Genomic DNA, 72,089 nt, shown 5'->3' with positions numbered 1-72,089 from the left:
AATTCGGGAACTACTGTACAACTATAAATTGTATGTTATGTTATTTCTATTTCTGTGTGTTGTTGGGTATTGTATATGAGATGAAAAGTGATATTTATTCCATCTATCACGATTTGTTTTGTGTCCTAGGCTCGTCAGCCAGGCTCATCATGAGATGATAAGCTTCATATTCAGTAATTGAGGATCATGAGCGCTACTACAGAAGAGTATTTGTAGTAGCAATCGATCAAGCCCCATTTGGACACCATGCTGTTCCATTTGGAGGCATGATATTCGTACACATATGGATAACCCGCGTCGATTCATGCGTCCATCTGGAAATCGATGGCCTTGTTGACATGTGAAGATTGATTGCCATTTCAATACCACCTTATATCCACCACGATTAGATGTAACTTCAGGAGCGCTTCCACAATCCAATGAAAAGAAAAGGGAAAACGTAAAATGGTCTCCAAAGTTGAAGCAATACAAGAGATGATTAATACCACTAAGAAGGCATTAAGTGAAAAGAAGTCTACTAGAGATTTAGATTTTGCAGAGTTAATTGGTGAAGGTATGAAACTGGAAACATATGGACACTTTGGTCGGGATGTCAATAAGGCTTATGATTGGTAAATGGCCGATGATTGTAGAGCTATGGGTTTCTTGGCAAAAGATGAAGAATTAAGGAAGTATTGGGCGGAGGATTTCTTTGAATCAATTCACAGTCAAGGAGAATTTTTAAGAAGGCCCACATAGGTTGTTTTGTGTGTGTGTGTGTGTGTGTGTGTATTATGGTATTATCATATGTCTAGTATCTTATATTAATCTTTTTTTATCTTGCTGAATAGGGTGTTGTAGACTATGGAACATATTGAAGATTTTAGTAGTGAAACCATGAAGAATGTAAGAGATAAGCAATTATATTCATGTCATTGTTTATATATTATTATCAATAATTAGCTCATGGAAATTAAATCTGAAAGTTTTCATATGTCCAGATTTTCCATATGTTAATGGATTCTGATAGAGTGCTCTTTCATATGGTGTAGAATGTTGATGATCAAATTAGCAACATCACTTAAGATTATTTTGGTGGTTGTTCCTTGTATCCTAAAAATTTTATTTGAGAAACCATCTACCATTGTTACTTCAGGGGTTGAAGTGCCTATTATGTACTGGTTTTATGCAAACTTTGAAGCACTGGATATATAACTGGTTTTATGCAATGTTGACATGATCTCCAAGGTTTAAGTTGTTTAATTTCATATGTTATGTTCCTCCTCTTGGCTACTTTCTATCACTAAAATACAAACAATATTTAGATGGCTACATGGTGGTCATGTACTCCGATGTTGTTGTGACTATCATAGTTAGTTTTCCTTATTGTTTGGTATCCTAGACCTTTATCCATAAACCATGTTATTTTTATATATATTTGGCAATTTGTTGCATCATATCAAGTCTAGCCAAGGTTGTGTTTGATGTGTTATTACCAGTTTATCGTGACACGTCCATCCAGTGGAGATCCAAGTTCCCTAGGTTTCATGATCCTAACCATTTGATAACAAAGTCAATGAATGTGGTCTGTTTTGCCATAATCCATTTTACTAGTGTGAGTTGAAGTTAGTGTTTCTCTGTATACAAAATTAAGATATGTACTGGTTTGTATGTTGGTTTATTCTTTGTGTATTTTCATGCACGTAAGTGTGCATTCTCAATTTAGCATTATTTTTTTTTTATCTTGCTGAATAGGTTTTTTTAATAACGGGGTTCTTAAGCAGACATCGTTGTTAGAATCTAGGTTCTAATAATTAAAACACAATAGTAATAATAATCATAATTATAATAATAATAATAATAATAATAATAATAATAATTGTAATAATTGTAATAATAATAATAACAATAACAACGCAAATTTGTTAATATAATAAAAAATGGTAAATTATTAAAAAAATTATTATTACATTAATTAATAATAAATACAACTTAAATAGTAAAGTAATAATTAATATTTCATAACAAATTGATATATAATAAAGTATGGGGGATATGGGGGTAATCTTACCATGAGTAATAATACCCCAAAATACATCAAACCAAACATGTATTTTCTAATTCTAGGTTTACAAATCCTTCCAAATAAACATAAAATCTTATAATACAATAATTTCGGTTACATTCAACCAAACACAAGATTTGATTGCACTGTATTTTGAAAACCAAGTCTTTACAGTTATGTTGTAACGGAAAATCCACTGCATTTAGAATTACATCCAACCTAACGCCACCTTAATGGTCCTCAAAAGTGCAACTCTCGTGTAAAATTTTTACTAGCATTGATATCATAAGTTTCAACACCAACCTCCCACAAATGCTTCAACTCCTCAATCAAGGGTTGTAAAAAGACATCTATATTCTTCTTCAAATTTTTAGGTCTCGAACAGATTAAATATAAAAACATATAAGGGCTCTTCATGCACAGCCCTGGAGGAAGATTGTAAGGTGTAGTAATATCTGGCCAACATGAATAAGTTGCCCCATATTGATTGTGAAGGGAAAGCCCATCAACACAAAGGCCGAATCGAATGTTGCGAGGTTCTAAAGCAAAATTGGGATGAGTTCTATGAAAATGTTTCCATGCCTCCGCATCTTAAGGATGGTACATAACCCCTTCATTTGTTTCATGAGTAGCATACCACGTAATACTCGGCACAATCACTTTTGAAGCATATAATCTTTGGAACCTTGGAGTTAATGGCAAGTACCGCACTATAGCATGTGCAACCCTTTTATGCATAGGGTTGTTAAGTGTCCTTTCCCTTTATTTATACCTTGGCTATTTACAAAACTTATAGAAATCCTTAAGCTCATCACCTTTCCAAAACAACATGCATTCATCTATACAAGCATCAATTTTCACCACAGGTAGACCCAAGCCAAGTATTAACTTTTTATAACCATAAAAATCCTTAAGCAATGTGTTTTCTTGAGGCAATAAGTTCTTTAACACTCTAGCATTTTCATTAAAGTGATTCACCGGTTGGTTTTATTCAAACTTCGTACTAAGCATTTTAGCAACTAGAGATAACTGCGTATAAGTTTTGCATCCATCATATAGAGGTTTATCAACATCTTTGAGTAAACCAATGAAATTGTTACAAAAATATGCTGTATCATCACATTGATTACTATGAACTACCTCATCAATAGATGGTTTTGCCTCTTTGTATGGTGGTTGGATACTTGGGTCGGCTTCATCATGTACTACAGATAGATTTTTAAGACCACAATTATCAACATTATCATCAAAATCTGAATGTGGAACAAAGCTAGAACCTGTTTCTTCAAATTTCCTAAATCCTTGATCCCACCAATTAGTTTGTTGTGGCAATTGATTAATTACAAATTGTTCTTCTTCATGCCACATTGCCTCTCCATGACATGTCTAGTTGAAGTAATTAGCTGTGAATCCTTTGCGACAAAGATGAAGCATCACTTCATCCGGGTTGAAAAATTTCAAATTATCACACTTCTTACATGGCCACCTTATTAGTAATCCATCCATCTGCTCAGGTTGTGAACTTACATACTTAATGAATTTAATTACACCAGTAATAAATTCATCAGTTAGTGTCGCATAACCGGGTAAATTCTTGTTATGGATCCATTACCTTGATTCTCTTAATGACATTATTCCTTAAATCAGAAATATTTATCAAATATGACTAGGTAGGGTATCATGCAGGAAAATTTGAGACACATTTTGCTGAATATTGCGATCCAAGATCAACAATGTCACAAAATATACCAAAAACCATTACTAATTTCAGACCATTTTCCCAACTCATGTAGAGTGTGTACGCGATGCAAACCAATGTAGTAGTACAGTAGTCGGCGCTAAATTTTAAGCAATAATAACACAACATAGAGTTAATTAATGCAGTACTATAACTCAAACTTCGTCACCACGGGTACTAAAGTCACTGTAATCAGACGCTAAAAGCAAATTTGCAGATGAGAGCGAGAGAGAGAGAGAGAGCTACCAACTTAAAAACACCTGAATTTTCAAGTTTCTTACAGCACTATGCTGACGTCGTGCTTGACTGTCAATAACAAATCTTCAAAACCTAGATGCTGAAGGAAGTGAGCTGGTGAGAGAGGGGTTGGAGGTTAGTAAAGCGTCCATGGAGGAGTTGTCTTATAATTTCCCAAAAACCAAAACCCACCTTTCTAGTTGATAGAAATATAATTTTTTATTGTTAAACTTTGTGGCACATTTTGTAATGCCACGAGATTGTTGTAAATAATGTGTCGCAAACCAATTACATGATCTATTTATAATATTCACTCAAGCATGTTTGTCTACAAGCGTCGTGTTTCAAATAGCACGTTTACCTGCCTTTCAATTGTTACATAAAATATATATATATGTTGCAAGTTTGCAAACACTCAAACCTTTATTGTTAAGATGCACTTCGAGCAAAAATATTGCGCCTGACATTTTGAGGCGCTCTTTTGATGGTTTGTTTTTGCCGCCAAATTTAGCCTTTTCGTGACGTTTCTATTATGTGTGGTGGCCGACATTATCGTAGTGTGTAGCACATTTGCAACATTTTACGTCGTCGCGAAATTCTATCGTGTCGCAAGATCTGCAATGTTTTATCTATTATCTATGGAATGTCACCAATCGGAAATGATGAGGCAAGGTGGATAAGTCACTTTACCCTCAATCTTTTGTTATAGGAGGAGAGTTTAATCCTAACCTTAAAAAGAGTTACCATCTTGTTGTTTGCCTTATGAATACCTCCATCCTTTTGAATCATGGTTGGAATCTAAAAATTATGTGACAAGTAATTTTTCCATTTTCCTATGGATGGTGGGTAAAATCCAAATAAAAACATTTAATTACCAGTGATTTCTTTAACCTATGTACAAAACCAAAAATGGTCTGTATACATATCCTATATACATTTGTAAATTTTCTCATATGCTTTAATTGAGATTAGCAAGCATATCACATTGAATTCAATTAATTATTTATTATCATTTAATGATGGATACAAAATAGGAACAATTTCTTTTATATCTTTATATTAGAATAAAAATTTAATATTTCTTTTATTATTTTATAAATTACATATTTTTTTTATATAATTTATTTTTAACATGTTAAGATATAATCATTTATAAATAAAATAAATTTTATTTTAAAAATAATTTTACATTAAACTTTTAATAAATAAAAAATAAAAAAAGTTGAAAGTATTTGATAAAACAAAAATTTGTATAAATATTTGAATAATATAATTAAAAAAACAACTGTTATATATTATTGTTGAGTGGCTAAAAATGAGTAATTTTATGAAAAACGTTGTGTGTAATATTAACATTTTCAAGGTTATATGTATATTTATAGTGTTTAAGTCATCTACGCAGATACATAGATTACTGTTTATTAGAGATGTTTGTTTACAACCATTGGATGATGATCTAATGACTATTGTTTATATAGATACTGTATAAATTTACTTATCATGATCACGACGCACTATTGTGTAATATTGTTGATATTGTTCAACACTATTCATGATCGATTTTGCTAGTCGATGATAATCTAAATAACGCGCATTGTACGACGTAGATGACGGGTGAGTGTGTGTGTGTGTGTGTGTGTGTGTGTGTGTGTGTGTGTGTATAATGAGGGCACGTCTTCTAGTGATGTCCCTAGATTTCAAAAATTAAAAATAGGTACATCCCATAGTGGCATTTTAGGGTGTGTTTGGTTAGATTTAGTTGAAATGCAGTGGATTTTCAATTATAGTGTATTTATAAATCCTTGGATTTAAAATGCAGAAGAATCAAATTTAGTGTTTGGTTAACTGCATTTGAAAATGCTAGATTTCAGAATTTTGTGTTTGTTTGGAAGGATTTGTAAATCTGGATTTTGAAAATATGTTTTTGGTTAGATGTACTTCTAGGACATAAAAACCTTTGGTGAGGTTATCCCCACCTTAAGTTATCATTAAGTTTAATTAATTAAAAATACACAATTAAATGTTATTAATAATAACAAAAATAATTATGGATATAATTACTTAATTTAACATATAATTATGTTTTTATTATAATTTACTTTTGTTTTTAAAAATTATACTAAGAATACCCCACTTTGGTGATCATTAGTTTATTGATTATAAAATTCTCAATTACAATTTATTAATTATAAAATAAACTATTAAATTAATATATACAAATATAACCACCAAAAATATCACTTGTCAAATTTTATATATATATATATATATATATATATATATATATATATATATATATATATATATATATATATATATATATATTCTAACTAAATATTGGTTAAAATTTTTTATTTCAATGAAAAGGAGGGATAGACTTACTCATTCATGTATCAAAATATATAGATGACATAGGTATTATATATAATCTCACCATTGCCTAGCCAAACAACCAAACATTAACCAAAGTGAAACCAAAACAATACAAACACATCAACACATTTAATGCAAACTATTGAAAAAGAAAGAATACAACAAAACCAAGGCTTTTCTAAAGAATTCTTTCATCAAAGAGAAAGAAAAAGAGATTATTGATCAAGATTAGCAAATACATTCACACATTCAAAATAATCATATAACTAACACGATTCCATATATCAAGATTATTGTTCAATAGCTTGTATACAAACTAATAAATGTTTACATACATACTTTCAAATGCTTGAAATTTTAGAATGGAATAAAGATAACTAGAAGCACAATTCTGATGTAAGAGACATTACATTCACAACACCCCATTCAAGTCAAACTTGGCCATGAAAATCAAATAATTCTCCATTAGTATTTCTTTTACAAATAAGTAGCATTGATTCTTAGAAAAATACCAAATAAGTAATTATACCATTAATAATGAGAGTTTCTATAATAAAGCAATGCAATTTAATTAAAAAAAATGATTTCTACTTAAAACCAGATAAACTAATAATTGAAAATAAAAATGAGATTGATGACTATTGCGCTAAAATATTTCTTACCATCTCCACACCTTAAAGGTCACGACCAATATTAGCAAAGAATTTGTTCACACAAACTTTGCGAAATTCCTCACGCATTTCAAAAAAGGTTCGAGCTCATGCAACATCGGCCATCAAATACTCATACACCATGACAGCTTGTTCAATAGAATACCCATACTATGTCAAATTCATATACTCATCCTGAAGCTCTCTTGCTAAGCTCACTGATCGGCTGGACTTAACAGACTCAAACACATCTTAAATAGTGGTGGCTAAATTGTGGATTGCATTATCACTAACTTACACTTTTCACTTGCCTTTTGTTTCATTCTTTGTGGTGGACTTGTTGCTGACATGGGTTCAGAAGTATTGGGTTGACTGATTGGAGAGATATTACCATAGGCATTTGCATCCCCAAAGGACATATCAACAAAATGATGTGCTGGAGGAGATACTTCTTGCTCTAAGTTGTACTCCATATGTGTCCCAATACGGCTTCCAGATGGGATGGAATGGTGGCCACTAGCTTGATCATTGCCACATATCATCTCAATGAGGTCATAATCCTTGATAGGCTTGTTTAAAAATGGCTCATCTTGAGCATGGACCTGTATGTCAACAAAGAAAAAGTATTAAAATGATTAGTTGAAATCATAATGAATCAATTGAAATCATAATGTTTAAAATGGCAGAAACATTAATATATTCTATATACTTAGCCTCGCCCATCACAATCATTTTTAGATTCTCATCCCAACCCACACCACTCATCTCTTTTAATTATTTATTTCTTGCCCACCTCCACCGTATTGTCATGAGATGATTACTTACATTAGCCTCTATAACTGTTACCCTGAAAGTATCTTTTAGGGTTTGAATAGCACCATGAAGTGCTTGTGGCTTAAAGCCCTTGTCTACTTTTAACCCTCTCTCAACTTGGCTTGCCATAAATCTTTTAAACAAAAGACTTTCAGATGATATCCATCTCTTGTTCCCCGATGTCCTTAATGTGGTATTTGATGTTCCTTGGCTGCTTTGAATAGCATTATAATTCTCCATTCTACATTAATAGAAGATTATGAAAATCCCACAATAAATAATAAATATAAATCAAGCACTAAGAGTTTATTGTCAAATGGAAGAAACAAGTTTACATGAAAAAGTGACCTCACAATAACAAAACTACATGTAACATAAGAACATGTGATACATCCTAATTCTATACTAGAATTATATAATATGACTACTTATTTAGCCACATTTCAACTGCAATTTGATCACGATGAGTAACTCACTTTTGTGCTTCTTCTCTTTGTTCCCTAAGAATGTTTTGTGAAAGCTGTTGTGCGATCCAATCTTCCTCAGATGGGATAAAGTCATCCTAACCACCACTAAGTATGTAATTATGTAAAGTGCAACATGCTAACATGAGTTCCACCTATATCTTAAATGGAAAAAGGGCCTAGACGCAAGGACCTTAAAGCGTCTCTTTAAAGAACCAAATGCATGCTCAATAGAAGTATGTATAGATGAGTGTCGCAAGTTGAAGAGTTCCTTAGGATTTGTAGGTATTTGAGAACCAAATTCCTTTAAGTGATATCTAACACCTTTATAAGGGGGTATTAAACCAGGTCTTATGGTGTACCCAGCACCAACCAAGTAATATTTTCCTAATTATAAGTGATAATATAACTTTAATAAGTTTTATTGTCATAAAAATGGGTCTATAAAACAAATAAATCGGATACCTTCAGGGAATTTTAGTCCATTGGTTTTTTCTAGTGCATCACGAAGAACTAAAGAATCATGTGCTGATCCGTCCCAACCAACGAGCACAAAAGAGAAACGAAGGTCAAAATCTACAACTGCGAGGATGTTCTGCATTAGGTAAGGTTTTCTTCCTAAAAATGCAGCTGCTTTCGCTGTTGGGACAGAAGCATGTATATGTGTGCCATCTAAGGCTCCAATACAATCCTAGTGTTCAATGTTATATGTCAGAATTAATTCTACCAAAATACAATTAATTAAAGTCTTACATAAAAAAAACCTTGAAATAAGGATAAAGTGTGCGCCTTGTTGTTATGTATGGTGGAGTTTGAGCACTTGGTGGTCGTATATACTCATGTTGCAATTCGCCAATCGTAAACAACACGTGATTGAAGTATCTACTAACAATCTCACTAGACCTTAGGAAATTATGTCCAATAACATGGTTGCGTTGATTGTGACCTATGGTGTCCAAGAACATTAATAATTGCTCCTCCACGCTCATATGTATTGTATCTTTTACAAGGCCTTTTTCATGTAATATTAATCATAGATTGAAAAAAAGTGGACTTGTTCATGCGAACCTTGTTAATACTAGTGGCATCGTTCCCATCTATCAACCTAGGCAAATATTTTCCCGTCATTTGTAGCCTTTCATGTAATGGTTCTCTACAAATTTTACATCTTTTATTGTATACCACCAATAACGCAGCATAAGCCACAGCTAAAACTGTTATTTGTAGGAAATATATTTTATCATCTTCCTCGAATTGATCCATCTAATACAAGATTAGTAGGAAATAAAGTAGCTTTTAACCAATAAAACAAATATAAATTCATTATAATCCTTGATTTAAAAACAATGATCTTCGAAATTAAAAATGGAGGCCATATATATCCATGTTATCATCATTGAAAATTATAGAAGAAAAGCATTCATTATCAGGAGTAAGCTGTCTTCTATCATAAAGCATTTTACTGCTGAAAACTTCAACATAAACCAAGCAGAAAAGTATGACATTTCTTTTGCATATATTTTTCACACTTCATATATCCATCCATATGTATCTCATCTCTATTATACTCATTCTATTGACAATTTTCTTTCTACAGCTAATATCATATAATAAGACATAGCATTCCTAACGTAGAATATGTTGAATGGTTTCAAGGAGTCAACATTAATCAAATGGTAGTTTAATAAACGTAACTAGCAAAAAAATTTATCCTCGTTAATAGATTCTTTATGTATTTACAAGATTGTTTATTGGCAATCCATTTCGGCATTAGTTTTGACTAGTGATGACAGTTACAAAATATCCTATATAAGAACTAAAATGTTTGCTATAGGTAGACTAGTAGCAAAGACTTAATCTTTTCTTTTAAACTTAAAGATATGTTGAAATGAGTACCCTTTCAATTATGAACCTTAAGATATCTCACTAAGAAGATTTGGACAACATAAAATAAAAGGCAAGTAATTGTCTAACAAAGATTAAATAGCCCTGCATTTCCAAATCTTTTGTCATAAAAAAAATCTCAAAAAAAATTGCACATCTAAAAATTCGATTCAATAGGTGATTAAAAAAAATAATAAATGCAAAAAAATAAAGCAGATTTCAACCTACTGAATGTAAGAAAATAGATCTTATTATTTGTAGGCAAGATATCATAAAATAAAACCAATGATATAATTTGATAATTTACACCAACAAAATGGAAGACATTCACATGCTTAATTCTAGCTTAATCCCTACAGGTCACACCGTCACTTACACCAAACAAATAGAAAATATTTCTTTAGAGTGCCTTGATCCTAAAGATGAGAAGTTATCTGCTCTACACAAGTAGAATAAATGGAAATTAATCAAGTGAAACATCAGGAATACTTAATATTAACAATTCTAAGTAGTTATTTATCTATTTGAAGCAGTTATAAGTGCCCATGGACATCAGTACATATAGATTTACTATTTTCCATGATTCTAATTCTGTAATTTGATTCAAAGTTTGAATTTGGCATGAGAAGAGCAAGTACTTGTTTATGCCTCCATTTGTATTGAAAATAGCATAATAACAAAAAATACATAAATGGCCTCAAAAGATTTTAGAATAAAAGGAAATAAAGGCAGAGAAGAGAAGAAGAAGAAGAAGAAGAAGAAGAAGAAGAAGAAGAAGAAGAAGATTACAATCAAACCAAAACAAATCAGAGCAAAGCTAACAAATTACAGTCATGATTACCAATTAGCAAGCAACAAAATTAATGATACCACCTCAATAATTTTTTATTTCACATAAAAATACAAGTTACTCATCGAACAACTACAAACTCTTAAATTCCAAGTCTAGGGCATGAACCCTCCTCTCTCAATTTCCTTTGTTCAGTCTTTGGCCAAGAAAACAAAAAGAAAAAGAAAAAAAAAACAACAACAAAATTCTGATCAATTTCCCTCCACATTCCACCAAAATATAGTTATTGTTCTATAACTCTTACACATTAAAAAAAATAAGGAAAACAAATATATATATAATCAGGGAAGAAGAAGAAGAAGAATATAGATTTACAATAAATTCTCTGATCAAGAGAAGAAGAAGAAGAAGAAGAAGAAGAAGAGAAGAAGAAGAAGAAAGAAAGAAGAGGAGGAGGAGGAGGAGGAGGAGAAAACAGAAGAAAAATACATCACAAAAATTTTTGCAAGCACTTGGATTCAAGCTGAAGCTTCACAAGATCAAAATCTTGAAGTCACTGGGATGCAAGGAACTCTCTGATCCAAAAATTTTCCTGAGCTGTGGGATGGCTAAAGATGAGAAGAAGCAAGGTTGCAAAGATGAGATCGTCTCACCCCTCTTTGATAAACCCTTGAATCCCTCATGTAACAGCCCACATGTAGGATTCCAGATCCCAAATTTTGGTTTACTGTCGCTTCGACCTAAAATTGAAATCCCTCATATATGGGATTTGAAAAGCAAAGCAAAATCAAACTCCTGATAAACAAACATGTGATTTAAGAATTCTCAGGATTAACAAATTCAGTGACAATTAAATCGGTGCAAATAAACACATTCTTATTTGCATATAATGACTACTTTCATTCCATACACAACACTGAATAATTTTAAACAATGTCAAACAGTAATCTTGCACAATTTCTTATATAAGTGATAGGTGTTAAATGATGATCTAATGAATATCACCAAAGACCTTTAAAAAACAGTAACTAACTACATACATAGTTGATATTTATCTATATAATTATAAAAAAATTGAGAATAAAATTAAAAATAGAGAAATTGTTCAAACAATCCCTCTAGCTTTCCCACTTAACCCAAGCATATCCCTTGAGTTTTGCATATCCCCATATGACATTTCTTTCTAAAGTAATTTTTGTTCTAAGATATCTACACACATCTAAAAGCCAAAAATATCTACTTGTTAATATTTGGTTTTCTATTTTGACTACACTTTCCTAATTTACTACTTTATATCTTTCAATATGAATATTTACTAATTCGAAATTGATAGTATTCAATAATTCTTTCATTCTGAATATTCTTCATTTGGCTCTTCTGAAGAAACTTGTCTTTCATCATATTTTTCTATTCTAAAACTTAATCTATCATCATTGTGTTCAAAATAATTGAAGTAATTTTTGCCTTTTTATTGGTGTTATTTCCCATTCTTTTCCTACTAATAGTTTAGAATCATACTACCTTACTGATATAGCTTTATTCCATGACTACCTAGTATGTTTGTTATATTTTCTATCCTATATATTTTAAAGGTATATCTAGTTTGGCTATTTTTTGAGATTTGTCCAGTGAATGATTTAGTTATTAATAAGTTTGGTTCGATATTTGTCATATTATATCCTTTTGTTTTTATAATTAATTTAATATGTTTGAATAGAGTACTTAAAGATACTAAATAATATGGTATTAAATATACTATTTCTAAATTATTATTCATATATGGCCCCATTACTCCTATTATAGCTTTGGCCATTAAATCTATATGTCTTGTATCTACTAGACTAACTAATGCTTTTGTTCCTAGACCTTTGCTATGCATTCCTATGATGCCTATCAGAAACATTCCAAGATGTATCACTGAGAATCCTGATTCCAATAATTTTACATATGATTCCTTTGTTATTGAGTCTAAAACAACTTGTGCTTCATTGTTTGGGCAACATACTTCTACTTCATCATAGTGTTCATAAATTTTATTTTGAAAGTCTAAGATTCCATGTTTATATAGTTGTTCTCCAGGGACTAATTGTATATTATTTTTGAGTTTTTCTACTTGTTTTTCAGGTGATAAAACATTCAAATCTATTTATATGTTTTTTGTTTTAAAAGTAAATCGTCTTATACTAACATTTCTTTTGATAATTCTAAATTGATTTTGTTCTTCTTCCATTTAACAACAACAAGATTCTATTTCTTCCAATTCTTCTATTAATTCTTGGTTCCATTCTTCAAGTTCTTCTAATTCATTTTTAGTAACTTTATACCATCTATTTTTTAAATAAATTTTATGTATTAAGTAGTCATATGCTCCTCCTAATCATTGCAACCTTTCTTCTTTAATTTTGTTTTCTATTTTATATTCGTTATATTGTCCTATTTGAATTTTAGAGTAATTTGTTATGATTTGATCATAATATTCAAGATTATTACAGTCTAATAATTCTTTCATATTGTTGATTTGTTAGGAATTGCTTTGGGAATTGTAATCTAAATTTTGGTGGCTTTGCTAGTTCTTCGTTAGTCCATACTGCATAGGGGGATGCCTGTTTTCTAGGTTACTTGTTTGTTCGATATTTAATTTTTTTCATGTAATCGCAAAGTTCATTAATATCAGCATTGCTAGTAATGTTTTTTTTTTTTTTTGCTTTTTTTTGCTTTTTCTAAACTATTTTTAATATAATCTATATTTGTAATGATAAATTCTAGTTTGTTAACTTGATTTTCTAATATTGTTAACTTTTTATATATTATTTCAAATTGTCTAAGCAATTTTTCTTCCATGTTTCTTAATCTATCGCCATAAGGTACTTATGCATTCTATTTCTATAATTTGTGCTATTATTCTAATTAATTCTGCTAATAGCTTTACTAATTTGATAGTTATTTTAATTACTACTGTCTCTATTTTCTTAAATACTTTAGCTTTGTTCATAATATATTTTTTTAATTTACTTACTACTAATAATTGGTTTTATGATGAACTTAAGTTCTTATAAACACGAGATTTGTCCATGGTTTCTTAATTTTAGAGAAGAGTTTATGAGATTATTTTTATGTTTCACTTGTTTCATGAAGTTTAAAGTGAATAAGAAAAAGTCTGGTTCCAAATGGTTCCTAAAAATATTAAGCCAGGTACCCATCAAGCACCACTTCTTCCCTTTTTTTTTCCTTGTCCTTGGGTACTATATGGGTACTTCTTGGATGCCACCAGGTGGTGGTTAATATCATAAAGGGAGTAAGTAGCCAATTCTTAATCAATTAATGGGTAAAAGATAAGAGAAACATAAAAAACTGTAACTCAAATAGAAACCAAGGAGGATCCTGTAAGGAGTCTACCCCTGAAAACTCATAAAAAGTTTACCTGTTAGGATTGAAGACGGGCTCTGATACCAGTATAGGGAGATGCTCTTCAAGTTGTTAAAGCCCAAAACCTAATGAACTAAGAGTTAAAAACGGAAGGGTTAAAGAGAAATGGAAGATGATTTCAAGGATAACTTGATTGTTATTTCCAACTTCGATGATTCAAACTAAGGAGTAAGCCTCCTTATATAGACTATAGGTTGTGTGTTTTAAAAGTTATTATTTTGATAAAGATTTGTGTATTGTTCATGATTTTGAATATTGTTATTCATGTTCCTTGAGGTTATCATGTTATATTTTGGAAGTGTTCAGGAAGATGCACTGGGTCTTGAACCATAGAACTCCTAAAATGAGAAACATGTGATCACTAAATAAGTTCACAATCGTGGTAATTAAGGAGGAACATTAATTACCGTGAAAGATTGTCATGTCATCAAAGTACATTGTAGGTCTATAAATGTTGATAAGGTATTATCATTTGATGACATGAATATATAAAATGTGTATTTTATATATTGAACATGACCTATGTAGTTGGAACATTATATGGATTGTGTTTTGTGTCATTGAAGTTTCATTGTGTCTTTGGAATCTTAGATATGAGACGTATAGATTTTTCACGTGAGAAGTATATGATGTGATTACTGTTTGAATACTATTTTGTGATAGGAATGAAATAGTAGTTCATTGTATACAACTTGTGTGGGAGAAATCTATATGTTAATTTTATCATTGTCCCTCGATTTCGAGTGATGATATTGTTGGGCCCCTTGGTAAAGTGGAATTATGTCGCATGCAATATAACTGATGTAGTTATAATAATAATTTACTTGAGAGACTAAGAAAATGAATATAATGCAAAAATGACAGGATCCTATTTTGCATATTATTCATAATATCATGAGACAAGGATAGACACAAAATTAGTGGTTCGAGTGAATGAATACTATATCACTTGGATAACTATAATGTAATGATAGAACCTCTTATAGTCAATAATATAAAGTTTTATATTATTGCCAAAGTGACATAGATCCTCTACATGGTCACACCAACTGAAGAGAAACAACAATTATTTTATATTTCATTCGAATGTACAAGATAATATGCAATAGGTGAAATACTAAAATAAAATGTCATGACATGACGAGCTTAGACAATAAATAATTAAATTTATGAGATTATGCAAATATTATTTGGTATAATGCTTGAAAGCATTATAAGAACAATAGAGACTTTGCATAAATAAATAGTATGGTTGATATTATTTGTTCATAAGTTTATTTATTAAGCCAATAAAAGGAGAGATTAATGAGAGCTTGAAATGGCTAAGTAAGGTTGGTGGCATTTGTGTAATTTGCACAAAGAGTTGCCCTAACCTTTGCTATATAAAAGGGGGCATAACGTAAAGAAAAAAAAAGGGTGTGTGAAGTGATTGAGCTTTGAAAACTCCAGCCGACCTCCTCACCATTGCCCTTCTTAGTTCTCATTGCATCTCCTCCTGCAAGGTGGTTGAATCTAAGCTTTGAACTTCACATCCATCTAAGTGGTGTGGTAGTTCGTTGTTTGGGTTCAAGGTGAATCAAGAGGTGCTTTGAAAGAAAGGTGTTTTCAAGAGGCCAAGAGGCAAATCGATTTCATTCTAGTCAAGAGATTCTACAATCTCTTTAGGTAAGGAAAGTTTTTTTTTTCACACTAGAAATAGAATTTGTGTATCCTCCTAGTTTCTTATGGGTGCACATTAGGTGTTTGATAAAATGCTCAAGCTTTACTCCTTGCCATTATCATTCTAATAAGTTCCTTTGTGTATTGAGCCAAGTGATGGTAAAATTTTTTAATTTCCATCATATAGCCCTACACATGAAATTCCAACATAGACAAGGAGATGAAATCTATTTTTACAATAAATGACTCAGAAATGACTTAAAAAAAAACAACTGCATAGAACTAGGGGCTCATATCAGTGGCTCCCATGGTTTTATACAGTAGAAAGCACAATAACAGTACAAGAAACACAAAATCAGGAGCAGAAACGAGATGTTTTCGTGATTTTTTACATAGACTCTAAAATAAAAAGTAAAGGCTAGAATTAGCCCTCCATCATGTTGTCGAGATTCTACATGGCTATGTCGTCTAATCCTTCAGGAGAGTTGGTGAGGCTTGTAGAAGGTACCATCAATTCCAAAACTTAGCACTATTCTTTTTTTTTTCTCCTCCTATCAAAACCATACAAGGATAATTTCGGGTTTCTCAAAATTTTTCACGGATTAGATTAACCGCAGGGACCCTAGAGAAAGAGACTTAAAAAGGAAAGACTGAATAATATAAATTTTTCGGGTAAATTTTTTAGTAGGTCACTAAACTTTGGCTTATTTTCACTTTAATCACCAAACTTCAATTTGCATCAATTTGATTACTCAACTTTAATTTGATTTCACTGGGTTGTAAATCAGGGGATTTTGGCTCCTAAATGAATAATGTGGCTCTTTTTCGATGACATGCACACTTATAATAGACTTGATAATATGTCATGGGAAGGGCTGACTCTGATTTTTAGACAACCATGTAATCAATTGGAGGTTGAAATCCTTGATTTATTACCTAGTGAAATCAAATTAAAGTTGAGTGACTAAATTGATATAAATTGAGGTTCGGTGATCAAAATGAAAATGAGCCAAAGTTTAGTGACTTATTAAAAATTTTACCCTAAATTTTTCTCAAGAGAAGGAATGGTATTATTTGACAAGTTTAAGAGACTTAATAATAAATACTTTTCCCTTAAAAATAATTTGATGTCCTAATTGACTTAATATTAATACTTGAATAGAGCCCAAGCTAAATTTGTAGCCCTCGTTTCGAAGGCCGCCGCTGTGAAGCTCTTAAACCTCTCGGGCTACTTTTCTCTTTCGATTTGGCTTCTCGATTCTAGGGTTAGGGTTTGTTCTTGTTCGTTTAATCTGTAATTTTTCATTTGAATCTGGTCTTTTTCTTTTGTTTTTTTTTCATAGTTTTTTTTTTCATCGTTTCTTGGTATTTAGCTGCATTTGTGGTGGTATTTTTGTTTCTTTTAATTTATGGTTAGGGTTTGGATGTTTGAGTATTGAATTGCTTTGTTTTTAAATGGATTTTGATTGTTTTGAAGTAGAGAAGAAATGGCGGTCCCGTTGCTGAGCAAGAAGATTGTGAAGAAGCGTGTGAAGAAGTTTAAGAGGCCTCAGAGCGATCGCAAGATCTGCGTCAAGGTATAATACACGATCATTCTCCTTTGGATCTGCTGTTCGATCTTTTGTATTATAAGAAAATCGCTCATGTTTCTTGTTGAATTTTATGCTTTTTGAAGTCTGTGGTGTAGTTAATTTGATATGTTCTTTGCCTGATATGATAAACAGTGAATAATACAAAACTCAAAATTTGATTTTTTTGTGATTTGGATGTGTGTTTGGACTGATGCCATATAGAATTTATGTGTCGTGTGCTGCTGTTTTCACTAATAAGAGTGAGAAATTTGTTGTAAATTTCTATTTTGTGACTTGATTCTTGGTTAAACCTTTAGACTTCATTCCTATTTATCTCTTTGGTGGAACTTGTGCTGTTTTTTTTATTCTTTTCAATCTAGAAATGGCATGTGATTGAGATAAACTAAATGAAAACGACAGGAAAATTATTCTTTTGTGCTTGGTTAATGAATAAAGTGAGATAGATTACGAACAGCTAAGCTTTTCTCACGGCTATAGTTGCTTTTTCCCCCTTTCTGTCGTGGTGTTAGCTTACCTGGGCAATGTGTATTTTCTGTGGGTTATATAGTAAGATAATTATATGTTCATGGCTGGCAAAGGGTGATTATTTCATTTAATTTTCACTGATAGAAATTTAGAAATTATGCATTTGATTTCATCAATTTGTTTGAGGCTTAGATCCCCATCCATTTCAGCGTATCTGTTGTGTTATTGTATAATGTATGGCATTGCAACCATATGTTTTACATGCATAGTTTATTATGGACTACTTTCCTGTGATAGCATTTCATTAGTGTCAGTTGCTATACATTGGTAATTTGGTTATGGACAAACTTCTAACTTAAGCTGGAAATGATAATCGAGAATTATGGTTTTTTTGACTTGCTAGCTACCTGCCTTTTTGGGTGGAAAAATACTATTGGTCTTTGATTTGGGGCTGAATGCAGGTTGAGCAATTAACTCGAGTGAACTTCTTTAAATAACTAAAACATTAGACTTTTTGAGACTGATGCTTTAGATTTAAGTTAAACCAACATGCTAAGCTGATTATTACTTCTGCTATAGTCTTATTTTTTCTGTGGCAATAGGAGAACCGCCCATACATGGATTTATTTATTGACTATATATAAGCCTATAAGCAAGAGCTATTGGTATCTTGATGTATGTTGATTTGCTATAGTCTTTAGTTTATCCTTCTCATCTGAATATGGCACATTTTGATGCATGGTATCAGTTTCTTGTTTGTCTGCTTATATCTGTTCCTTATAGATTTTACTGAGGTGTGTAATTCTAGGTCAAATTCTTTCTTACTAGGTAGCTTGATTTGTCTGTGTCCTTTATTTTATCTTTGTATTTGTTTATGGACTATAATCTAATTCTAAGCATCTTAATCTTCTGATTTGTGGATTTATGTATTATTCAGTTAAAATGCAAAGAATTGATTAATATTGATTGTATTGCTGGCATTGTTTTACATTGGATTGTTTGGTAGCCAAGCTGGCGTAGACCAAAGGGTATCGATTCTCGTGTGAGGAGGAAGTTTAAGGGATGCACACTAATGCCCAACATCGGATATGGGTCAGACAAGAAGACCCGGCATTATCTACCAAACCGCTTCAAGAAGTTTGTGGTTCACAATACCTCTGAGTTGGAGTTGCTCATGATGCACAACAGGTACTCTTTGCTTCATCATGTTTCTGATGTGCATTGGGAAGCTTATTAACTTGCATGCTAAATTGTTTGGAAGGAATAATGATATACCGATATTCATCGATAATTAGTATTACGAAAAATATAAGCTTTGATTTCTCATCAGTATTTTAAGAATTTATTTTGGCATTTCACTAATATTTTGTTGCTTCATCTTTGAAGGACCTACTGTGCCGAAATCGCACACAATGTCTCTACCAAGAAACGAAAGGAGATTGTTGAGCGCGCCGCTCAGCTTGACATTGTTGTCACCAACAAGCTGGCTAGGTTGCGCAGCCAAGAGGATGAGTGAGCTAATCCATCATCGGTCTGATTTAACCACATTTTTCCTTTTCTCTGTTTTTCTTGTTTGTGAACTGTTTTAAACTTGTAATGGTTTTACGTTGTTGAGACATGATAAAATTTTCATATGGTTATTTAGCTGCGGTTTATGAACCACATCTTTCCATCTTCTGTTTTCTCTTTTACTTGCAATCAGTGCCTTGATTTTGACTGTCTTGTTGCATGCTAATTTATCTTGTATGTTTACAAATGTTTTTGTGGTTTTTTATAAAAAAAAAAAAACTTTTTTGAGAGGTGCTGTATTGCATTTGTTTTGTTGTGTTTACCTTTTATGCATTCTTAATGTACTGTTTGCTGACTTGAGTTATGAACAAATTGAATGGCCGAAGGTTCCTTATGCTAAAATGGTTTCCCGGATTATTTCAAGCTTTTAATTATGTCAGCTTTTTTTTTTTAATCTGAAAAGTACATATCCAATCAGTGGTTATTTTGAGGCCAAAAGTAATTTTTGAAATTCTGATAAAACCAGCCAGCCAAATTAGAATTTCTTTTGCTAATCAAGAATCTGACTTTGCCATGAGCTTTGCACGATGAACACAATCAAGACTAAATTATCATAATTACAATGAAGGAAAAATTTATTCACATGGGAGGTGTTTTAGCGATTAATTCAATAATCAACATTTCTTCAGAGAAACATATTATTACCCAAAACATTAATATTGACTTATTCCTAAAATAAAATCCAAACAAACAAAATATTAAATATATAAAGAAAACCATATTTCTTCTTCTCAATCGGCCAAAAACTCAATTGTAGATTTACCTCAACTGTTTATTCATAGCTTACATTTTTTGAACTAAATCATGTGATACCAGTCTCAGTGGTACCACTAAAATAAGCACAAAAAGAAGCTGGAAGAAGAAGAAGAAGTCCCCACTTTGCCGTCTTAATTAATTAATCATGTAGGAAATCATATGAATGTATATATAGGTTAAGAAATTACAGCAAGTACTACAACATTTGCAAGAATGAAATAAGAAATTACAGCAAGTACTACAACATTTGCAAGAATGAAACCAGTATTCTATCACTGTATAACCAGGTCATACAGAATAAAGAAACCTTGTAAAAGCCAAAAGCCGCAAAGGCTAATGCCATGTCGGAATTTATGATACTATACATGTCAACAGATGAATTCTTGAACCACTCACTTTTCAAGAGCTTCAACAGTCTCCAACATCATTTTTCGTTGCAAACTGATAAATTATACCAAGCATGAGTTGTGGTGGATATGGCTGTTCAGTCAATACCATGAAAATTTAGAAATCAGAAAACCGTTAAACTTTCATGAGACAGAGATCAAGCTTCTTCGGTCTGGCTAGAAAGGGGTCGCTTTCTCCCATAATTCCAAAGGTCTTTAAGTTCTCCTCTAAAATAACCCAATAAGATAATAAGCCCTGCACATCAATTGAAACACAAGAAGTTTGCATTGGTTACTCATATATTGCAAGCTTTGCTGACTGATGACCAATATGTAGAGGTACAGTACCTAAGGTGCATGGCACAAGGTATAGCAGGGCAGGTTGACCATGTCCATTCATCAAATAAAGAGCAAGATATGTCAGGAAAAGACCTGAAATACAAGAAAACAAAAAAATGAAAAGCATGTTTAATGTTTAATCACAAAAAAAATATTGTAGATCTTGCACCAAATAGGCGCCATATACACAGTAGTAGGCCATGATGCAGTTTAACTTTAGTCCTTCTAAGCACAAGTTGTTGACTCAAGTTGAATTTAATTTCAAGAAGAGCACAACTCAACAATGGCTTGTGCCACCTCAGCTCATGTACAGACTTCACAAAAATAAGGGCTGTATGGAACAGTCCAATTTTTAAGCATGTATGCTTCTTGCCTAAATCCTGCTCATATGATAGTAAGTATAACATTGTAAAAGTAGGATAATAGAAACTATTTCCTCATGTGAGGAAGGTGGGAAAAAAATAAACCTTTCCACACTAACAAATGCATAACCAATTGTCAGCCAAAGGAAATAACCATTCCAAATGCTCTTCTTGTTTGATCTATCATATCTGCAATAAATAGGTAGGTTATGCATAAGGAAAACAATTGAAATAGATAAGTACACCAAAAGATTTCAATAATAAGAGGCTTGCATTCAATCGGAATAACTAAAATCTTCACTTGAATTTAAAGTATCAAAATGAAACAATTCAAATAGGAAAGTATAACACAAAGGTCCAATGGTGAAGACATTTACAGATTTCAATCACCTCCATATTCCAAACCTATGTAAGAATAACACAATGGAATTGCAATTCCTCTATGAAACTCCAGCAGTTTTATTTTTATATTAGGCTATCGTGCACATTATATACTTGTGATGAATATGAAGAACTCTATAAACTCAAATTAATGAGATGTAAATATATGATGACTAAGCTGAAGATACACCTAAAATGTAATTTTCATGGTTGTTAAGGAGAAATATCTAATTACATGACATTCAGATGTGCTTCCAGCTGAAGACAATAGCACTGAAAGGAAAAAAAAGAACTATCAATCCATTAGTACGTATAATGTCGTATGATCAGCATTCCAAGGACAAGGCCTTTCAAGGAACCACAAATTATCAACCTGTTTTAAGATCTCTCGTCTTTTTTCAACAGTTACCAACTCAAGTTTCTTCATATATTTAAAAGGTAAACAGCCTATAAAGATTTTTTCTGGATACAAACTGGCCAACTGATATCCGCCTGCTAAGGGACATTCGGACACTAACTTTGATTTGATCCATGAAAGTTCGTTTGGTTTGTTATGGTCCTGCAACATCTGCTAGGGATGATACAACTGATTTGCATAGTAGACTTAGCTACAAGAAATTAGCTGCCAATGCCTGATGCCATGATATTGTACTATCAATGAGAATATGTGCTCATTTAAAGACATTTCAAGTATGCTACCAATCCATCACATTGTAAGTCCAAAAAACAAGCATGCTACCATATCCATCACATTGTAAGTCCCAAAAAAAAAGCCTTGTAAACAAAAATAATCCCATAAAGCCAACTCTCCTACATCTATAGTATCATACAATTTCTTATTCAGTATCATACAATTTCTTATTCCAAATTGCTCAATATTGTCAAGTAAATTCAACCATTCAATCACCACACTATAATTTAAAACTTACGATAAAAATCATGGCAAGAAGCAAAACTGGACCACACTTTGCCTTTTATCTTAAGGCTATCAAATACAAACATCAACCTGAAGCCAATTTCATTTAAATGGTTTGAACATTTCTGAAGGAATTGACCATTACAAAGAAAAGACTCGTAAAATCTGTTCATAGCAATACATATAGATCATGTTAAACTGATCATGTTAAACTAATATGTTAATTGCTTTCACAGCCTCACTGACCCGTTCCAATACTCATAAATACTTTTCTCAAGAGGTCTGGGAAGATGCTAAAAATGTAGCTCTGATATAGTTGAAGAACAATACAATAATCATCAAGTAGGGCTATGATGTCACAAAGTTATCATGGCCAATCTATAGGTCCTTCCGGAACTGATTGATTTTTCTTTTCCTAGAACTGATTGATTTTATGATGCAAAAAAGGATTGTGCAAATCTCTTGTATCTTTAAATCAGTAAGCAAATCTTAGTTTTCTACATTCCAATATGATACCCTGACACATGCTAAACAAATTCTTACAAAAGCCATAGATAGCTGTTTACACAGTAAATATTCCACAAGGACAAAAAGTGAGTATTACCATGCATGTATCAATTAATGCCAGTTCTTGTTTCTTTTCAAAGTTGCTTTCCTTCCAAACTTTAGGATATACACTGAATTTAGTCTAGTAAACAAACACTCAAAGAATGTTATGCTCAACAACATTTATGTAAGAAGTACATTGTTACTCCATCTTGTAAACAAGCTCTGATCAAATGGGAAAACACCAGATCAAGTATCCTAAACGCATGGTTTCATGGCGAGAAATTACTTTAAGAAACATGAGAAAAACAATCAAATACATGATAGGGCATAAAATAATCATGTGTCCACCTACGGTTAGTACAACTAAGTTTAAACTAAATCATTGACACATAATTCTAACTGAGTCCGTAAACAAATTTCTAGCATGAAAATACATCATTAAATAGAATAGCTTGACAGCACCTTAAATTTATGAGCATCATAAGTCAATTATACTTATTGTTTGGAACATCTATGAAAAGAATTACCTAAAACTGAATGCCACAAGCAAGCCTGGGAAAAGAATGTCCCCAAAGCCAATCATATCATAGCCACCCCAAGGATCAAAAAAACGAGGAATTCGCAGAAGCATTGGAATAGCTTCTCCGCCACTATTGTCTCCACGAGCAACCTATAAACCGAAGATATGTCAATGGTATAATGTGGCTGCTACAGCAACAAAATATGCACCTCAGAGATTAATGAACAATTAAATAGTTTTAGTAATTAATGTAATAAACAACAATTTCAAGGAAAAACCACTGCAATTTTTTTGAATACATGATGTGCTCTTATAGGAATATTGCTATAACAGAAAAATCTAGCATGTTCATAGTATTTCCTTTCACAGTTTACAGAAAGATTTCCTCAGATATACCAATCTTCAATGTGTGGAAAAGCAGAAGGTCAACCGAGTAACAGAAGAGGTAAGATAGAGAATCTCACTCTATATGGCTTCAACATAGATAATTCTACATAGAATAAAAAAAATAGGAAATAACTAAATATTATCAAATTAGAAAAAATGATAAATCACAATTTCTGGTACTCAGATGACTTTCTGGGAGGATTTATCGAACTCATTTACCATTCTTAACTTGGTTACAAACGAAGTTAAAAACCCAGCTCAAGGGATGCTTAATGGATTTGAATAGTTAATTAATAAATATAAGAAAAGGTGCGCATTTCAGCAGTAGGACAATTTTCATCACATATTTGACCTGAAGGAATAGGGGCAATGCAAATTGAAAGAAAAACCTAGTAAATTTGCAATCTACACAGTCAACAGGCAAGTTGATTAAATATATCCATGGGATAAAAATGTCTGCCATAACATTTATCAGCATAGTATTTTTAACCCAAAAAAAGATATAACAATCAGATATAATATAATATGGAGAATACTTACTGCAATCATAACGCTTTCATGGAAAATCAAGGGGGAAATGAACACCCAAAATATGTCATATACAAACGCACAGCTAAGAAGAGCTGATGCCACCTGAACAGTGATGTTACCATTAAATTATTTCAGTAGTGCCTGATATAACAAACTCAAATAAACATGCCCATAGTAGGCCATTCATGTAGAGTAGTTACCTTGATGTTTGGCAAACGAGCCATTTGTAATACAGTTATCATTAAGCAGATGCCCTAACAATATAAGGACCATGAATCAGATAAAAGATCACAGAAAATGCTAACCAGGAAGGATAGCAAATGAATAGCAGAAAGACTCATTAACACATAATTATCACATAAATTGCCCCATTTTACAAGTCAATGATATAGATTTCAAAGCTTCCAATACTAATCTGGAGTACAAAATCCAAAGTTCTCTAATAGACACTAATAAATACAGATATCCACAATGACCGAGCCAATATGAATACCAAGGAAGGTTCAGTGTTTCCCATCAAAATAGCACCAAAATAAAGCATAAACATCAAAATAAAATCCTAATATGGATAATGATATCTTACAAGAATATCTTGACCAATCCATGAATATGAAGCATGCTGATTTGCTGCCCAAAAAATGGCAAAGGCTGCACAAAATATCAATACCACAAGCGATATGATCGAAACCTCTCCCATAATTGGAAGAGATACAGTCTTCCTCCCGCAATCTTTGCAAATTCTGCTTGGCAGAATACCATAAATAAAAATATTACCTCCAAAATTAAAAAATCTTAGCACAATAATCTAAATTTATTGCAAGTTCATATTAATGTCTAGCACCTTGACATGATTGTTACCAAGCAAACATGCATTCCCTGAAAAAGAAAGCATCAAATGAGAATCACAATGAATAACACAGGCAGTACATATTCATTAAAAAGTGAAGCCTCAATAATGCACATATAAAACAAGTTATCTTTACTACTCTATAACCTAACATTAAAATTGTTCATGCGAAACCTTTCAAGCTTGAAAGCAGAATTTAGGTTATTGAGAATTTTAAATGCTGAAAAACTTCTTGAGTTCAAATATCCAAATAAAAGAACTATCCTTTAGAGTTTACTGGAAGACAACAAACACCATAATGACAAGATGTAGTAAGCTGTATCTGAATTCCAATAACAAAGGGTAACATGCAGTAAACATGGTACAAACTAAACCTTCGATTTTAAATGATAATGTTAAAACAAGATTATAAGCAGAGCATGATAAAATGAAGATTCCAGTAAGCACACATCATCACAGAATTCATCAAAATATATATATATATATATATATTAATTCATGGCAGATACATCCTATATATTGATCTATTAATCTCTGTCTATGGGGATATTTCATAGAGGCTGTCAGCCTCTTTCTGTTTTCTGTCATCACATGCAGTAAACTCACAGTAAGGCACAACACAGCATACTTCAAGAATGACCTTTAGAAAACAAACATGATCGTAAAACCAAAATGAAGATACCAGTCAAAGTTATGTAACATGGCATAGCATGCTCATCTACCCATTTGTCATTCAAACAAGTTCAATCACATTTCTGTAATAATTCTATACCTCAGTACCACCGATGCAGAACAACACGATCAGGAGCCAAACAAACCATGAGGACATAAAAAAGTACAAAAGCATCAAAAAAGCCGATGCCATTATCACAAAAATAATAGCTCCCTTAGCATTGATCTCCAGGATTTCATTCTGAATATCTTCTCTGTTCATTCCAGCATTAGGTTGATCCTGCTCAAAATTCAATTGGCAAACAATTTAATAACTGCTGAACCTCCTATCTTGATGCAAGAAGCTCAGCAGTCAACAGAAGGAATGATTTAATCCAAATAAAAGCATGAAATGACAGTGAATGACGAGCATATCATACATGGCAAATCTAGTTGACTTTCTACAAGCAATATCAAACAAGTTTTTATTTTGCCCCTTTGTTCTTTTTGTTAAACCAATTACAACTTCATCATACATTAGTTTAAAAAACTAAATACTTGGCCAACGGGCTTTTTTAACAATCATGAAATACCTTTGGTGTCAATTGGTTATAGCGCTCATCTACCTGCTCACAAGCAATGAACTCTGGCCAAAGTGAAGCGCAGACAATGGTTCCAACAGCCATCAACCATATAAAGATGGCAGAAAAGTCTAATGCAGGTCGTTTTGGAGAATAAAGTAAAACTTCCACTGCAAAACAACATAAGTAAATCTTAATAATACTCATAATGGGAAGCTGAGAAAATAAAAGACAAGGAATCCATCCTTGGTAAACAATATTCCTTTCTCTATTGCAACTCATATATATTTCTTGAATTTGCAAGTACTAAGAAAAAAGGATATTATGAAAAGAAACTAGTAGCCAATTAGACAGGTGATGATCATACAGTCACACCAGTCCACAGCTTACGTTTAGCTTCCTCTCTAGAGATCTCTGACTCTAGCATATTGCTTTGAAAGTTTCAAATATAAGGATTTTATGAAAAGCGGCTGGTAGCCAATCAGCCAGGTGACGCTCATACAGTCACCCTGATCTGCAGCTTTCATTTAGCTTACTCTACAGATATCCGACTCTAGCATATTGATCTGAATGTTCTAATATACAATAGCCTAGGGTAAGCTATTCATTATAGCTCAATGACACCGTTGATACACAATTAACAACTAAAAAAAAAAAGGAAAATAACTCAACTAAAAATGTCCTTTTGGCATAAAGTAACATCTTATACTCACACTGAGGCTAGTTAAGTCAAGGTCAAATCTCCTTTAGACCATACATTCAAGGCACCTTTACATCCTAAATGATGAAAAAAAACATAATGCTAAAAGGTGATAGTTAATAAGAACAATAAGTTTTGTTTGCAAACGCATAAAACTAGCAAGTATAACTAGGGCATGCCCCTCTTCCTATAATCAATTAATATTTGAAGGATGCTATTGTTTTCAGTGCAAGACCCCTTGAGAGATAGGAACTTGAACTGTGTCTACTCAAACTTCTAAGGCACAAAAGAAACTAGATAAAGCTATATATCACATTGGAATTAACTAACCGAAGGTTGAATCTCCTTCTGACAATAAATCCTAGGCACTTCATAGCATCCTCAATGATGAAACATGAACATAATTTTATAACGCAATGGTATAGAGAAGTGGTTTCCTCTGCAGCACATAAAAATACCAAGTATTACAAGGACAGTTTACCTCTTCCTCCACTGGCCATGGAAGCCTTAATACTTTCCCCTGCTGACCTTGGTATCATGACAATAGGAATTGAAATGTCAAGGGAGGTATCATTTTCAGTGCATACCATCTTGTAAAGCTCTGCATGAAAAACCACGAATGAGTAAATAGATCAAGCATTGAATTTTTAAAAAATAAATATCACAAATTGCAGGTGAAAATAATGTAAGATAACTAAACATGGGAGACACTTGATTTTGACGGGCAAACAAATGGAAAATATAATAAATATATCTCTAATTATTCACACACCTTCATTATCATTGATCACTAATAAACCTGCTGCACCTTCTGCTTGGGCAATTTTCGCCTTTGCAGTGAAGGTGCAATCTCCACGCTTGGCCAGTGCTATAGAATTGTAGAGCTGCCACAAAGAGAATTTACTTAAAAGCATGAGCATGATGAATGATAACATAGCAAAGGGCCAAAAGCTACACTTTAATTCTAAGATTCTATCAAGCAAGTGATTATTGAATTATTCATAGTGAAGATCATAGAAGTAGATCTAACACCATGAATGAAGTATAATAAGTGGTTAAGGAGAATCATACAAGTAAAATTAAGAGCCACAGGGAATGCCCTTATCTGTAGGTCTAAAATGAATGTCTTGAGAATTTAAGTATCATCCTCAACAAAGTATTTAAGTTTGATAGAAAATTTTCAATATATGAAAAAAAATAAGAGACGAGATAATATATGGAGAGAATGGATATTGGGCCAACATGCATTTGTTTATCATTTTCCATTCAATAAGATATGATCTAGAAGTTGTATATAAGACAATCCATTTTCCAATCCCAGCAACAAAATGTAAAAACAATAACATAGAATGATTAATCTGAACAATCGTTAAAAAAGAAAAGCAAGCAGTTTAAAGGAATTGTAGACCTTTGAAGATAAATTGGTACAGCAGTTGAATGGGTTTGTCAGAACAGCAGGTAAGTTTAAAGCTTCAGATGCATCAGCAGGCAATGTGGCACCAAATCTGGCACTCAATCCAACTATGCTTGCCCTTTCAGTGCCATTCACCCAGGTCTTTATCTTCACCTACATCACAAAGAACAGGACCTGCTCTCTTATCTTTGTTGGGTTATTTATATTTTGCAAAACATATTGTGATACCCCACTTAAAGAAAATTAGTCACTATAAAAAAATTTAAAAAAAAATCAGAGTGCCTGTAAAAGCATAAAAGTGAACTTAAGGAATCTGGGAATGACAAACACAAACAACAGTAATGAACAGTAGATGTATGGCGTAAGTTCAATTAAAATAAGAAAGATCATATTGTACAGGTCACATATTGTTTCTCCATCATTGTCCTATGATTTTTGTGCATTCATCTAACAGTTGTAAACCATTGTGTTACTCTCACAATATCATAATAAGTCAATTATTCATAAGCATATTTTTAATCGTTCACAAAACTATTCCTTCCTCCCTACCCCACTTCTCTTTTCATCTGTGTGTCTGTTAGTTTCTTGACTTTAATTACAATGCAAGCAAAATACAACAGTTCCGATAAGAACTGGATCAGATACTATTTACTGCATTAGTGCTTGTGCAGTATCAGATATGGCAGGTTTCATTCATTTTCAAACTTGATCAAATTGCCTATCATCACCTGATGAGTGATGACAATCAGTCCTAAATGTCAATATCGAGATTTGTTTTGGAATTTAAAATAGATAGTTTCGGAATATGGAAAAACAAAACAGGTATGAAGCATTCTTCAGTGGAAGTTCAGAGCCTTGGAGAAATCCTTGACAGAAATAATTTTAAGATAGGGGGCTATAAATATCAATCTAGTCATTGGTTTTGGACTTGTCTCCCTTAAGACACATTCACACCTCATCAAGCTCTTTACACAATATCTAATCTTTCAAATCAGATCTTCGTTTGCCCATACTAACCTGGCTTCAGTTGCTCCCATCAACCTCACTTGGTAAATTTCTTAATAATCTTCCTTAAACTACTTACCTTGAATTTCCAGCTTATTTGCATTTTGCCCCAGCCTCTAATCTTATATGCATAAATATATCAAGCATATAAACTATTGCAATTAAAGAAGCAACTACTACTATAGTAATTATAGTGTACAAATCTTCAAGAGGACTCGTGGGAGACCTAGTCTAGTCAAACTAAAGTTTATTAAAGCACATTTTGCATAAACTTGTAGAAGACCAAGTAAAGGTTGGGAATGATCATGGGTTCTTAAAATCATAAACCATGGTCATGTTAAGAACACTAAAGTCAAACCATAAAGCCTTCACAACCAGCCCCCATCTACTTGCTTCATTCTCTACTAGCCTCCCATCATTAACTTGTAGGGGACACAAGTAATCTAATGACTACTTCCACGCTTAACATCACACCAAACTTAAATAATTAGTTTCTCTGAAAGATTCATATCACTTCAATAGTGAAATACTACTATAGCCGATATTAGGTTTTTCTGTGAATTTCATAATATACCAGTCATTACTCAACTATGCACTTGATTGAAGATGGTGTGACAGTATATCAATAGCACTCACCAAACACTCCAAAAATCTTCGATATGCATGTTATTCACCATGACTTGCAAAATGGAAGGGTTGTCTACAAGAACCTAGATGACATACATATGGAGAAGCAGAAAGCCTTTAAGTTTCAACATGAAGGAGTTTAATGGAGTAATCATCAGTTTGATCATTACTCAGACAATACAGGCAACCCTCAAATAAATCAAAATATTTATGAACATCTCAAAGGCCACATAAGCCATAAATGAGGCTCAAGGAAATTCACATATTCATCATCAGTAGAATTCATTAACTGAATCCACAAGACACCCTCATCAGATAAACAACTTCTTCCACCTTCACTTATATAGGAGACGTATCCTTCACGGCATAAGATAAAATACGAGCCCAATTATGCCAAAATGTTCAACTTCCTACTTTATCGTCATCTCTTAATCCCTTCTTAAGATGTAAACTAGGTCTAAAGTCAATTGAATCGGCAAACTACTTGTTCTAACCTACGTTCCAGGTCTGTTTCTCTCATAGTTCCTACTTTCCTGACATTCTTGAACCACACCAACTCTCCTTTTGAAGATAAACTCATGTACTTCCTCAATGCCAAACCCTAATAAAAACCCAATCAATGAAGTTTTCCACATTTCTACCAATCCCTACTCCTTTACTCACCAATTGACATTAAAAACAAATAAAACAAAAATTCCATCCAAATTAATTACTTTCCAAAAGCTAAAGAGCATCACCAATCCAACAAAAGCAGAGAATAAAAAAAATGAAACCAAAATCCAAAACTTCAAAATCAAGGATTTCAACTCCAATCCAGTAACAGTAAAAGGAAAAGCATCCGATGCATTTCCTTACCAGCTGAAATTTGTTGTTACAAGCCGGCGATTTGGGATCAATATCTTCGTCAGGGGAGACATCATCAGCCGAAACCCCAACCAGAAACACTGCACACAAGACGAAGAAGAGGAGAAGGAGACATGGACATGATAAAGAAGAAGAAGAAGAAGAAACCCTAATCGCCATGGCCGAGATCCCGATCCACCGAACTTTTCTTGTTTCCTCGCGAGAACGATGCTCTCAGTTTGGTTGTTGAGATGAGACTTTTTTTTTTTGTTTTCCTTTTTTTTCAGAATTTTATAATTTTAATTAAAAAAAAAGAATAATTGATAAAAAAGAAAAGGACAAATCCCATTTGGCGTTTGAAGAAATGAACGCTGATCCATTCCTTATATTGTATTTGAACCCTTTTTCTTTTTTCATAAAGAACCCTTAAAATTAACTTTATTGTCTGATTAACCTTCAAAATTTTTCAAAGTACTTTTTTAACCTTAGTTAACTGACCTAAAAGTTTAAAAAGTTTCTAAATTGCTATTTATCTATTTATTTATTGAAATAAATGACATAGACCCCTTATTTATTAAGAGGCGTTTGGCTCATAGATTCATGCTTTGAGAGTAGAAATGATATGTAGGGGTGTAATCGATCGAGTTTGAGCCGAGCAGTAGCGAGCTCGAGCTCGAGCTCGAATGAAAATTTGGTACTCGATACTCGGCTCGAGCTTAACCGAGTATTCATTTTATAGCTCGAGCTCGACTCGGTACACAAATTGAGCTACTCGAGCTCGCTCAATTAAGCTCGAAAAGCTGAAAATGACCATAAACATTATACTCGAGTTTGAACTCGACTCGAACTTGAAAATTTTTCCCCTTAAGTTTTGTCAAATAAATCTAATATTATATATACATACATGCTCGATTAGGCTCGCGAGCACTCGAGCCAAGTATCATAATACTCGAATTCGGTTCGCTCGACTACTCGAGCTACTCGAGCTCGAGCTCGGCTCGATTGTGACCGAGCCGAGTTCGAGTTTTTGCCGAGTCGAGCCCTAGTAGCTTGCGAGTAGAGGTGTATCATTTACACTCCTAATGATATGCACCCATGATATTTAAGCCTGTGTTTGGCAACCAGAAAAGAAGTGAATAGTAGGTTGTCATAGGAATGAAATGCATGTATGTGGAGCATTTTCAATCCTTCCAAAATTGAACTTGTTGGTTATGAAATAACTATTATATCCTTCTTTTTGTAATAATAAATCATGTTAGTTATTTCTTTATTTAATAAATAAATAATTTTTAAATTATATTAATGGGTTGAAATAGTTAATTACAATCAGAAGAAATAAATAACATATTAAAATATTAAATAACAATAAAACACATTATTTATTTATTAATTAATATAACAAACATGTGTTAGGTTATATTAATTAGTTGTAATATTTCATTTAATTAATTAAAAAAAAGTAAATATATTGTAAATACTTAACAATAATAAATCATGCTAATTATTTATTAATTAAAATAACAACTTTATTTTGAGTTATATTAATTAAATGAAATATTTAATAACAATAAATTAAAATAATTAAATATATCAGAAATTTTTAATGATAATCATGTTAATTATTCACTATTTAACATAGACTATTGTTTTGTAAAATGTCATCTTATTTATATAAAAGGGCATGAGTGTAATTGTACTATATTTCTCTATCTTACCTTTTTCTATTCCTAACTCTTATTCCCTTCAACTAAACACTTCCATCGTTATGCTCTTTCCCCCTATTCTCATTCATATTCCTCCTTTCTTCTCATTCCCCCTTCCCCCATTCTCATTCCTATTTCGCAATCCAAATGGGCCCTAAGATGGATGATAAAAAACTACATTTTTATAAATAACTAGTAGGGTGGTTTGCGTTAGCGCTGCAAGTACTTGTAAACACACACACACACACATATATATATATATATATATATATATATAATAAATTGAGGTCATTAGATTTGGAAAAGAGTTTAGAGTTTTTATAGTAAGAATGAATCTCTTCTCCTTCAATTTGGTTATATTTTGGCTCGATTAATATTGTACATTATTACTCCAAATATTATCTATCAATTATAATAATAAATAATAATATGAGGCTGAATATACATATTCTTATATATTATATTTTAGTGATGAGTTGATGTAATTCAAGTGAAGATACTTTTATATCAACATGTGCCTTTATTCCGAACATACTTTTCATTCAACATGCCTACACACCACTAGATAAGAAGATCTTATTTGCTTTGTTTTTTAAAATTTTTTCAACAAATTAACAAATATAATATAAATCTTTTTTGAAATGACTTGAATGATCTCACATGGTACTGGATGGGCGTGATCTAGAGGAATGCCTATAAAATTATGAATTTTAAAAAAAATTGTCAATTGCCTTTACATTTAAAAAATTTGGTTAATTTAGTTATTTCCTGGATATGAGTTAATTTTATAAGTAAAAAGAATAAATACAAATAGTACATGCAAAACATTAGTAAATACTAATAATATATAATTATTATATATTTAAGTGTTAGAGTGGGTGATGTCGCCGCTTGTGTTATAACAGTTTTCACTGTAGCTATAGTCAGCCCTGCATTGTAGTTTTTTCAGCCAATACTGTAGCAGCATGTTACTGTTACAGCTCGAATTCTTCGTTAATTCCTTCTTCCTCTTTCTTTTTTTTCCCGGCGACCTAATTCCAGCAAACTTCAACTAGAAATCTCTTCCTTCCTTGTTGGTAAGTATTCTAGGACCTTTGATCCAAGCTTTCACTCCATATTTTGTTAGTATTTTCATTGTTTTGGAATTGTTTGAAAATCCTAGGTTTTGCATGATTTGTGAGGATTTTAGGTTCAAATTGAAGCCCTTGTTTTTGTTATTCATTTTCGTGAATGTTTGTAAAGAAAATTCTTGGTTAGATGTTGTAAATCTGGAGAAAACTTCTGTGTTATGGTCAGGTTACTGTAGTAATAGTATAGCACCAATAAGCTTTAGTTGTTTTTCTGGTTTCTTTGGATTTGAGTGAAGCTCAAACCCTTAGGAATTCATTGGTAACCTTTAGACCTAGCTTTGAGCCAACCCTAGGATAGATTCAGGGTTGTTTGTTAGAGAGACTTAGGGTTTCATTGTTTGATTGATTTTGCTAATTCTTGTTGGTGTTTTTGTTGTGCTTTGGCAAGGAGGTGAAGCTTTGGCTCGAGGCAAGGAACTAGTAGAGGATTAGCGTTTGGGTAAGTGAAATTATCTAAGTTGTGAGTGAGATTATTTATACATAACTCTACTAGGAGAATACCTATAGTTATATTTTATTGTTTGAGCTAAGTTTTATTGGCTTCTATACTTAAATCGAGGTTTTGATTGACTTAAAATGAGTTTATTTATTGATGTTTCATACTTGAAAAATGTTGTTGTTCAAGGAAAAGAATTTTAGTATGATATTTGCTTTGTAAGTTGTAAATTGTTTGGCTTTGCAAAACTTTGATTATGCTTCGTATTCATCATTGTTGTGGGGAAATGGCAGAAATTTTGATTATTGATTATTGTCCTGGTTATGGACTCCTCGTTGTGAGATGCATGTTTGTATTACTTTGTTGGTAACATCCTACTGTAGTAGGCGGTTTTCACGGCAAACCTGTTGAGGTGGTGTGGAAGACCGACCGGCAGACTTATTGGTCTAGTTCAAATGGGAGTGTAGAGCCCTTACTGGATATTCATCAGGAAGGGGGGTCACCACATGGTGGACCGATGGGTTAACGTCAAGGACATGAGTTCCTTAATGGCTTTGAACTTAGCCGCAGCCACGGTGAAGGTTTAAAGAGGTTTATAGACCATGTTGCGTTTCTTTTATAGTGTTATATTAAATTTATGGTTTTGGCGGTGAGTATTGTGTTTTATGGATTTTAAGACTAGTATTATATAGTTTGTTATGTGTGTGTGTGTGTGTGTGTGTGTGTGTGTGTGTGTGGAACTGTTGTGCTATATTTGCATTATTATAAAAGCTTGGTTTGATGTTTAACTTGTTTTATTGTATAAACCCTGTGTTTGGTATTTCGTGGATTTGTTGTTGTAAAACCCTAGTTGGGGTAAAAGGCTTTCTTGACACTATCTTTTGTTATATGGTACCAATGATTACTGTTATGTGTATTTATGTTCTAAACTGTTTGTATTATTAGTAAAGCATTATTTTGGTGAGTTATATTGTGTATTTTGGTGTATTCTTGTAGTATTGTGCTAACCCACTCACTGAGTGACTTAGGTTACTCAACCCTCTTTCCTCTTCCCAAGCTTTTGCAGGCAGTAGTGTGGTAGTGAAGCGGTGTGTTGAGCATCCACTATCTATTTTCATTCAATACCAAGTTCATGTATGTTATCCCTGAGCATGTATATGTTGTATTAAAGCATGGATCCATTATTGTGTTTGAAACTCTAAAAGTATGGTTTGTATGTTTATCTAATTTATTGGAAACTTTGTTATACTTGTGATCAGTACAGTTCTTGAACTCTACTATCAGGTCATATTGTCAATGCTTCCCTTGCATACCTTAGAACTTTCTGTTTTGCATACTCTGTTCAGGGTTGTTGGTTTCAGGTATTTTGTCAGCTTGCGGCGACTCGAGAGTTGAGTGGTGGGGTATCCCTCCTCCGGTTGTTGCAGTGGTTGTCATGTCCTGGGGCCCACGGGTCAGAGCGTGACAGCTTGGGCTACAACCATTTCCTCAAGCTCTTACCTACATTTTCGGCTTCCTTCCTCATCCTTTGTCAAATCCAAAATCAAGGTTGAGTTTCTTCATTCAATTGTTGATTGTTTATAGTTCACAAATTTATATTTCATTTGAATTTCATCTTATTTTCTTCTTCATGCAAGAATGAGAAAGAACCACGACAGGTTTTCATTGAGAGCATCCCTCAAGACATAGTTGAAGAAATAATTACATCCATAGCTTCACCATCTTCTAAATCTCTTCATGATCTCAAAAATTTGCATGGATGGCAATTTAATTCATAAAGAAAAAGTAAAACTTATTTCTTTGGATCATCAAAAAATGATTTTTTTTTTTTTTCCTAGTTGCAAGAGTTTTTACAAAGCATCCAAAACTTGGATGGTTGGCCAAATAATTCGAGTTGATGATATATGGCACCTTAGCATGGAAGAGCACGTTTGTTTTCTTCATAATTGCATGCAGTGTTGAAATTTAGAAGCTAGTTTCACACTTGCCTTGGTGAAAATTTTAATAATCTAATGTTTTCTTTTTAATGTTAGATAAGTTATAATATTAACATTGTAAAATAATTAATTATTTTTTTAGTAGATGTATGAAATTTAAAATGGATTCAGGCATATAACATTTGATGAAAATAATCATTAGAGGTCATTTACTTGGAGATATGTACCGGGGATTATTTTACAAAAATCAGATGACACGGGAGTTTGGTATTAGAATATTGAACTTGGTTGCTAATGGAAAAGTTGATAATATCTTGAAACCAAAAAAAAAGTAAAAGATCAAGTAATGCTATCATAAACAAGTGTCCATATTCCACAGTAAAATTCTTTATTGATATCTTATGGAGAACACAAAGTAAATGGATTAGAAAAGGGGAATGGAATTGTGAGAATGATCTGTGTGGGCAAAAATCCAAAGATATAATTTATAATGAATGGTAACATGAAGATACATTTAAAAGAAATTTTTGTAGTCAAGCTTGTAGATGGAAATATGAATTTAGTTTGTTGTCGAAACTCATATAATGTTTGTAGTGTTTAGCCTTTTCATTGCAGTTACCTGTGGATTTGATATAGTCTCACATAGATACTTCCTTCAAAGGCTAATTATTTTATTCATTTATTTTTTGTAGTGGGAGGCGCGCAAAATATTTCATTATCTATTACTTGTTATCAAATTTTTAAAATCCATAACAAAATTGTTTTACCATGAATATATATGTTATCTTTGTATCTTACTTTTTTAAAATTTGTTATGAATTTTTTTTTTATTTTAGGTCAATTACATTAAGTGTACTTGTTCATAATGCATGACTGGTTACTTATGATATATATATTTATTGTTGTTTATTTTATAATTACTTTTACTTCATGCAAAATATATTTAATTTTATGCTATTTTTGTACATATATAACTATCAATTAATATTTCACAACATTCAATATTTTTTCCTTACATAAAAAGAGTCAGACCAATTTACCTGATTTGTTTCGACAAAAACAATCTAAGTAAATTATTAAATCAAAAGAAAATATATTTGTCTTGCTCATAAGTGAGCAAACATACCTTTTGAAATGCCATCAATATATGCATGTATCATTTGAAAATAAAAGGGACAATACTTAAAAAAATTAATACAATTTGTAGTATAATCACAAGCCTAATAAGGTGGTGAAGCGCAAATCATGCAGAATCATAATCTTTTGGTGTGATGATAAATGCAATGGATTCTTGTTAGCATGATTTCTTCTTCTTGTCTCTATTACATACATTTGGATATCTTTTATTTTTATTTTTTAAATGCCTTCTTATATATTCTCAAATATCTAGGGTTTGACTCCATTGAATGAATGAGAATGGATTGTAATATATCATTCCTCAATTATTGAAAATATGTCATACATTTGCAATTTTCTTGTATCTTATTAAGATTATTTTTATCTAGTGAAGAGCCTTTCAATATAGCAAAGTTTTAAAATTGTATTTAATAAAGTCATATCTATCTTCTCTAATAAAATGTTATCTTTTTTTTTGTTATTTTTTAATATGAAAAGAGAAAAATTGTACCACATTAAATCCATATGTATATGTATATGGTAATAAAATATTGCTAAACTTCGCATCTTTAATTTTAAAAATATATCAATACAATGTTTTTTTATCAATGAAACTGTAAAAATGGAATTTATTCCATAAGCACCATCACCCTTACGATTTGAAGCACACATGTTTTATTTATTTATTTATTTATTTATTTATTGAAATCAATGTAAAAAATATTTTAGTCTACCTTAATAGTATTAGATTATTCGTTGATGTAAAGGTGGCCATTGAGATTTAAGAAGTTGATGCCATATAAATTATGGCATATATTTCAAACATTTAGAGGTAATCAATGATATCTAACATGGGTATTCACATTGATGAGCAACTTATTCATTTGGGTTTTCCCCTTTTTCTATAAAGAAAAATAATATAAAAATCCAAAATTTGAATTAGGAGTTAAAAGAAAAACATATTTCTAAAGTTCAATTCAAACCTTAAGCTACAACAAAGTTAGGTACACGGTCCATGACGTATCTACACTTAGCGATAGTTTACTATTTAACTGAGTTCTTGAGATCAAGCGTTGGTATGACTTGACTTATTAACATTAGAAATAGGTAACCAGACTATGCAATACTTGTACTGAATGATGGTTCTCTATTTACTTTATTTTTTTTTACCAAGTATTTATTTGGTATGAGACATTAATATTATCATGCATCACTGAATACATATAACCAAATTCAAGCAAGTCATGTTATATCAGTACCTGTTCTCAAGAGTTTATTTAAAGAGAAAAAGACTGTAATTTGATATGATTTCCTCTTACTCATTAAAAAAAATCAAGTCATCAATATATTAAAAAAATCCAAAAAAAAGGATTTTAAAGTATTTAAAAATTTGTACATATAAATTATTTATTAAATTGCATGCATAAATTATTTATTATTATCATTATTTTATTGAATTAATTAATAATTTTTATAGTTGCAAATGGATTAAATAATTTTTCATAATCAAAATGAGTTTCAAATATGTTGTAAACATCAAAATTGTTAATATTTTATATTATAAAGACGACATAATAGCAAGTTTGAAATAAAGACATAAAAGTCATATACTTAATAACAATTTATCCATCTATGAATAAACTGCAGCCAAATTTAATTTTCTTTTACGTTCAAATCATGTGCCAAGGAAGAACCATTTGCAATCAACATAATATCTTGAGTTTTGTTTATTGTGCTATCCTAGTATGGTAGGAAAGTTGAGTTTGAGATATTTTGAAACTATTCATGGGTTCTTTCCATAATTAAGTTGCCTTGGATTCACATAGTAGGTTTATATTCTATATTAAGCTTGAGAGAGCTCTATTCAATTTTGTAAATTATGGTCTTATAATTTCTAAATTTCTAGTGTTGATATCAATCTTTCTATTTTCCTGGGCTTTCTGGAGCATGGCGTGCCTTGTGCCTCAATTCTCATTTGTAGTTTATTTTGGACCTGTAGACAAACAACATATTCATCATGATTTATGCTAAGAAAATAGAGTAAAAAATATTATTTTAGATCAAATAAAGATGATTATGCTAACTTAATTCTTACATAGAATAATTTAGTTTCACATTAAAAGTTCAATAATAATAATAATAATAATAATAATAATAATAATAATAATAAAATAATTTTGTTATGCATTCCGTTATGTACTTATTAATAGTTATGCAACTATTGTCTATATATGAAACATGTTCCTTTATTAATGTTCAAAATTTAATTGCATATTATTATTAATATGAATTTGTATGCATACAACATCATGACACTTGTCCATGGTTGCTTATCCATTTTCTTCTGTACTTCAATATGATATCTCAAAGCTCCAACAATTGGAATTTCTTTGGATTTGAACAAATATAGATTCAAATTAATGCATTATTCATCACTTTCTTTCAGGAATTTAATAAGTAAATCACAATGCAGTAGATGTTATTAGGAAGCAAATAGATATGGTGAACATTTTGACATAGGTTGAATAAAAAAAGTGGTAAGGATTGAAGTGAATCTTACCCTTCATTATATTCTTTTAGGATTTCAATAGGTATAGTTGTTGAAGAACATTTACATTCTTCTTTAAGCTATCACCACCTTTAAAAAATTATCAAACATGCACAATATACAATTATCAAACATTTACATTCTTCTTAGTAGTTGTTTATCAAACAAGCACAATATACTAATATTAAAAATTATGCAAATAGTGTAAATGTTCTTCAACAACTACACCTATTGAAATATGGATCTAGCTTAATATTCTTCTTTAAGCTAGATCCATAATATTAAGCTTGATTTTTTAAAGAAGGTGGTGATAGCTTAATATACAATTATCAAGCTTAAAGAAGAATGTGCATGTTATTGATAATTTAAAAAATCCATAATATACAATTATCAAACATGCACAATATACTAATATTAAAAATTATGCAAATAGTGTTTAATCCAAGGACCTAAGAATTGATATTCATATTAATACTGTATTATTATATGCCATTAATTCAAAAACATCAAAGACTGTTTCTTGGGCTTGTTCTGATAAGTAGATAAGATTTGCTTTCATTTTTAAATTTTTAAATAAGTCAACACATATATATATATCTTAATTTTTATTAAATGGTCTAAATGATTTCATGTGTCATTTGATGACTGTGTTCAATTAGAATAGCTAGTGCAGCTATGAGGGGGAAAACCAATATAGGATTGAGACATGGTGTGCTTTGCTTCTTTGGACCCATTAACGAAACCTCTAAATCAAGATATGCTATGTTATAGTATCTGTGATATTTTTTGCATTTTCTTCCTGTCAAATTTGCCTCTTTGCTGCTGATATATTCTCTAGGATTTCTTAATTATTTATTGAGTAATCAAGCCCTAGGTTTAGATTCATATAATCTAGATTTAGTCATATCTTATGTCAGTGAGTTCTTTCTACTTTAAAACATGAAAAATTGAGATTAAATTAATATTTGTGAGTAAGTAAAGAACTCAATCTATTTCGGGAATTGAACTACCAAAACAATCTAAAACTGTAAGAATCTCACACATTGTTCATTATAAAGGAAGAAAAGAGGAAATGCTCAAAAGGAGGAGATTGGTAAATATTGTAGTAGTAAATAAAAAAACTGAAGGATATCGACAAAATGAAAATGGGGTTGATTATGATCCAGTAGAGTCTAATATTGGAGGCATTTAAGATAGAAAGTAGGCTATTTATAATAGGTTACTAATCTAGTAAGTCATAATCAACCCCACTTTCATTTTGTCAATATTTTAGTCTACTGGATCATAATCAACCCCATTAAAAAAAGTACATGAATTTTAAAAATGGCACTAATAATATATAGGCCTTTATTTTCAAGGGTAGGATCAAATCCACACTAGGTCTTATCATTACGATGGCAAATTGTAGCCATTCGTGTGAGTTTTCTTTTTGATGTGTATATTGTTTATGAACAATTAGTCAGTATGATTTGTTTCTGACAGTGTCACTCAGACAAAATTGACATCTATATCAATATTTATAAGTAACCTTTTATAAATAGCTTACTTATAAATATTAAGAGAAAAAAAATTAATATAAGTTACTATAAAGATTTTTAAATATCCACTTCACATCATTACCTTCCTCCCACACACTATATTGATAAAGATATCAGTATCCCTATTCATTATTTTAAAATTATTATATAGATAATGTACATGTATGATAATTTATTGAAATTTATTTAAAAATAAAACACATTATGTAAAAACATAAATAAACTATATATAATTCAAAACATTTGAAGATGGAAGTTTCAATAATCTTTGTGATTTAAAACCTAAATAAAGTTAAATATAACTCTAAATATAATTTGTAGTTTGGAAAAATAGATATGGTGGAGTTTGCTAGCTAGTATGGCTTTCGTAAATGAAATGATAGTTTTCACTATTGATTCATTAAGAAAAATAAGTGCATAGTTTGGATCCATTCTCATTCACCCATGGCATGTGGCAGTGATCTTTCTCTTTTTTCAACATATGATTAACTTAAGAACCAAAAATTATGAACTAAATCAAATTTTTAAATATTGCTTATTGAACCCAAATTATGGAGGGAAGTGTGGTGGTGGTTGTGGGCAAAAAAGGTTGTTGTATTAGTTACCTCGGTTGCATGGAGATTGTTGCAAGGGTTGAGGGCGAATTAAACAATGTGTGAAGTTAGGAAGGGTTACCAGAGAAGATGCCATCATTGTATAAGATTACAAAGATGCTCAGTTGAGATGGTAATATTGTAGCTTTACCATTGTTCCTAGTGGTGTTCATTGGGGGTAAATTGGTTGGGCCGTTGGATTACATTATAGCCATTCATATCTCTGGCGACCTTGTTCCATCTTGAAAGGGTTGGTGCTCTTTGGCTTTAAGTGGTTTGCTTTCTATTTTTTCCTTAATAACTAAAGTATATAATAAACATAATTTATATAGTATATAGTCATATAGTAGTATAAGTTATGTAAATATATTATATTAATATAAACTATCATAATATAAACATGTTATTATGCTTAACCTCTCATTGATTTATAGATTTATTTGGTTATCCACCATGTTTGGACCTACGGATGCTGGGAATATGATCCTATTGCTTGTTATGATCTATTGGTTATTATAATAATAACTCCTAGATTTCTAGTATGGTGATTGGTCACTAGCATTGGGTACTTTTTTCCTTGATCTGAAAATGAAGTTCAATTGAGTCAGTTTGGTCAAAGAGAGGACTTTGCTTGGGTAATCAAACATGTTGATGTTGGTGCATGAACAAATATATTGGGATTAGCTTCTTTGATCAGGTGTAATTAGAAGGAAAAAAAAAAATTCAATTAGTTGTTCTTCATATTTTTCTCTCTCCACATATAATAAAACATAGTCTATGGATTTGGCCACATTATATTACAGAGTTATTTAGGCAACATAAATTTTGGTTCTCCTAAAAGAATTTGGGAAGGTTTATGAACAACAATTTAAAAAAAAAATTAAATAAGCAACTTAAATGGAAATTAAAAGATAAGATTTAATGGGTAGTGATTAGTTAATTAAATTTTTTACACAATAATCAAAGGATTAATTAATTACAAATCTATAGAGTGCTAAGTGATGTTGTGGTCCTTGCCTACAAAAGTTGGATTTTGGACTGTCATTGTTTAACTCAATTAATCAAATAATTAACCTTACAAAATTATTTAGTTATCAATAACGTATTGCTTACATTTACATGACAAATATAAATTGAGTTAATCATTACATGAGGACACAAAACTGTGATCTCTTCACATTCAATAAATTATTTCCAAAACCTTCCACCTAAAAAACTAGTTGTTAGTGGGCCTTACTTCTACCTGATAGCATGTGTCCCGCCATTTCTCTATCTCTGATTACTACCGAGCAAATTTCAAACATCTAGTGTTGGAGAAAAATGATAAGTAGCTCTTTAGTTCCCAACATATTTGTGCATGTGGATGAATTAAATGGACAACTCATAACCATTCATGTGGCACAAAATTTACAAAATTCAACTTCCTCTACACAATTGCAAAAAATAAGCATAATAAATTCAATAAATAAATATTATAATTTATATCATTATCACAATCAAAAATATATTAACACCGGTCATAAGTATCCATATCTCCATTGGAAATTACAAAGAATATCTCAAACAAATCAAAACAAACCTTACGTCCTTTTCACCAAGAACCAGTCACACTTCAACCAGATGTGGGAGGCTTCAAAGAATGGTTGAAACTTTAAGGAAAACCGGATCGATGGAGAAGATTACATGAGTTAGGGTCACGAAGAAGATCTTGAGTAAAGTACCATGAAGCTAAGGGAGAAAAGGAAAATTAGGTTTTGAAAAAAATAATAAATAAAGGGCAAAACGGTCATTTCCTTAAAGGGGATTACTCAATCCCACTGATTTTGAGGGGTGTGGAATTACTTTGTGAGAGGAGTCTCACTCCTTTAAGAAACAAATTGTTCATCCATTTGTTGCATACCAAATGAGAATATACAGTTAAGGGTGGGAGTAATTTAATGCACCACCTGTGAATTGCTTTGAAAAGAATATAGGCTTCGTATTCTTTTCAAAGCAATTCACAGGTCATGCATTAACCTTGAAAGAGTATGAAACTATATGCACAACAATAATAATAATGATAATAATAATAATAATATGAGAAAACTTACTTCGCTTGTAGATGAAGGTGCAAAAAGTTATCATGCGTGCATGGACGGAACCAAGGGGGGCTAGCAGGGGGTTCAACCCCCCTTTGTTCCGGTGAACTTTTTATCCTACCGCTGGAGAACTAGCCTCTTCTCAATAAAAGGCTACAGTCCCGCAACCGGCAACCCCCCAATTCCTAAGCAAGCAGGGATGGCATAGAACTAGCATCTCCTTTGGCATTGCCATTGATGACAAGGTTAAGCTTGGAGTTGGACTTGGAGGAGACCTTGAAGAGAGGATGAAGAAGAAGATGAACAGTAATATTCAATGATTTCAATCCATGCATCTCAAACCTTAGAATCCATTTAATATATGTTGACTCAATCCACCATTACACTGTCTTAACTTAAACACAATTGAGATGATGAAATCTCATCCATCCATCTCAAAGACTCAAACAAAATTCATTTAATTCAACCTAACCTGTTTTGAACTTAAACACAAATTGAAATGATGAAATCTCATCCATCCATCTCAAAGACTCAAACTGGATTCATTTGATTCAACCCAACCTACCTTAAACTTAAACACAATTGAGATGATGAAATCTCATCCATCCATCTCAAAGACTTAAGCCAAATTCATTTGATTCAACCTAACCTGCCTTGAGCTTAAACACAAATTGAGAAGATGAAATCTCATCCATCCATCTCTAAATCTTAACTATATTAACTAATTAGACAACTTTGATTCTTTAAATACTTGAGCTTCAATAGAAATTCAGCAGCTTTAAACACTTAGCTTCAGATTTTGTCCTTGGTCGGAGATAATAATGAGTATTATGATTTTTTTTTTCCTTTTATCATGTATTGACTCTTAATTCAAATGAGAATGAATATATACATTTTTATGGGTAAAAAAAAAACAACATAAATGGTAAATTTCATTTTTGTAATATGCCTATAATGTGTTTGATTGAATGTCTCAATGAATTGAAATGATGTTAGAACCTAGTACTTAATATTTTGTATATTATTTTTTATAGCCTGTAATTTAAAGTATTTTCACTTATTTATTTGTAGATCATGGATAAGTTTTTGATTAAACGACCAAGGAGTGAAGAGTCATCCAATGCTCCTAAAGTACCATTGGACTCTAAAACAAACGAGAACAACATTAATCCAGATTTTAAGTTGGGTGACATTGTTAGTGATCTCGGACTTCGGAAACCAATTGAAGACTTCAATGTTGGGATTAGAGGTCAAATTAGAAGTTTATGTTTTCTGAGGTTGTTTTAATCAAAGTTACATTGCCACACTATTTTGTACTGGAAACAGTTGTTATGTTGAATGAATTTTTTTTTTTTTTGGCATTTTTCCTTCAGCCCCCCTACCAGTAAATCCTGGTTCTGTCCCTGCATGCGTGGGAGAGAGGCCTTTAATTATTTTTATTTTCATGTTAAAATTCTAAAAAGTAATTAGATACCCATAATGTAGGATTACCTTACTCAAATTCTATTTATAAATACAGCAGGGATTAATCTGTCATTACAATTTATAAAAGGCCTCAGAGGCAACTACCATCGTAGAATACTCATTGTGAAGAAGAACTTAATAGAACAAAATGAGAGCTTTAATAATATGGATGCTGAGTTGAGAGGGGAATGTGTCAGAAGCCATTGTTGATATATTGTGCACCACCAATCTTAATGTGATAACATTGGGCATGGTCAGAAAAACGGTGTCTGAGCGTTTCAGCATCGACCCATCCCTTCCTGACCTTAAGATATTTGTTATATCTATTGTGGATTCATTCTTGGAGTCCAAGAAAGTTGAAAAAGAAGAAGATGATTCCACCAATAGAAGTCATAGAGAGGAGTATACTGCCAACGGGAATCTTATTATCTACAGAGTGACGATTTTACTTTTTGTTTTTAATTTTTTTTTTATATTAGATGATTCATTTTTGGTTTTTTTCTTTTAGCTTAGAGAAAAATGATTGATTACATTGGAAAAATATAATGGAACCATGTTGGTCTCAATTAGGGTATATTTTGAAAGGGATTGGAAACAGCTTCCCACAACAAAAGGTATTTGTCAAAAATTTTCACTTAATATGTATATATATATATATATATATATGTATGTATATAACAATTTGGGTTAGCTATTTAAATTTTTTCCTTTGTATTTTATCAATAGCGATTAGTTTACCAATTGATTAGTGGGAAGCTTTGAAAATTGCCATTCCTGCAATTTAAAGGGGTATTGTAGAATTTGTTTTTTTTTAAAAAGTGGATAAATTACAACAAATTAATAACAAAAATAGTGATTACAACAACACAAAGTGAAGGAACATGACAAATAGAGGGAGAGTGACTACAGAAACAAGAAGGAAAAACAACCATCACAAACAAAAGACACTGCGAAGAGAACAAAACATCCACCAGGGATGGAACAGAGATGACACCAACAACAAAATTAATAATAGGGGGAAAACAAAGAGAAGTACTAGTGTGAAAGCTTAGAATCACTAAGAAAGGTATGTTGGGATCAATGGAAGGTGGGTTGCGGGGTTGGGAGGGGGCAGAGGAGGTGGAAAAGCTGTTGACCCAGGTTCCCATCCGCGAATGTCATGAGTTTGAGGCTGCATTTGATCTTCAGAAGGCACTCTTCCTAATTTTATTAATCACCCTCAAGAGTTGCATGAATCCAAGCGAGGAGCATGTGATCAATTTTGATAATAATCGCAGTAAATGGTAATGCAGAACAAGTGAAATGCGATTATTGCATTTTAGTCAAACAGCCCAACTAATTGCCCTAATCAACAACTCCTCTTAGCAAAAGAAACTACCATGATATTCACCCTCTAGGAAGATTGCAGAAGTTAGGGTCAAGAAGAAAATGGAGAGTAAAGTACCATGAAGCTAAGGGAGAAAAAGAAAATTAGGTTTTGGAAAAAAATTAATACATAAACTCAAGAGTTTCATGAATCCAAGCGAGGAGCATGTGATTAATTTTGATAATAATCACAGTAAATAGTAATGCAGAACAAGTGAAATGCGATTACTACATTTTAGTCAAACAACCTAACTAACTGCCCTAATCAACAACTCCTATTATCAAAAGAGACTACCATGATACTCACCCCTCCAGGAAGATTATAGAAGTTAGGGTCAAGAAGAAAATGAAAAGTAAAGTACCATGAAGCTAAGGGAGAAAAAGAAAATTAGGTTTTGGAAAAAATTAATACTTAAACTGCAAATTGGTATTTTCCTTAAGGGGGATTGGTCAGTCCCACTAATTTTGAGGGTTGTGGAATTAATTTGTGAGAGGAGTTCCACTCTTTTTAAGAAACAAATTATTCATTTCTTTGTTACATACCAAAAGAGGGTATACACCAAAGCATAGTAGTAATTCCCATTCCATGGGAACCACTCCCATCATCCAAATGGAGCCTATATTCTTTTCAAAGCAATTCACAGGTGGTGCATTAACGTTGCAAGACTATTAAATTATATGGACAAATAACAACAACAACAACAACAACAACAACAACAACAACAACAACAACAATAATACAAGAAAACATACCTCTTTTGTAGATGCAAGTGCAAAAAAGTTATCATGCGTGTGAGAGAGGTTTTTAATTATTTTTTAATTTCATGTTAAAATTAGAAAAAATAATTAGATACACATAATGTAGGCTTATTTTATTCAAATTCTATCTTTAAATACAACAAGGATTAATCAGTAATTATAATTTACAAAAGGCCTTAGAGGTAACTACCATCTTAGAATACTCATTGTGTAGAAGAACTTGATAGAACATAACGAGAGCTTTAATAATATGGATGTGTACTTGAGAGGGAAGGTCTCAAAAGCCATTATTGATATATTGGGTACCACCGATCTTACTGTGAAAACATTGGCCATGGTCCAAGCAACGGTGTCTAAACGTTTCAGCATCGACGCATCCCTTCCTGATCTTAAGATATTTGTTAAATATGTTGTGGATTCATTCTTTGAGTCCAAGCAAGTTGAAAAAGAAGAAGAGGATTCCAGTAATAGAAGTCACATGGAGGACTATACTGCCAACGGGGATCTTATTATCTACCGAGTGACAATTTTATTTTTTGTTTTTAATGTTTTTTTTCTATCAAATGATTTATTTTTGTTTTTGTTTTCTTTTAGCTTACAAAGAAGTGATTGATTACATTGTAAACATAAAATAGAACCACGTTGTTCTCAATTAGGGAATATTTTGAAAAGGATTGGAAGTAGCTTCCCACTAGAAAAGTTATTTGTTTAAGTTTTTGTACTGAATATGCATATATATATATATATATATATTATAATAATAATAATTTGGGTTAGATATTTTATTTTTTTCTTTGTATTTTATCAATAGAGATTAGTTTACCAATTTATTAATGGGAAGCTTTGAAAAATGCCATTCCTGCAATTTAAAGGGGTATTCTAGAACTTTTTTTTTTTAAAAAAAAGGTGGATAAATTACAATTCATTAAGAACAAACATAGTGATTACAACAACACAAAGTGAGCGAATATGATAAAAAAAAGGAGAGCGACTACAGAAAGAAGAAGAAAAAATAATTAGCACAAACAAAACAAACTATTAAGAGAACAAAACATCCACCAGGGGTGGAACAAAGATGACACCAAAAACAAAATTAATAGCAGGGGAAGAACAACAAGAAGTGCTAGTGTGAAAGATTAGAAGCACTTAGACAAGTATGTTGGGATCAGTGGGAGATGGGTCAGGGGAGGGGGTGGGAGAGGGGCAGAGGAGGTGGGAAAACCGCTTATCGAGGGTCCCATCCTCGAATGTCATGAGTTAGAGGCTGCATTTGATCTTCGGAAGGCACTCTTCCCAATTTGCTTAATCACCCTCAAGAGCTGCATGAATCCAAGCAAGGAGCATGTGATCAATTTTGATAATAATCACAGTGAATGGTAGTGCAGAACAAGTGAAATGCGATTATTGCTTTCTAGCTAGCCAAACAACCCAATTAATTGCCCTAATCAACAGCTCCTCTAACCCAAAGAGACTAACATGATACTCACTCCTCCAAGAAGATTACAGAAGTTAGGGTCACGAAGAAGATGGAGTGTAACCATGAAGCTAATGGAGAAAATGAAAAATAGGTTTTGGAAAAAATTAATACATAAATGGCAAAAAGGTCTTTTCCTTAAGGGAGATTGGTCAATCCCATTGATTTTGAGAGCTGGGGAATTACTTTGTGAGAGGAGTCCCACTCCTTTAAGAAATAAATTATTCATCCCTTTGTTGCATACTAAACAAGGGTATGCAGCAAAGGGTGGGAGTAATTCTCATTCCATGGTAACCACTCCCATCATCCAAACAAAGCCTATGTTCTCAGCAAAGCAATTCACAAGTGGTGCATTAACCTTTCAAGACTATTAAATTATTTGGACAACAAATAATAATAATAATAATAATAATAATAATAATAATAATATTATTATTATTATTATTATTATTATTATTATTATTATTATTATACAAGAAAACGTACCTCTTTTGAAGATGCAAGTACAAAAGTTATTACGCGAGGGAGATTGGTTTTTAATTATTTTTTTATTTCATGATAAAATTGGGATTAGTTTACCAATTGATAAGTAGGAAGCTAATGATTAATGTCATTCTTGTAATTAAAAGGTTAATTGTAAAACTTTTTTTTCTAAAAAAATTACAATTCATTAAGAATAAAAATAGTGATTACAATAACTCAAAGTGAGTGAACTTGACAAACAAAGGAAGAGTGACTACAGAAATAAGAAGGAAAAACAATTAGGACAAACAAAACACACTACGAAGAGAACAAAATGTCCACTAGGGATGGAATAGAAATGACACCAACAACAAAATTAATAACAGGGGAAGAACTAGGAGAACTGCTAGGGTGAAAGCCTAGATGCATTTAGACAGCTGCATTCGGATTAGTGAAAGGTGTGTTGGGGATGGGGGAGTGGGGAGTAGGGGCGGTGGGAAGGCGACTCACCCACGGCCCTGTCCTCTAATATCATGAGTTCGGGTTGCATTTGATCTTTAGAAGGCACTCTTCCCAATTTGCTTAATCACCCACAAGAGCTGCATGAATCCAACTGACAAACATGTGAACAATTTTGATAATAATCACAATAAATGGTAGTGCAAAACAAATGAAATGCAATTATTGCGTTTCAACCAAACAACCCAACTAATTGTCTTAATCAATAACTCCTCTAACCAAATGAGACTACCATGATACTCACCCCTCCAGGAAGATTACAGAAGTTAGGGTTACGAAGAAGATGGAGAGTAAAGTACCATGAAGCTAAGGGGGAAAAAAGAAAAATAGGTTTTGGAAATAATTAATACATAACCGGCGAAATGGTATTTTCCTTAAGTGGGATTGGTCAATCCAACTAATTTTGAGGTTATGGAACTACTTTTTGAGAGGAGGCCCACTCCTTTAAGAAACAAATTGTTCATCCCTTTTGCTTCATACCAAATGAGAGTATACAACAAAGGGTGGTAGTAATTCCTATTCCATTAAAACTCCTTCCATCATCCAAACGGAGCCTATATTCTTTTCAAAGCCATTCATAGGTGGTGTATTAACCTTTCAAGACAATTAAATTATTCGGATGACAAGTAGTAGTAGTAGTAGTAGTAGTAATACGAGAAAACGTTACTCTTTTACAGATGCAAGTGCAAAAGTTATATTGTGGGAGAGAGGTTTTTAATTATTTTTTAATTTCATGTTAAAATTGGAAAAGGTAATTAGATACCCATATAGTAGGCTTATCCTATTCAAATTCTATTTATAAATACAACAAGGATTGACCAGTCATTACAATTTACAAAAGTCCTTAGAAGCAACTATTGTCTTAGAATACTCATTGTGTAAAAAAACTTGATATAGCAGAATGAGAGCTTTAATAATATGGATGCGGAATTGAGAGGGAAGGTGTCAGAAACCATTGTAGATATATTGTGTACCATCGATATTACTATGATAACACCAACCATGGTCTGGGAAAAGGTGTCCAAGTGCTTCTGCATCGACTAATCCATTCCTAATCTTAAGATATTTGTTAAATCTATAGTTGATTCATTCTTTGAGTTCAAGCAAGTTGAAAAAGAAGAAGAGAATTTTAGTAATAGCCGTCACGGGGGGATCTTATTATCTACAGGGTGACTATTTTATTTTTTATTTTTATTTTTTCTCTATCTGATGATTTATTTTGCTTTTTTAATTTTCTTTTAGCTTACAAAAAAGGGATTGATTATATTGCAAAAATATAATGGAACCACGTCGTTCTCAATTAGGATATAGTTTAAAAGGGATGGGAGCAGCTTCCCACCACCAAAGGTATTTGTCTAAGTTTTTGTACTTAATATGCATATATATACATATATATATATATATTAAACTATTTATGTTAGTTATTTAATTTTTTCTTTTTATTTTGTTTGTAGGGATTAGTTTACCAATTGGTCAGTGGGAAGCTTTGAAAAATGCCATTCCTGCAATTGAAAGGGGTATTGTAAAACTTTTTTTTGTTAAAAAAAGTGGATAAATGATAATTCATTAAGAACAAAAACAATGATGACAACAACATAGAGTGAGTGAACAAGAAAAACAGAGTGTGAGCGACTATAGAAACAAGAAGGAAAAATAACTAGCACAAACAAAAAACACTATGAAGAGAATGAAACATCCACGAGGAGTGTTCAGAGATGGCACTAACAACAAAATCAAAAATAGGGGAAGAACATTGAGAAGTGTTAGGGTGAAAGCTTAGAAGCACTTAGATAGCTTCATTGGGATCAGTAGGGGGTGGTGGTGGTGGGGAGCGTTGGGAGGGCCACTCATCCAGGGTCCCGTCCTCAGATGTTGTGAGTTTAAGGCTGCGTTCGTTCTTCAAAATGCACTCTTCCCAATTTACTTCATTACCCTCAAGAGTTGCATGAATCCAAGTGAGTAGCATGTGATCAATTTTGATAATAATCATTGTAAATGGTAATGTAGAACAAGTGACTATAATGATACTCGCTCCTCCAAGAAGACTAGACTGCCTTAAAGGTGTTGGAATATTGGGGAGGTTGAGTATATGGCATTAGTCGTACTAATATGAACCCCGCCAACTTGTGATGAACAGTGTAACAAAACTGTCCCGGATTGTTAGCAAGTGCTATCTTGGAAAAGAACCTCGACCCGTTGCTTATGTCAAGCAAGAACCTCGGTATGTGAAGATGCCACAAACAGTTACAGAAGATTGTTCGATAAGTTGATGGTTGAGCACCATGAAAATTCCGATAAGCTTAAATTGTTCTCTACGAATCAAAAGAAAATTCAAAAAGAATCTCACAATTTTTTGGTAAAAGGAAATCTGATTATTTTAGCTGAAAAGGCTTCTTAAATAGAAGAGTCAATAAATTTTGGCAAAAAATCTGTATTTAATGCCAAAAATCCTAAATTATTCAAACTAAGTAGGAAAAATGCTAATTTCTTCTTATGCAAGCCTTACAATCTCCAAATTAAGCCAAACTAAAAAAAGAATAAAATAACAATTACTTTGCTAAAGTTGATTCTCTAGTAAAGATAAAATGGTAAGGAATCCTTAATTTTGATTTGTGCCTTTTATGTTTGATCGTTGAAGATTTCCTCCACAATATTGAATTTGAATAATAGACTTCCTGCCATGCGAGACACCTTCATCATCTTTAATGGGCTTTCATAGATTAGCTTGGGTCCAAACATATTTAATCAATCCATTTAAACTCTCTTTGAATTGCTTACTTCGTGAACGAGTGATCGAACCAATTGGAACTTAAATAATTGGAACATAAATTGAAGCTTTGCTAGTCATGTCCTCATTAGGTAATTCGGGTAACAAAGGGGTTGTTGATAAGGAGGCGGTCGACTGTCTCTTCAGTGGCATGACAGTGGACTCAAGTAGTTGTGGAGATTCTATTACATCTATTTTTAGCCAAGTTAACCTGGTAAGGATGTTGTCCCAGGTAAGCTAGTTGAAGATTTTAATCTTCTTGGGGCAAGGTCCTTTCCAAAAGGGCTTGTGAAAGGGACATCTGATGTGACCATTATTGAGGAATTGATAGCAAGATTTAACTGAGAAAATACCATTACTTGTCCAACGCCACACCTTACAGTCCCTGCCCTATGCTAGTTGCTCTTTTAGGTTAGTATGTACACTCTAAGGCTTTCATCTATGAGGTTTTCTGGCACAAGATGGAAGTCATATGCGGGTGTCTTGCCCTCTAACCTCACTCATGCCAAAAAATCTTTGGTGGATTTGCCATCTTTAATCTTTGAAGCTAACCCTTGCTTGAAGGCATCCAGACAACTATGTATTCCTCACTAGAAAAAATATTTCCCTGAGGTCCAATATAGAGGTAGTTATGGGAAATCATTGGGGACAAGCACCATACTAGGTACCTTGATAACTTCCACCACCATTTACCCAATAAAGCTTTGTTGAAGTCCCGAATGTTGAAAATGCCCCATCCTCCTTGATTCTTTGCTTTGCACACCTGTTTCCAAGCCACAAGCCGGCACTTAGGATGATCAGGGCCTTTGTTGATCCAAAGACAATTCTTGAGAATCCTGTCGATTTCTTGGATAACCCCAGCCAGCAAGGTAAAAAATGACATCTAGTAGGTTGGGATAGTCGAGAGCACTGCGTTGATTAAGGTCAATCTTCATCCGATTGAGATATATTGTAGTTTCCATGATAGAAGTCTAGATTTAATCAAGTTGATTAGTTTCCACCAATCTTGTCTTCTTGGAGGTCATCCAGAAATCGAGACGCCAAGATAGGAGAGCAGAAGAGTACCCATGGAACTATTATGGGTTAGGGTTGCACCATGGTATAGAGTATTATCCCATTTTGAAGAATATAGGCAACTTTTATGGAAATTAATTGCAAGACCAAAAATTCCTTCAAACAAGTACAAAATCAATTTAAAGATGCGTAGATCCTCAATCCCTCTTGCAGAGGACTCCGGATGTGAGTGTCTGACTGAACATAGCACTGAGGGCATCATCAATTAGTACAAACAACAGTGGAAAAAAAGGGTCACTTTGTATGAGTCCTCGTTTATAGCGTATGAAACCAGAGGATGATCTGTTAAATAGAATGTTAGCCTTGGGCCTGATAAGTACGGAATCAATCCAATTAACTTAGCGACTTTCAAAGCCTTTAGCCTAGAGATTCTCCCTTAGGAATTCCTAGTCTACCATATCTAAAGCTTTTAAAAAATTGACTTTAAGAATGTAACTTGAAAAATCACACATTTGAAGGTTACTCAAAATTCCTCTGTGGCCACAATGTTGTAGGTGATGCTTCTGTCCTTCGCAAACGTTGTTTGGGAAAATTCCACCAATGAGTTTATAACTTCACCAAGTCTATTGGTGAGGATCTTAAGATAATTTTAACTAAAAGTTTATCATACTAATGGGATCAAAGTCCAAGGGCTCCAATGAATCGGATTTTTTGGGAATCAACACAAAGTTAGCTCAGTTGACTTTCTCCATGTTAGCTTGGCCATTGTAGAAGTTTGAGCAGAGGCGGATCAGATCATCCTAGATATAGTTCCAATTCTTATGGAAGAAACTAATTTGGAAACCATTCTAGCATGGAGCTTAGTCAGCCTAAGGTCAAAAATGGCATTTTTTTATTTCCTCAGGTGTAAAAAGGCGCTCCAGATGGGAAAGTTTCATCGGTGATCTCTATTCAAAGTGTCTGAGCCAATTAGCTTTGTATTAGAATTCACTTATCTTTCTAAACTGATTACGGAAGAAGTTTGTGAACACAACCCTTATTCTATCTTCCCCTATTACCCACTCACCATTAGAGAGTATGCCAGAGATAAGGTTGCTATTTTTTCTCCTATTTGCCACTGCATGGAAGAATTTAGTGTTGGATTCACCTTATTTCATCCAATTGAGTCTAGAACATTGTTTCCAATATACTTCCTCTTGACGAATGGTAGAAGTAATACTAGAGTGCAAATCGACATCCTTCTCTAGTTCTACTGCTGAGAGGGATCCATTTTCTTTGATGACATCCAATGCCTCTAGCCCCTTAAGGAGATTAGTTTTATGCCGAGCTATGGATCCAAAACTTTCCTTTGCCTACAGGCACAACTTTTGTTCAATATATTTTAACTTTTTTTTGCAAAAATAAAGGCGCCATAGCCTGTTAAGAATAATTCATTCACCATTTGTTGATCAGCTCATCGAAACCCTCTGTTGTTACCCACATTTTCTTGAATTTGAACATGCAGGGACAGAAGAAGTAGTGAACAGAATCAAAGCAGATGGGGATATGATCTAAACTAGATCTGGGTAGAGTTGATTGTGAGACCCTTCGAAAAAGAGAGAGCCAGTCTTGTGAAACTAGAAAGTGATCTAACCTTACCCAGATTGGATCTACTTGGCTATTTGTCCAAGTGAATTTTCTTCCAGACAAAGATGGTTTGTACAAACCAATATCATGAAGGAGTTGATGGCCATTTTGTAATGTCATACTAGTTTGGGATACCTTTGTTCTTATCATAAGGTGAAAAGATAGCATTAAAGCCACCACCAATAATCCAAGGAAGAAAAGATTGACCTCTACTTTCCTGAATGTCATTCTAGAATTCACCCTTGTTATGTCTAGCATTTGGGTCATAGACTGTAGTGCAAAGCCATTGGAATTAATTAAGGTGAAAGGAAAATTCTACAGTAAGGTAGAAGGAGCCTTGGAAATCATCTGGCCCAAGACCATTGAACTATTCCAAGCAATCAATATACCTCCAGAGGACCTCTGGCTGGGAGAGATGCGAAGTGGTCAAGGTAGGTACCACCCACTATTCGCCATGTAACTAAGGATAGATCAGAGAGTTTGGTTTCTTGAAAGAAGCAGATGTCTACAAGGGTAGATTCTAGAAAGCTTTTAACTAAAAAATGTTTATCTAGCCTACCTAGGCCTTTAAATTTCATGAGAGAATTTTCATAATGAACTATTAGGGATCGAGGTGTAGACCTCCTAAGAGGTCTCATCCCCAATGTCATGGTTCGCCGAAGCGCAAATGCATTCAAGCTTGCGTATATTGTCGAAGCACTTGAATTTATGATCTTCATTGTTATCTAACATAATGCCACAATCCATGCTATATTTATCTAGTTCATTAGACCATGCAGACAGAGCAAGGGCATGAGAAGTATTACTGTCTGGGTGTTCTTGCACTCTTTTCTTCTTAGAAGAATGAGGGAGTTCCTGCAAGAAACCAACATCTTCATTCTAACGAGTAGATAGTTCTTTTTTTGTAATCGCTGCAAGGTGCCACTGACACAGGAAAAATTGATGGTTAAGGGTTGGGTGGAGGTGAGGGAGTATTTGTTTCTCTGTGTTCTTGTGCCAAAGCTTCAAGTTGCCTTAAATAGTATTAGGGATCTTCACCAAAGTCGACCTTCTATGAAAATAGAGCATCATTCTCTTCTTTAAGTGGATCAGTTGAGGGATGTAATTCTAAATCAGAATTCTCACTCAAAGGTTTATCAACCAAGGGGTTGAACACAAGATTAACATCAACAGTTGGTGCAGGTGGGCTTAGGGGGCGTTCATTTCATGGGAACTGGGAGGAAGTGGGGGAAGTGAGGGAAGTGTCACTTCCCTGAAGTGGTGGAAGTGATATGACTTCCACCACTTCCTATGTTCATTTTGCAGAAAGTGTCACTTTCATGAAGTGCCAAGTTTCTCACTTCCTGCGTTCATTTCGGTGTAAGTGATGTCACTTCCCCAATGACTTCCACAACATGTTCATTTCAACGAAAGTGAGAGAAGTGTATGAAAAAAAAATTTATAATAAACTTATAATTACAATCACCAAAACTTTATATTTTTACAAAATCAAATATTTTTAAATTTAAATGAATTTTTATGTTTTATATTATATTTTAATTTTTAAACCCACAAGTTTAAATAATTATATATGGTCATATATTTTGATGTTAAACATTTTTTATTAAATTTTAATAATGTTCTTTATTGTGTAAATATTTTAATTTTATTTATTTTAATATGAATTTTTTTTTTTAAAATAATCATTGTTTTCCCAAACATGGCCATATCCTTCAAGAGTAGACAATGATCACAATCCCCTTCTCCTTGCAAGACTTCATCAACTTCTTTTGTTGTCACAAAGGATGCATTTCTATCCACATATATCATATCACAAATAATAATTTCTAATGCTTAACCAAGTAATTAAAATCTCAAACATAAAAAATAATAATAATGGAGAAAACAATCATGAAACAACTCATGAAATTTGACCACCAAACAAAAAACAAATATAATCCAAATCCATAAAAAAAAAACATGCAACCAACAACACATGAAATATTTTGAACAAGTACATAATCCAAATCCATACAAAAAAAAAAACATAACAATGCATGTCAAACATAAAATCCATACAACATTCTTACAAATATAAACCAAAATAGTAATTGTCTCATTCAAGATTCACTTCCTTCAATAAAACTATTTGCCATCCATCACTTCAAAGAACAACTTATGCCATCCACCACTCCAAAGAACAACCTACACATTCATGACAAAGACAATAAAGAACTCATTAAGTATTTAGGTTTTTAATAAAACAATTTTGGTTGTATGACAAGAAACCAAAAATACATACCTAGTATGATGATCTCCTCAAGGGCTAGAATTTCTCATGGAAGCAATAAAATTATCTACCCATTTTTTTCGGAGAGATGGCTTCCTCAAGTAGAAGTTCTTGGCCTCTTTTTTGTTGTCGATTAACTTATTGTAGACCATTTCCATGTCATCGTCACTATAACCTTCCATATCCCACAACACATCTGCAAGTTTTTCTTTCCATGTCCTTTTCTTATTCCTATCTATTGATGCCGCCAACTCACCTATCTTTTCACCAATGTTTTCTCCTAAACCATTTTCACCATTAGTCCTTGTTCTACGAGTAGCCCTAGCAGTGGTCTTATTCGTAGAAGACCTTAATGCTTCGTGTCTTTGATTTTCTGTTTCCATAGGTTCGCCGTCTAATGGTGTATTAAGTGGAGGTGCACTCTCATCCTCACCTGGTGTACCACCAAATTGGTCAAAGATGGTCCGTGCATAATCACCAGTAGCATGATCATCTCCAGCAACGAAACATAGCTCATCAAAAAAGGGTATAGGCTTGTTTAAATACTCCTTAGCTTTTGGTTGTCCCTATGTAACAAAAATGATAATGAAGTTAATAATAGTGTTAATAATCATGTCAAACATAATAAATAAACAAAACATACATACCTCCACATATGTACGATAGGTCTCATCTTCTAGCACCAACTTCTTCTCTGTATCATTCCATCCAACACCACTGAGGTTCATAAGCTTTTTAATGTCTTGATATTTTTGTTTTAAAGTTCGCATGTGATTCTCCACATTATTGGCATCCATACAAGCGGCAGGGAACCTACTATTCACAACATTAGCTGCTTCTACAAATGCCTACCGTTTGAAGGATTTGTCAACTTTTAAGCCACTTCTTGCCATGTCTGCAAGTAATGGTATCAAGACATTATCCATTTCTTTTGTCCATCTTTTGTTTGGCGTTCCTTTTCGCTTCTCACCCTGTACACCTTCAGTATTGTTCATTCTACAACAATAACGAAATATACATTATTACCAAATTGAGGAAAAAATCCATCTATCAAGTAATGAATAAGCAAACCATTTAATACAAACATAAAAGTTTCACTACCACCAAAAATTTACTACAACACGAAACAAAACAAATATAAAGATACATCTAAATAAGAGTTTTCATAATGGTGCCCCGAAGACACGACCACTTGATACATAGTCATGCCACATGTCATCTTTAATTTTCTCACGGAGTTCCATCCATTGAGCTTGTCGCTGACATCGTTCACCTAAGATATTAGGCCTCTCATTTATGAGTATTTCATCTTCATCTCGTATGTGTTCTTGTGCCACAATGTCATCCGGATCAACCTCCCTTACAAAATTATGTACCACACAACAACCAAGAACAATGTCCACTTGTGTTTTGAAAGGATAGAATGGCCTTGAGTCTAAAATCCTAAATCGATTCTTTAAAATCCCAAATGCTCTTTCTATTCTTGTTCTAAGTTGAGAATGCCGAAGATTGAATAATTCCTTCGCATTTTGGGGTCTACGGCCTGCTTGTTCTCGTAAATGGTACCTTACTTTTCGGTAAGGAGATATGAAACCATGTGTTGTTGTGTACCCGGCATCAACAAGGTGGTATTTTCCTAGCATTAAATAGTAAAGATATTGAGTTTCATTTTATGAAAGAATATATAAAAAATATAACATGTGTTATATTATTAAACCTGGAGGTATATGCAATCCATATGGTGGTGGTCGTGATAATGCATCTTTCAAAACTAAATAGTCATTTGCCGAACCTTCCCAACTGGCAAGGACGTATGTAAATTTTAAATCCAAATCACATGCGGCAAGTACGTTTTGTGTGATGCCCTTGCGACCCCGAAATTTACTCATGAGATCTGCACTTACCCTTGCATCTATATGAGTGCCATCAACAAATCCAATGCAATCCTGAGAGCTAAAAGTTAATTAGGATGGCCGAATAAAATAATTACTAATTTGAATTTAATGGGAAAGAAATACATCACACCTTGAAAAAAGGATAAAAATTGGGGTTGGATTCTATATCAGGGTGTATTGATGTCCCCGGTTGTTTCACAAACAAATGTCGGATGCTACAAATAGCTTGGAGGACATCATTAAAATATCTGCTCACTGTCGCACCTGATCTAATAAAATCAATTTTAATTGCTCTGTTTTTTGCATGGTGCCCGACTATGTGTAAAAAAAGTGCCACTTGTTCCTCAACAGCGACGTGGATGGTATCCCTCAAGTGACCACGCTCCCTTAATATAGTGCAAAGTCTGAGAAACGTATCCTTAGACATTCGTATATATTCAACACAATTATGCATGCCTCCATCTAATATTCGGGCCATGTGTGCGTTTCGATGAATATCTCTAACGAAGGAAGGTTCTCGAGGTAGCATCTGTCGTCTTTGTAGGTTAGATAACATGACTGAAATGACGGCCATGATTATCAACACAGGGATGTCGATGTGGATTAATTCGGATAGATTGTCATTGGCCATTATAAACCTATTGACATAGAAAGATTTTTTGTATATTACCATAAGTGTCATATTTATTAAAAAAATGTCACTAAAAAATAAACTAATTAAAAATAAAATTAAATACAACATTCCAAAAGAGCTCTCCCTACGCAACTAATCAACATGCATGTTTGAACCTCAACCACATAAAGAATTAACGCCTGCAAACATGCACTTAATTAAAAGGGCATTCAAATGACTAAAGTTTTTCAAACCAACCAGGCCTAATAAAAAAAACTTATTTACAAAAAGAACTGATCTTGTAATTATTTTCAACATGCACTTATTTTCATGGGTGTATATATATATATATATATATATATATATATATATATATATATATATATATATATATATGCTTTTTCTTTTCCTCTAATAAAAAAAACTTCCTAGTTTTTGCTGTGAAAGGTAGCTTAGCAAGAAAAAGAACTAATCTTGTAATTAATTTACAAATAGTATATGTAATGAGTTCTTTTAGCACTGAGATGAGTATTAATTATATGACGAACACAATGTCCATGCTTGTGTTTATATTGGTTTTTGCTCAATATTCCAATAATCATCAACCAGTTGAGGTATTGTCAAAGCTTGTAATAATGCATGCCCAAGTTACAAAATTGCTTGCTGTTTATGTATAGCAAGAATCAATCACAAACTATATTTTGATTATCTCATTTTAATGCAGAGAATTGTCAAGGAGAATATTTTAATGCAAAGAAATTTAAATGAAGAAGACTGTCAAGAATAAAATGAGATTGATGAGTATTAATTTTATACCTTTAGGATTATATTAAAATGAGTTCTTCTAGCACTGAGATAAGTATTAATTATATTAAAGAAGGATTATACCAATGTTATTAGCTTGAACTAATCTTAACCATTACCAATAACCAAACCCTCCCTCTAATCCTCAATTCTAAACAAGCATTATGATCAATAGAGAAGATGCCAAATCACAATGATCAAAACCATACATTCCAATGTTCATAGTGTGCATCAAATAACTAACAGTAAACCAAGTCATGGTCAAACTTCAAACCCATAATCTGACCAAAAAATAAATTAAATAAAAAATAAAAATAAAACCCCAAGATTAGATAACATTGGATGACATAAATGAACAAATATCTTAGCTTTAGCCTGAAGGTCCTCAACACAGCATTCCTAATCAAGTCTTCCACACCAATTGCATGGGAACATCATCATAATTTTAAAGCTTACAAACACAAAAATAACAAGATCGGCAGATAATGTTAACATCCAAGTAAAGCAGATTTGCAAAGCATTTCTTTAAAAAAAAGAAAACAACAAATTAATTAAACACTCCACCATTCACAAACATACAAAGAACTCAAAGTCGTTTACATACAAAAGATTTCATCATATGATTTCAACAAATAAAAATAAGATTTGATTAAAGTCTTAAACCAGATAGTATTAAAAACCTCAATTTTAAATCTCAAAAAACAGAAACACAAATTAAAGCAAAAGCAATAAAATCTGCAAATCAAGCAGTGAGGATGGCACCAAAAAGAAGAAACCTGATTGCTATAACAAATCCATTCGAAAAAAAAAGTCATAACCTCTGGAACCTGATCCAGCAAAAACAAGAAAGAAGAACACACCTAATCAACAGTGCGATCGCCGGAGGATAGATCTATCTGCTACCGGTGCCGGAGAGAAGAAGTCATCGGAGGAGAGATCTAGCCGTTACCGGTGCCGGAGGAGAGAAGCTGTCTGCCGGTGCCGGTGCCAGTGCCGGTGCCGGTGCCAGTGCCGATGCCGATGCCGTCGCCGGTGCCGGTGCCGGTGTGTAGATCTGACCACCGGCGAAGTCTTTCGACCAAAGAGTGTGGCCTGACAATGCTGGAGGAAGAGAGAGAGCTCCACTTCAATGTGAGTTTGAGGGGTTTTGGAAGTGGGTGGAAGTGGGCTTTTTATAAGGGCTCACTTCTCCCACTTCAGTGTAAAAATTGCTGAAGTGGGATTGTGTTAAAACCCACTTCAGTATGAAGTGGGGGGAAGTGGCCACTTCCCCCACTTCAGAGTAAAAAAACATAAAAAGTGGGGGAAGTCAGTCCACTTCCCCCCACTTCAGCCCACTTCAGAGGAAATGAACGCCCCTTAGTTGAGAAGAAGTTAGCAAAACAACGAATGGGGGGTATTTTTTTAATAAGAACTAGGGTCCATTCCCCTACGGATGTCATTCATAGTTTGGAGAATGAATTTGATACTTGGTGGGCCCTCATAAGCCTCCAGGGGCACATGGAAATTTTATATTGAGACAACAACTTGAGTGGAAGAAACATTACAATAATTCACCACAGAAGCGGGGGGATACAATCTTAACAGGGCTTACCTGCTGACTTGAATCAGAGCAATTTGGCACCATTCCTTCACTCTCTGATGAGAAGATGGGAGGTGTTAGTTCTAATGAATTTTGTACCAGAGCATTATCAAGTGATGGAGTAGAAAAGTGTGTCTCCGATTTAACATGGGAAAGAGTCTTTTGGTGATGAGGAGGCGCACGTGCAAGCATAGACTTTTAAATGATTAACCCCATGCCACGTGGCTTGCATGCAAGCATAGATGTCACATGAGTGCATGCATGCATAGAATTGTGATTATCCACATGGGCTGATCTCTCATTCACAGTGTTGGAGTCTTTCACATGCATGTGTGAGATGGATCCAGAGCGACAAAAAGGTTTAATTTTAGCACTGGAGCAGGCTCATACATACAATGCCCAACTGAATTCATGGACACAACATCCATCACTTTATCATCAACAAAACTAGGGGACGAGCCCTTCAGACTAGTGGTTTGTGGCCCCTCTCTTTGGAGACCCCTAGTTTGAAACATGGTCATTGGGGAGTCAGAGTCTGACTCACAATGGGAGCTTAGCTCCATTGCGATGGTCGGCTTATTTGAGTTTTGACAGGAGCTTAGCTCCACCGCTGTTTCGATCACATTGGCGTCCTAACAAGAGTAAGGATCAACTACACCATTTTATTTTCTAGGAACTCGATGAGAATGGGGTTAACCATCGATGGGGGTATTAACCTTAAGTGGGTAATACGGTTGGAGGTAAACTCTACCATCGATCACCAATATTTCACCGAGCGATGAGGATTGGAGTAAGAATGCTCCATAACTCATTTGCCTTTATTTACTTGTAGTTGTGAGCTCCGATCATGTATGAGGTCTTCGTGGGTAGAATAAGCATCAATAGGGGTCTTCGCTGTAATTTTTTTGACAATGCTCTAGGGCTGGTAGAGGGTTCAGGAGGCACTAGTCTGACTCCCAGTAGGTGTCCAGCTTCACAACATTGCTTCACATGTGGACAAACAACTCAATATCGTATGAGAGGGTTATCAAGTGATGAAGTCAGAACAAAGCAAACACATGTCTAAGTGAAGTCGCAGAACTGCTTTACACTGCAATTAGCTCTCCGATGGGCCACACCACTTCCATCATAGAGGAATGGCTCTAATCATGAAAAGGCAGCTTGTTGATGACAATCTAGCATGCTGATGTAGGGACTAAACCTTCACTACTGATCTCCAGAGATCACATTGTGAGACTGGTAGTGCAAGGCCCATGTTTACTATTCAGGTAGTAAGGGCTAAGTATCTTTGCTATGCAAGCTATTTTTTTCCGAATAGATAGAAATGGTGTATTACCGGTCTTGGAAGGGGTGATCTTACACACATTTGAATAGCCTAGGATGCATGGGAGCTCCATTGACAATTCCTTCTCTAAGGTTTGGTGACCATGAACTGTGATGATAGAGAACTTCAACAACATCTCCCATATTTTACAGATATCAGCCATAATAGGCAAGGAGATAGTGAAACTAGGTGGGGGAGGAAGCGCTGGGATCCTTATGTGTGAAGGTAGTTGGGTTTTGCATCTTAGTTTTTCTTTTCGTTCTTATGTGTTTTTAGTAGGGTGACAATGCGTGTCGCTCCTAGCCAGGGAGGGGACAGTCCTCCGCTACATGCCCAAAGCATGAACATCTTCTGCAAGTGAGAAGATGGTGGCACTCACTGGCTAAGTGGTTTGGACATAGGCATCGTGCACACGGGGTTATCAAAGAAGAGCCTAGTGAAGTTTGACTCCGTGTAAGGAAGTGAAAACTGGCTTGAGGTACAAAGGCTTTGTTTTCCAAACACACTGCAAGTTGGACCTTTGGGATCCTCAGTTCTATGTAACAGGGTCGGGGATGCCTGTGTCACTACACATTTTGCCACTCCTCATTTGCCAATTGCATGACGTGCGCCTCCTTTGGGGGTGTCATAGCTTGAGTGAAGGAAGTCCCAGGTCACACCTCATTTCATATCTAGGGAAGAGAACGCCCAAGGTGGGTGTCATTGAGAATTTCATTAGGCTTGTCTCTGAGCACATCGCCAGCCCCGCCACCAATCGAGCTGCTCAAAAGCGAGTCTTCCATGCTTGAAGAGACACATTTGTTAATTTGAAAACTAGAATGTTAGATGCCTTCACATGTATTTATTTAAAATATATAACAAAATAAAAATTTTATTGCTATATTATTTTAGAGTGTCTCGTTATAGAAAAGAATATGGTATATTTAGAAGGATTTATCATTATCATCAAATCATACTTTTATTGATTATACAGAAAAACAATGGTATGGATTTAGTGTTTATTATCTTGATATTCTCACGCAAGAGCAGGAATGGAAATTTATGGTGTTGCAATCTGACTTGAGCCAGCTCCATTACTTTTTTGTTTATTGCTATTAAAGTTTTTGGTGTACTGACATGACCAAATTGTGTGTGTGTGTACTATAAGTGCACGAGTGTCAAAGTAATCAAATACCCGGTGAGATGGATAGTCGAATCCACAGGGAACGGAAGTATTAGTAGTAACCACTTCTCAGTTATCTAGTCAAAATCAAGATTGTGATGAAGGAACTTAATTGCAAGAATAAGAATATCGCAAGCAAGCAAAGGGAAAGTAGAAAACAAGGGAGATCTCAATCAATAAAGATGAGGTACTCGAGTAATGTTCCCCCTAGTAGACATGAAGTGCAAACTTACTAAATGTTCCTAAACCCAGTTAGAAGAGTTGAGGTAATCCAAGAACAATCAAACCCTACCTCCAGGCCACCAATACTAGTCCCCTACGAGGTCCCGGTGGAGAAATCACTCAATCTCAACACCTCACACCACATATGACCGCAATAAGCTTTAGGGATACCTAAGAGTGCAACAAATTCCTAAAGATAGACCTAACCCTACTTATAGGCGAAAGATCCCTAACCCCCTACAAGGTTTCGGCAGAGATATCTCTCAATCTCACGCCTTACACTAAACATGGTTGCAGAACGCTTAGGGAATACGGAGATAGGAAGCGCTCATCGGAAGGGAAAGGGGACACTCTACTATCTAATGACTCACCCTCTCAACCCTCTTTAATTTTGAAGTTCTAACCCTAATGGAGACATCTCTCTCTCACCAAGGCATCAAATCATGCATTACTAATCAATCACAAAGATCAAAACGATATGCAAGCAATGAGAAAACAAGATTAAAACTCAAATAAACTCGGAATTAATAGAAAACATAAAGCAAGTCAATACAAAAGATAAGATCCTAGGGTTCATATACCCAAATACCTACTAGCATTTAGCCCTCCATGGGGCGAGTTACAAAACAAAGAATAATGCAATAGAAAGCAATGTAAACCATAGAGAAAAACCTCCTCGAATTCATGATGATGACCTTGATGGGTCGCTCAACGTCTTGAAGGATCCTTCTCCAGAGCTTGGTTGCCAAAGGCCCCCTCGATTCTATGATGGAGGAAAGATCTATCAAAGTTGGTGAAGAACGCCCCCTAAATTCACCAAAGATCTTCTCTTGAAACCCTAGCCTCTTTGCCCTTTGAACGCTAGCAAAAAGTCTCCAAAAAATAGGGCAAAAGGGCTATTTATTGGCCTAAACCGTGATTGTCACATACCTCCACACACCCGCGTGAGCTGCAGAAATTCTCACTCGACCGCGTGGAAATTTCATGTGGTCATGTGAATAGTGTTTTTGCTATAGTACTCTTCATAAACGCGGCTCACATACTCTTCTCTTGAGGCCACATGGTAGGGCACATGTTCATGTGGTAGGTTATAAGACTTTTATTCGTTGAATCATCATTTGGAAGGTCTTGCATTCTTCACATAGAGTAGGGACATGGAGATGTGACTACCTTTGTGCCCTTCCAACTAGCAAATTGGCTTAAATCCTCTTGTAAGTTGGTACGCACCTCCATGTACATGAGCTCCTCTTGTGTCTTGATCCTTAGGTTGCACAAGAACTCCAAAAATGTGTCTTTATAACCTATCTTTGCTTATGTTTCTTCCTTCAAGGCATTCACAACCTAATTGCACAAAAAGAACACCAAATACACTATATGAGACATAAACCATGGTAAAAATGATGCTCAAAGCATGTAAAACATATAGAGAAATATGTCTACTCAAGCACTTATCATGTACATTTTTATTGTCTTAATATTGGTACTCTAATTTTCCCCCTTTTTTGTCTCCCAATTCTAGTATTAATGGATAAGTAACCCATTAACTCCAATTTTATTTTTAACTTCTACTTTTACCAATTATGAAAATCACTAGAAGCCTCGAGGCTCAAGTACCCATAGGTGCAGCAGGAATGGGTATTATGCCTTTTTTAAGAGATCTATGCCAAAGAGAGACTTGTTCGTGTCCATGAGAAGGGGCCATCCCAAGAAGACAAGGGTGAGGGCACTCCGGCGGCCTTGCATTCTCTTTGAAAAATGAAAAATCCTACTAAACCATTGCCACTGGTAAAGAATGCTATTTGTAATAAAACATATTTTACTCATTATTATTATTCTCCACTTCCCAAACAAGTTTGATCATATTATTCAGGAGACAATCTAATGGTTGCTAAGACATGAACTTTTCCTAATAACTTTTGTCGATTTTAGGAGAGGGTAGGAATTTTTTTTCTAGCTTATTCTCAAAGGATGTAATGGTGACAGTTTTTATAGAACAGGGATGAAAAAGATTCACTATTTGATAAATGTAGCCAAATAACTTTTAAAACCTAGAAGGATCAATATTGGTAGCATTCTGATAGTTTTTACCTTCATGTCATCGTTTGGAATAAAATGATTCATTTGTGTTGGATTTGTTTTTTTCAAACCTCAATTTAATTTGTATTTAATTAATTGGTCCTTCATCATTTGACTATAATAGCTAGGATCTTTTTGATTAAGAGCTTATCACTAGTCCAAAACTTTTTCTCATGATAATGTGTGGTATGCATAGTAATTTTTTAGTTTCAAGTACAATATATTTCTTCAACTATATTTGCAACCTCTCCTATATCCTTTTATTCTACAACTTAATTCTGTGCTAGTTTATGTACTTGAAGTGATTGCCGGATCAATTGATTTTCTGCAAACATAATTATAGAAGTTCACTTACAAAATCACATTTGCAGGATTTTTCAAAGTTGGTTTTTTATGATCTCCATCTTGTTAAGAACCCAATGACTTTCTTCAAAGTTTGTTAAGAACTTTATGCTACATTTTGTTCTATCCATAATGTTGAAGAACCCAATGCCTTTCTTCCTCTATTTCTTTCACATTAGAAATTAACTTCTTCAAATTTTCTTTGTGAACCTCGTGGTGAATTGGTTTCATCATGTCTTTTTTATATGCAAGTTGGATGCCTTTAATTTTCCATGATACTATATACAAGCCATGTATTAATATTGTATACTAAAGTAATCTTTGCAGATTTGTAAAACTAATTAAAATAAGACATGTTATGTTGGCATCTAATGTCTCTTCGGTTGAATTGGCACTTTATATAAAATTCATTGTGGGTGCATATTAGCTGATATTTACACTTTTTCCATTGAATTTAAGTTTTAATACTTGTAATTTATCATATATTCCATATAAAGATTGTTTGAATAGTTAATAGAAATACTAAATTTATGTCCGTTTTTTCTAGCTAATTCAATTTTTTGGCTTCCACGAGTCAAACCCCATACATAATTTGGGTAAAATCCCCTTTTTATGTTTTTTTGGTGTAACAACTAACTTTTCATTGAAAAGAAATCTCCACCTTGGAAAGCTGAAGTGTCTTTTCTCTTAAACCTCAAATTTCTATGTCATTGTACTCTTTTCCATATTGTTGCTATTTTTCCCACTAAGCATGGCAAATATTTGCCTTTCCGGTCATTAGAGTCAGTCATCACAAAAGCTAGCCTACTTCAGTTTCTCAAGCTTAATCTTTTCTAAATTTGAAATAAGTGTAGTATGTTGATGTTTGATTTATGGATTATTCTCTCAATCTTGCACTCCTAATGATGAATATTTTATCATTTATTTCTAATTTTTCAATAAACATTGCTAAAAATCTAGCTAAAGTGGTACGTGTCATGTGTCGCATTCATTATTTGTTACTGCACTTTTTTTACTAGGCCCTTTAGACCTTTGCTGATTGTCTAAGCCCTTCTAGATCTTTTATGGTTGTTGAGAATGCATGAGTCACTAGTACTAGAGGATCAAAATGTTTCAAATATCAAAATCTATTTTTTGAAAAATATGGTTGATTGAGGGATTCAACTTCTATTTAGATTGTAAAAATTGAAAATTATTACTTTAGATTTCTATCCAGGTTGTGAGGTAATGCAGCACTGATTTTGTTTGTGCCCTTGAATGGGAGGAGATAGAAAAGGATATATAATTTATTATTTCATAAAACTCATGCAACGAAGTTGAAACATTTTTAGCAAGAATATCTGGGAGATAATTTTACTCATGTCACATTACTCCATGGTTTAGGGAAGTGAGTGGAACATTAATTTTCATTGATGGCTTCTTAAAGAATTGTTCCAACAACTTCTTAGCATGTGTTTTTTCTCTACATTATGGAGTCATATCACATTTTTTGTGATCTATGCTTTACCTTGACACTTTGTGCACCATAATGATTCAGGTATATATGTAGCTAATGATTATGCGATATTTTGTGATCGAATAAATCAGAGGAAGTGATTCCACATGATCACATGCTAGAAACATATTGGAAGTTTCTATGCAACATGTGTGATGCATGTGAAGAAACTCTTGGTATTAAAAATCAACGTATGACAAAAGATTAATTGATAAGTGGCCTAATTTATGGATTGTCATATTGAAATGCTCCTACAATCTTTAAAATTATGTGTTTATTCCTATAAACTTTGTGAAGGAGGACAACCTCTGGACTATATATATCACAAAGCCAATAGAATGTTTTAGTTTTTTCCTCATTGGAATGATATTGAAATAAAGCTTGCAGCCCTTACACATAGCCTGAGATGACCAAGAAGTAGCAAAAACTGAACCAAGGGACTAGAACTTAGATATGATAGGCGATTGTTTTGTTTACTCATCCTTATTGATTAGAATTTTTCTTTATCATACATGATGTTAATTTCCTCCCCTTGATGAGATGATCTTATAGGTTTTTAGGCTTTGTGGACATATTCTATGATATTGTGATTTTTTTTTCGAGTGACTCTTTCATTACATGTATTATTTTGTTTAGTCATTTGTATCTTTTTTACTTCTACAAATTTGTGAAATAAGTATTTTAATTTTAAGGATTTAGGTATATGAATGGATAACATAAATAAAGATTGATAAACCTAGTGATTGATAATACTTATTGAACCAATAACATTATGCTACCACTTCTGAATGATTAGTCTCCTAATAGCTCAGATATGTATGGTTATTATAGTAACCAAATCAATGAAACAATGAGTAATGTTGTAGGAAATTGTTACTTTTGATTAATTGATTATTCATTCAATAACATTAAGGTAGAACTTCAAATCTAGTAAAGTTTAGATTTTGGACACATAAAGTTGAACTAAAAAGCATTTTTCAATGAAAACCAAAATTTGACAAGGATAGAGCCATGACATTCTCATTATTAGCGTAACCACAAAGGTGTTCAAAAAAAGTTTTTGTTTTTTTATTAAGAATGGCAACAAGGCCACCCCACAAGGGGGTGTCAAAGAGATAGACATATATAGTGGTGTACCAGCTACTGTGGCTAAACGACTCCCTAGGGGTTTACTATGTGGGGCTGGCTAACATGCGGGGCAATTAGGGCTTGTCACGTGTGCCTAAGATGATATATCAATGACCACAACCCACAATGATAAGTCCTCCTTGCCTTGCAATCCTGGAGGAGTTGAGAATATGGTTTCTCCACACATGAGACTCAGTAAACTGTGGATGAATAGTATCGATATAGTATTTCTACAATATATCTACAATATATTTGTACAATACTGCAGCACAAGAGATTCGACCTTGCGCCACTCACCCACCACTCATGATGACTTCCACTAGGCTATCTAGTAGCTTATCTTTTTCATTAGATGAAAATTGGGCTGAGTTTTTTTTTATTAATTTTTTTTCTAATAAAAATAAAAGAATTAATTTATTAATGCATGTTATTGTCTAACAATCTTTAGAATCTTGTTTTTTCTGTGTTTGTGTAACAAGGAGACTCATTCAAGACTTTCCATAACTTGTTTTTTCCCCCACATGTGCCAATATTTATTTAAAAATTAATTTTGCACTAATCTATTAAGTCATTTAATAAAACTTTTCACAAATCTGCATACAAATTATTTTTAAAATATAATCAGAATAATATTTTGTATGTAATTGTGAAAAAATATTCATTATTAGCATGAATAATTAGGCTCAACAATATGTGAATAATTGAGGATAAGCATATGTGATATATGTTTTGCCATTAAAAGAGAACTTTTTATCTATTTATTTGTTTATTCATGTCCACCCTCTTCAAATTTGGAAGTTTTTAATTATTATAAAACTCAACCAACAAATAATTTAATTATTTTTTAATTCCATTTAGCTTTGATATCAGCACAGCTTTTTTATAATGCTAAAAACTCACAAATTTTAGTTTAGTTGTTAAAAGAAAATTAATTGTTTTTAACACAAAAGACCATGATTTATTATCAACAAATTTGAAAAAAATTGAATTTTCCTTAACACGGTAAAAAAAAATTTGTGAGAAATTTTAAGGTTTTCTAAGGAATGAAAATAAGATTGTAATTTCAACCAAAAAATTTGAAGGATTAAACTGGAAATAGGAGTAGGAATGGATTTCCATTTCAAGAAGTTTTAAAAAAAATTTTAAGTA

At 33.1% G+C, this 72,089-nt stretch overlaps 2 protein-coding genes across 7 annotated transcripts; one reads left to right on the top strand and one right to left on the bottom strand.

The window, feature by feature from the left end:
* Window positions 1-15,877: 15,877 nt before the first annotated feature.
* LOC120269974 (60S ribosomal protein L32-1) lies at window positions 15,878-19,812 on the top strand. Of its 5 annotated transcripts, none has more exons than XM_039276971.1 (4): window positions 15,878-16,084; window positions 17,559-17,655; window positions 19,142-19,323; window positions 19,522-19,812. In XM_039276971.1, exons 2-4 carry the CDS (start codon window positions 17,566-17,568, stop codon window positions 19,649-19,651), a joined length of 402 nt encoding a protein of 133 aa, XP_039132905.1. In that variant the 5' UTR covers window positions 15,878-16,084; window positions 17,559-17,565; the 3' UTR covers window positions 19,652-19,812. The 5 variants fall into 5 exon arrangements, with proteins under 5 accessions (XP_039132905.1, XP_039132902.1, XP_039132901.1 ...); XM_039276968.1 differs by lacking the exon at window positions 15,878-16,084 and adding an exon at window positions 17,217-17,343; XM_039276967.1 differs by lacking the exon at window positions 15,878-16,084 and adding an exon at window positions 17,238-17,343 and having other exon boundaries at window positions 17,556-17,655.
* A 779-nt stretch (window positions 19,813-20,591) lies between these two features.
* LOC120270415 (signal peptide peptidase-like 2) lies at window positions 20,592-31,779 on the bottom strand. 2 transcript variants are annotated; one of them, XM_039277412.1, is made up of 14 exons: window positions 31,512-31,779; window positions 29,019-29,177; window positions 28,383-28,494; window positions 28,092-28,211; window positions 26,923-27,080; window positions 26,451-26,630; window positions 25,673-25,707; window positions 25,415-25,571; window positions 25,032-25,085; window positions 24,841-24,933; window positions 23,921-24,063; window positions 21,666-21,736; window positions 21,195-21,278; window positions 20,592-21,102 (listed from the first exon to the last, which is right to left on the bottom strand). In XM_039277412.1, the coding sequence occupies exons 1-14, from the start codon at window positions 31,677-31,679 to the stop codon at window positions 21,005-21,007; spliced, it is 1,632 nt and encodes a 543-aa protein (XP_039133346.1). In that variant the 5' UTR covers window positions 31,680-31,779; the 3' UTR covers window positions 20,592-21,004. The 2 variants fall into 2 exon arrangements, with proteins under 2 accessions (XP_039133346.1, XP_039133347.1); XM_039277413.1 differs by having other exon boundaries at window positions 26,956-27,080.
* Between the last annotated feature and the right edge of the window lie 40,310 nt (window positions 31,780-72,089).

This window comes from Dioscorea cayenensis, chromosome 10, assembly GCF_009730915.1.
Source record: "Dioscorea cayenensis subsp. rotundata cultivar TDr96_F1 chromosome 10, TDr96_F1_v2_PseudoChromosome.rev07_lg8_w22 25.fasta, whole genome shotgun sequence".
NCBI lineage: Eukaryota > Viridiplantae > Streptophyta > Magnoliopsida > Dioscoreales > Dioscoreaceae > Dioscorea > Dioscorea cayenensis.
Note: the sequence above shows the minus strand (reverse complement) of the source record. Positions and strands in the feature narration are given on the sequence as shown.

What these genes read in the sequence shown, in the direction of transcription:
- LOC120269974 (XM_039276971.1), top strand. Translation starts at nt 17,566, where the DNA reads ATGGCGGTCCCGTTGCTGAGCAAGAAGATTGTGAAGAAGCGTGTGAAG. An exon ending in ATCGCAAGATCTGCGTCAAG is followed by an intron (nt 17,656 to 19,141) that starts GTATAATACACG and finishes ATTGTTTGGTAG; the next exon opens with CCAAGCTGGCGTAGACCAAA. An exon ending in TTGCTCATGATGCACAACAG is followed by an intron (nt 19,324 to 19,521) that starts GTACTCTTTGCT and finishes TCATCTTTGAAG; the next exon opens with GACCTACTGTGCCGAAATCG.
- LOC120270415 (XM_039277412.1), bottom strand. Translation starts at nt 31,679, where the DNA reads ATGGCGATTAGGGTTTCTTCTTCTTCTTCTTCTTTATCATGTCCATGT. An exon ending in TTGGTAACAATCATGTCAAG is followed by an intron (nt 25,572 to 25,672) that starts GTGCTAGACATT and finishes TCTGCCAAGCAG; the next exon opens with AATTTGCAAAGATTGCGGGA. An exon ending in CTTGTGGCATTCAGTTTTAG is followed by an intron (nt 21,737 to 23,920) that starts GTAATTCTTTTC and finishes TATTTATTGCAG; the next exon opens with ATATGATAGATCAAACAAGA.